The sequence below is a fragment of the Dermacentor andersoni genome, chromosome 6, assembly GCF_023375885.2.
Source record: "Dermacentor andersoni chromosome 6, qqDerAnde1_hic_scaffold, whole genome shotgun sequence".
NCBI classification, from domain to species: Eukaryota; Metazoa; Arthropoda; class Arachnida; order Ixodida; family Ixodidae; genus Dermacentor; species Dermacentor andersoni.
Window position 1 is genome coordinate 89,475,411 of NC_092819.1, and position 61,027 is coordinate 89,536,437.

At 45.3% G+C, this 61,027-nt stretch overlaps 1 long non-coding RNA gene and 1 other non-coding gene across 2 annotated transcripts; both read left to right on the forward strand.

The window, feature by feature from the left end:
• Positions 1 to 10,041: 10,041 nt before the first annotated feature.
• LOC129382387 (uncharacterized) lies at positions 10,042 to 56,932 on the forward strand. Its single transcript, XR_011894956.1, has 5 exons — positions 10,042 to 10,399; positions 34,935 to 35,083; positions 43,366 to 43,499; positions 47,186 to 47,263; positions 56,678 to 56,932. It is a non-coding gene; the product is annotated as an uncharacterized lncRNA (long non-coding RNA).
• Positions 20,984 to 21,058, forward strand: TRNAY-AUA (transfer RNA tyrosine (anticodon AUA)). The gene has a single exon. It is a non-coding gene; the product is annotated as a tRNA-Tyr (tRNA).
• Positions 56,933 to 61,027: the final 4,095 nt, after the last annotated feature.

The following is a 61,027-nucleotide window of genomic DNA, read 5'->3' on the forward strand; positions in this document are numbered from 1 at the left end:
AGCCACTGTGGTATAATGGGCAATGAACGTGCCGACGCAGCAGCACGATCTGAACATGAGGAGGGCTTGCAAGACTCCATTCCATTCTCAAGAGCAGACGCTGCAATGAAAATTCGTGTGCTTGCAAATACAGCCATCAAAACTTTATGGAACACACCAAGCTTGAAGCATACACGTCTACACCGACTGAACCCATCCTTTCGACTTCGACCTCCATCTGGACCCTCTCTACTCGAAACAGCAGTACTTTGCCCACTGTGGCTTGGTGTCGCCTACACAACATCTTTCGCCTTCCGAGTCGGTATGGACGACAGCGTGGCTTGCAGTCACTGCGGTGGCGAGGACGGGGCTTTGCCATGTACTTTGCCACTGTCCTCAATACAGCGCGCACAGGCTCTCACTAGCGACCGCGTTGGCACGCCTTGACGACAGGCCAGTTTCAGAACAGTCAGTTTTGGAATGCCGACATGAACTGTCGTCGCAGCGAAAGTCGGTCAAGGCTTTGTTGACCTTTTTACGTAACAGCGGCTTATTAGAAAGGCTATAATGACCCCATTCCGTCCCTCTACACATTTTTTTCTCACGCTTTTATTTTTGTCACGCTCTTCTTTCCGTCTTAACTTCCCCTTTCCCTTGCCCTAGTGCAGGGTAGCAAACCGGAGGTTTTAACTCTGGTTAACCTCCCTGCCTTTCTCTAATTTGCATCTCTCTCACTCCCCCATCGCAATAGACACAGCATCGATGAAACCAGCAGAGCAAGTGACGCGCGGGAGGTGGCTACCTGACGTGTGCAACGACGAACGCACTAGGCACAACTTTAGTAAACCATAACGATGGCGCCACCGTGGCGCCTGGGAAGCGTGCTCGTCACGCACCCCGGAGGCCCAGGTTTGATTCCAACCCAGACTGAAATTTACCTAATTTTCTTTTCGAAGGCAATAATTTACTTTGCATACAGATACCTCCCTGAAAAATTTGACGTCAATGCGTGCATATTTCGACGGGCGCTTAATCTTCGCGCTGTGAGTACAATCTTTTGGTCACGTCACAGATGACAACGTCAAATTTTCGCGCAATTGAGCACATAATGCTTTCGCATTATGTGCATACTGCATACCGCTGGCATTACCAAATTCTGACTGGGAGCTTTCCACTGTCGCTACATCATCATCATGAGTCTATATTTATGTCCAATGCAGGATGAAGGACTCACCCTGGGATCTCCAACTACATCTGTCTTGGATTAGCTCATTCGAAATTGCGCCCACAAATTTCCTAATTTCATCAGCCGACCTAGTTATCTGCCGTCATCGACAGCGCTTCTCTTCAATCGGCGCCCGTTTTGTAACTCGAATGGTCCATCGCTTATCTACCCTACGAATAACATGGCATGCCTAGCTCAATATTTTTCTCGTAATATCAACTAGAATATCGGCTATCCTCGTTTGCTTTCGGATCCACACAATTATCCACACGTTACGCCTAACATTCGACGTTCTATCGCTCTTTGTGCGGTCCTCAAATTGTTCTCGAACTTCTTTGTTAGCCTCCAACTTTCTGCCCCATATGTTAGCACCGGTAGAATGCAATGATTGTACTCTTTTCAACGACAGTGGTAAGCTCCCAGTCAGATTTTGGTAATGCCTGCCCTATGCACTCCAACCCATACTTATTCTTCTGTATATTCCCTCCTTAAATTAGCCCCCCCTGTGAGTAATTGTGCTAGACAAACATACTTCTGAGCAGACTCTAGAGGATGACTAGCACTACTACTTATTGAGACCTCTTTGTATCATAGCCGCTGTGATTGGACAAGAATGGTGCATTCAGTATGGCATTGCCCATCAAGCAACACCTGAAGGAAGGTTCGGCAAGATGTGTGAAGGAGAATTGCTTTTCTCGTGTGTATTGGCTATATGGCTTACTGGAACAGAAGACAAAAACCGTGATGCTCCGTATAAAGTCGAAGGGCAATAACACCGTTACCGCACGTGGTATGTTGTATGTGCGAGAGCAAGTACGCGAGTGAAGGCGATGACCGCGGCTCGATCAATACGGCGCGCGCGAAGGAAGAAAGTGGAGAGCAAACAGGTCGTGTTCTGTCGCGCGCAGGGCAGTGGAAGAATGGGACGCGTCGTCATAGAGAAATACATTTAACAAGAGCGGACACTCAGAGCTGCTCAGAGCCAAGCGGCCGAACCGACTTTAGCGCATCATACGGATCGGATTAACACCACAATCACCCTTCCGGTTTTGGTTTTTGACTTTAGGTGCGCGTTTTGAATGCTAGCGTGCACGCGCTACGCCGGCTGCACAGATAGGAGATTTTTTTTCTTCTACTGCCGAAACGCGCGCAATCGTTTTATTATTTGGTAAAAATGACTGGCTGCGAACGATCTTTACAAGCCACTATTGAATCTGCACCATGTGCAATTACATGAGTAAGCGCAAGACACATTGTAAATGCGGAAATGTCTATTTCGCTTGATATTATACATGCTCGTTCCGGGATTTATGTGCATTCATCCAAAGTTGTGGCATCAGGTAAGAAGCAGTAGTTCCCGCTGAAAAAGTAAATTAGAAGTATGTGTCATTTTGGTATTTAGACGTTATGAGAATACTGAGCGTAGAGGCGAAACGTGCGGAAGGGGTGAATGGGTGGCATTACAAACAAAAGCACTTCGCTTTTATATACATGGCGTAGAAAATGCCCTACTAATCTCAAACAATGCCATAATATATGATGACAACATCTGATTTCCGAGCATTACATTACATTTTGTTTTGTTACATTGTAATTGTATATCCTAACAGATGAGTGTTTCATATGTTCTACGTTTGCCGATAGGAGTCTTTCTGTTGCCATGTGAGGGCCTTCCGGCCATTCAAGCTGTATGTCACAGCTTTTCGCCTTGAGGACCCCTAACAAAGTTTCTTGGAAATAAAAACATTTCTGATTCTCATTATTTCCTACACTTTAAGAGCACACATACATGCGTGATTGCGAGTTTCCAAAACAGCTTGGCCTCAGCCGACGCGATGGGACGCTGCGTAACCAGAGGTGGCTACAACACAAGCTCTTAGTCAGGCCATGCCGGATGCTCGCAGAATGCCTTCCAGTGGGACTCAAGGCAAATGCGTTGGTGCACAGCCTGTTCTCAGTCGTTCAGCAAACAATTTGCTAGTTCCTGGTTTTTGAGCTCCTCGACGTTCTCTTGCGAGTTCTGCCAGCGCAAGCAACAAACTGCCGTATTATCACTCGTGGAAATCGCTCATCGCCTTTTTGACAAGCGTGAGTACCGGAAGAAATATGTCGCGGTGCCATAAAACGTGTCACTACCTTGTCCCACTCAGATTCAGTATACGCCAATTAACTTTGTCACCACGGCCAAGCTGCTTTTTGATAACTGCGTCGCAAAGCCGGGTGTGGCGAGCGTACCTAAAAAGTATTCCAAAAAGTACCAAAATTATTTACAGTAGTGTTGGAGGTCAGAGAAAGCGTCACGAACTTTTCCCAGTAAGATTCAATAAAGGCGAAACTAACTGCGTCACACGGCCGAGCTGCACTTCGCTAACGTCACAAAGCCGGGTGCGGCGAGCGTGCCTTAAAAGTATCCCCAAATGTGCAAAAACTATTTACAGTAACGCTGGGGCTGAGAGAAAGCGTTATGAACTTGTCCCAGTAAGCTTCAGTGCAGGCGAAACTAACTGCGTCACACGGCCGAGCTACATTTCGCTAACTGCGTCACAAAGCGAAGTGTGGCGAATGTGCCCAAAAACTACCGAACTGAGTTACAATAACGCTAGGGCCCATGGAAAGCGTCGCAAACAACTCCCAATATGACTCCTCATCTCAAATTCACTGGACCAGGATGATCGACCTATTTTTCGCTAACGACGTCCCAAGTCTGGGTTCCGCACCGTAAACACCTAAATCGCTTGAAATGCGTCGCGGACTGTCAAACAAAATTTGTCACCTTGCCGTTGTCCAATAGTGCAGTGGTGCAGTAGTGAAGTACAGAAGGAACTCAAGCATTCGCCGAGAGCCCACCAAACCAGGCTAAATACAAAAATAGAAAAACAGGCAGACGTGTCGCCAAACAGGCCAACGCTCAGATGCGCAGCCGGCCTTGCTCGCCTCGACGGCGTACCTGACGAATGACGCATGCATCTGGTGCATCAGTGGTGCCGTTAGCTTCTTGGTAGGTACGCAAGAAAAGTAAGTCACAAATTATAAGTTCATCTATACGCAAAGCTTCTTAGTTTTAGCGGGAGAGAATAAAAAAATAATCATCAGCCTTTCCACTCCGTGCTCAAAGGACAAGCAGCGAAGCTGTGATGTGTTTTACCTCAATCGACGCATCTATGTATCTATAGGTATTATTATTATTATTATTATTATTATTATTATTGTAAGGTCGCCTAAGCAACTTTGACATGACCACAACACAACGCCCTCTGGTCGTAACAATGTGCATAGGAACCGGGTGGCCGTTAAACCGAGCCTTGAGCGGGCGGTGGTATGCGTTGACTGGGGCTCAGTCAAAGGAGTGCACGAAAAAGAACAGGTTTGTTTGTAATTTGCGATTGAGCATACTTCTTAATGTTTATTAGCTGAATTAAACTAGAACACCGCCGTAGGGCAGTTATATACAGCTTGGCTAAAAAATAAAACATTTTAAGTTCATTCCACATTCCTTTTTCCAGATGCTTGCGTCAGCTAACGGATAGGCGTGACTATAGCAAGACGTGACGTGTTTGCTGTTACTAGTTTTCGCCAGACGTCCCCTCTTGTTGAATTTCTTTCTCTGTGACGTAGCCTCCAAATACACAAACACGCTTAAGCTGCTTTTGGGCGTAGACGTGCGTATGTGGCTCCCTAACGCAGCCGGTTGCTCGACTACTCTGGATGGGCGTCAAATGTACAATAACGCACATGTGAATGGCTGAGGCACTCGAGCAGTTTGATTCCACGCTCGCCGCTATTGTTGCAGTGACGAAGGCAATTCTTTAAGGGAAGGGGCCACGCACTTGACCAGGGAAGGTGAAAGTGGAGGGGGTGGGGAAGGTTGGGCTAGGCAGGCCGTACCTTGTCGCAAAGAAATTACAGGACAACGCATGTGCCCTGCGTGCACTTCAAATTTTATGATAAAAGTGGCAGTGAAATATCGCAAAATTTTCCAGTCTGCTCCTCTGATCCGACGTTCAAGGTATAGAACATAGAACATTTTGTTGAACAGTGCTTAACTGAAATGAAGCTTGAGACTGGGCTAGGTAGTGTTAGATGTTACTGATGTTACTGCGAATAACAGCTCACACCGGGACAAGGAGAGCAAAAGACGAATACAATCCCTTTTAGTTTCACTAGCGGCAAAGTTTTTAAGAAAATAAATTGAAATTTCAAAGCATATTGAAACTAAAAGCGTACTCACCCACCTATATATGCTCGGCATACGTAAAATAGAATACCAGCCTTCATTTAACTGCTGAAGCAATTTAAATGTCCTCCCACCGCCAATTTTAAGCTCCGTCGCTCACTTCTGTTAAAAGCAGATGCTTCAATGGGCTTCCTGCGCTTGCTGCATGCAAAGCGGAGCCCAGGCTTGTCTGGGCAGGCGTAGGAAGTTTGCGCATGCGCACTGTTCGGGCGCCCACGAAATCGGCTTCGGCATTGCGCTCTCACTTATTTATTTCTTAGTTTTTGTTCGGACAGTGCTCATGCGCGTGGCCTGATAAACGAAATTGCTCCAAGTTCTTTCCATAAAGCTCATGTCGCTGTAATTTTAAAAGTAAAATTACCCCAAAACAGGCAGTTTTGAGAGTGTAGGTGCCGCTATGCAGGCTGTCGAGATTTATATAGACCCGGCAGTAAGGTACCGAATTTAATACGGCCTTCAAGGACAGACTGAGCAGGTTAACTCCACTGCGGCGGGGCCCCTGCCGACCGTGTTTCATTGTAATCGATCAGTTAAGTGCCTCAGCTTTTATTCAGCAATCATTCAGTATACTTAAGTGAATTAGTACAGCTTAAACATGGCTAGTTATCCTGTTCTTGCACTAATGAGATTGAGCAGCGTCGTAACTCGTCTAAAGCCATATGTACAGGCGTCAGCAGTCAAGTTCCTTGAGCCAAGGTTGAAATGCTGGGAAACGGTGGCCGTAACAAGCTATCCAAAACCGTATGGCAAATACAACGTTTGCGAAGCAACACTTCGGCAGTGCTGGACGACAACGCGAGATTGCTTCACCAGTTCACGATATTGTAACATACCACGTACGCTTGTTGCTTTGCTTCCTTTTACAGCGAAGCAGTGTTCGCGTGCGCAGTGCTCACGCAAAAATGTGGGCCGATTCCAGAGACAATGCAAAGAAGCGGAAAGCGCACAGGGTTCCGCTTCTCTGAAAGGCATTACATTACGTCATCAGGTGACATAATCACTTCACCACTCAACCAATACGTAATCGCGTGACGTAACTTTTTGAGGTGATGGCATCATCAAATATCGTCATCAGGCGATATCCTCACGTGACATACCGTTATTCTCGTATATTCGAATTACGATGCGAAACTATTATGTCTGCAACTTGTGTGTAAGTCGTACTTTACGAATTCTCTGACGCAATTTACTTTGAGAAATTCAATTAGTTAAACAGTGCACTTTCGCTTGGTGAAGGGCCTAGGAGAATGAAAATGTATGCTGCACTTTCCTACACATACGTGCGCGTGTGACGTACGTGTGCACACAATGTATCTGTTCTTGATGTGTGGTCTCTCTACCCTTTGCATTTGCCCCACGGCGTATGCTGCGACCGTAATCGACATTATGGCAAACACTCTCCAGAAACTGTACTGCCATGGCCACTCAAACATCCCTCAAACGGCAGTTGGAAGTTCTTTGAGTTTTCGCAGAAAAGGAAATATGTTTTCTTGTATTCAAATTCCAATCCGATGCGATAATGTAGGCAGCTTGTGTGTAAGTCCTACTTTTCGAATTCTCTAGTGCAATTCACTTTGAAAAATATAATAACTTACAGCAAGGTACTTACGCTTGTCAGAGGTTCTAGAAGAATGAGCATGTATGCTGCACTTCCGTGCGCGTGCACGCGACCTACGCCTTGTTTTATGGTGGTGCTTGTCTAACGTCGGCACCAGCTTCACTGTGCATCCACTTTCACAGGGTAGAATGGAGGCAGATTATTACAGCGAAGCTCTTTACCTGACGCACCTGCCTGAATGATCCGTATGCATAGTCTCGTAGGGGGGTATCTGGGCTGGCTAACGTACGTAAAGTGAACAAGAAAGATGGCCGCGCTGCGCGGTCTCGTAGGTAGGTGGGGTGGGGGGGGGGGGGGTTATCTGAGCTGGCTAAAGTCGGTAAAGTGAACAAAAAAGGTAACGAACGATAGTATGGTGCAGAAGAAAGAAAGGAGACGTGATCATGACACGTGACGCCTGCGAAATGGAGGAGTGCACGCGCGCTGGCCGTCGTTGCTGCCTGCTGCATCCGCTGTCGTCTGCCCTCAGCACAAAGGCGCGGCAGTTACGGCGGGAAAACATCGGGACGTGCGCCGTGGTAGCCGCCGTGGTGTGTAACACCCGGATTGTGCATTGCAGAGGTAGACCATTGGAACAGTTGCAACTCCAACAAAAATAGGTAAAGTGGCAAGACTACGCATTGTGCGCACGACCGAAGAACAAGCCGAGTACGAGCACAGGCGTCGACAGCAGAGACGCGACTATAGCCAATGACAATGTGCCAGTGAGAAAGCGGAGAATGCGGTCAGTGGCTTTGCCTCCGATGAACTTCACCGACAGCAGATGCGAGGGTCTAATCATCGGTATCAAGCGCAAGTTACCGATGAAGATCACGCACTGCAGGCCGATCGCAAGCGTCAAGATAGGTCGCTCGAATCTACGTACAATCGGCAGAAACGTTAGTTCTCACCTCCTTCTAGTTTTACCGGTGCAAATTCCAAATTCAAGAGAATGTTTCTGGACGCCGAGTTTGGCCATAGTTGGTCGGTATGCGATCGACAGCTTTGCTTGCTAAGCCATCCCCATATGAATGGTTCAGCCCGAAGTTTCGTTTTTTGTGTAGTTTGCTTTGATGAAATCGGTAGTTATTTAAGACTCTACAAAATCAATAGCATTTGGAGTGAAGCACCCCGTTGCCGCTTTCGCCTTGAACTAAACGATGCGTTCGTGGCGCAAGCGCGGGAGCGTGCCAGGGTATTCCACTAATTTCGTTGCGGAGAACTTTGCCAGTGTTCGCAGGACCATGCTATACGGCACACACGCTATTTGTATGTCCTAACACCACAGCAAACTCAATAAAAGCTGTAGAAGAGCGCAACCTTTCCACGTGCGTCCTCCACTCGTCCGCACATCTATAGCTGGTGATGGAGGGGGGAAAGAAGTGTCTGCACAATGTTGTCTATATTATGCAACAGGTCTGTATAACTTTGACCTCATTCCCATAGGTCTATTAATATCCGCCTGTGGCACCAGTATCCATAGGAGGAATCGCAATATGCTTTAGAAGTTTAAGGTTAACTAAATAAAAATGAAAACAAATTTGTGAAAGCTTGCCGAATCACCACGCAATTTCTTGCGAAGCTATTTCGTTCGAACACTCCTAAGAACTTGAGTTGCATGTGACTACATGACCTACTTTAAAACATAGCCTCTATGTAAAGGGTAGCATAACTGGGATTCGGTCTAGTTGGCACAGATTTATTTTTAGAAAAACATTTTGTGCGCAATACAAACAGGGACAAAGAAAGGGCACAACAAAAGGACGAGCGCTTTTTTTGCGCAATAGAAACCGGGACAAAGAAGCGCTCGGGCTTGTGTTGCTCCTTTTCTTTGTCGTTTTGTTTTGCGCACAAATAGTTTTTCTAAAAATGTAAAGGGTAGGATTGAAACTGCGTGCAAAATTTTGCGCCACTCGTGAAATTCAATCATACACTCTCCGGAGTGCCTGAACAAGCAATTTATTTCACTGGTCGTAATTTAACTTAAAACATTGAATTTAGGTTTCCAGCAAATATAAATTTTATGCCACGTAGACGTTCATCCTAACACTAGGAAATATAGCGTCATATTTCCGTATAACGCTGTCCAGCTTAGCGTTTGGCAAAAACAATATGGAAGTGGTATATATAGTTCGTGAGCCGTGATAACATGCGCTCTATGGAAAGAAGCCTGCAGTTGTTGCATTAAAACCGTTCGCTAGCCTACGCTGGGGGTAACGAAAAGGGCGAAAAGAAAGAGGAAATGAAAGAGAGAGTACTGAGTGCACGTGGGATCACGCACAGGGACACTAAAAGCGGTCTCTTACCGGTGCACTTCAAGTAGTGTATTAGAGCACGAATCGCTGTGTGTGCCAGTGACAGGCGTAGCCACGCTTTACATAATTTCCTCGGCAGTTGTAGTGGAGATTTCCAACACCTTCGTTTGACATCCACTTTCGCTGGCTCATGATGGAGAGTCTTTTTTCTTTTTTTTTGTGGGTTCGCACAATGCTCAGGGAGAATGCTGGCCTGGCTCAATTGTCAAGGCGATTTAGTAAGGCGTTGACGGTCTGTCCGCTTTGCTTTAGGCTGTGATAACGTTTTGGGTTGTGCCCGAGTGATTATGACCTATCATAGAGGCATATATGGTACGTTCGGAATAAAAAGAGTTTGAAATCGTTAGCAAACATATCTTCCCTGTTAAGTGCCGCTTGAGCGCTGTCTCGGCGTGTATCAAAGGCAACCACGTCATTGACGTTGCAATGCCTCGAACCAGTTGCAATTCATGGAACCGCGCTGACGCGCACGTATTTTGAATAGATTATGCGCACGCGTGCTGAGAAAAAAGGCGCAACATTTTATCCTATATAAAAATCAAAGGAAAAACTAAATTTACACGTTTTCTTTAGCGACAATGCATATTGTATCGCACGCTTTCGCAGTTGACCTAAATAATAAAGACAGAAATATGAGTAAAGAATGAAAAGCCCTTAGTTGTCACAATATGGGCAATATATGGCTGCGGCGTTGCTTCTACTTTTACTGTACATGTGCATTTTTCTGTGTAGGTGAAACATTTGCAGACAATGTAACCTGTATTGTTCGATCATGTTGGTACCTTATAAGCCCTCTTCACAAACTAGCTATCCGCACAAAAATTCAAAATACAGTATATTTTCTGCTAATTCCTAGCAAAGTATATATTTGCTACACTCGTGTCCAAGTGGACACTACGGAGGCGTTCACTGTTATGGATTCGCTGAAGAATATCCTCAAGAAGAAGCGCTACTCTGCGCTTATTTTCGCTATTGCACTATGTCAAGGCGTATTTCTCAGGCTCGTAATGTGTGACCAGACTTCTGCGGTATTCCAGGAGCTCCTTGACGTAAGCATTTTTATTTTATATGCTCAAAACAGCACGCACTTGTACGTGCAGTTAGTCTAGTCATAGACATACCAAACGAATGCTTAACGGGGCCCTGAACACTTCTTATGGAAGAGGAGAAATTCATTTAAAAATAAAATGGATTTTCAGTAATACTTTGCCGCGAAAAGTACTGCAAAACGTTGAGCAGAAGCGGAGGTATTGACAATCAAACACGGCCTTCGCGGTGCTTCCGCTCCTTCTTCAATGCCTTGCAGTGCGAAGGCTACGGCGGAGCGCGGTGTGCCCACAACGCTTCGCCCTCTGTTGTCATTGTGTTCAAATTTCATTTTGGATGTTAACGTAGACGCAACTACTTCCGATTTTTTCGCCTACGACGCACCAAGCGTAAGCCGAACCCGAGTGTCCTCAGCTAGCCGCAGTGCGCTTAACCAGTGGACTCGTCGCGGCACCCCACGGCGGCCAGGGTATCTACGCCACGTAGCAGACCGCAGCTACGTGCAACTGTAGTGCGTGTGGGCTGCGTTTGCTTTCTGTACGACAGGGCTTGAGTGCGTGCTACGCTCATATGCTGCAGTCTGACAATGCTACGTGCTGCAGACCGGCTTTGTCCTTCAGCAGCTTGACCGAACGATAGCAGCCACATCCAACTTGCGCATTTTCGAAGTGCGATCAATTAGTCTGCCAAGGCGTCTAACCAGGAGGGGCCACGACCCTGGTCTGACCTTAAGTTTCGCGTCGTTCGAGGCTATTTGAGATTTCAAAACTAGTGGAAATTTGCGAGACCCGGCGGCAACAACACCGAACAGCAGAGTGACCAAAATTTAATTCCTACACGGGCGGCCCTGGCCGAGAGTAAGCGGAAGATAGTCGGCTTCTTGCAGAAGTATGTAATTATTATCGAAATTCGAAAGCACCTTTTCACTTACTGCAGCCTCTTTATTGCACTTCAAGGAATGTACACAGTACTAGTAGGAAAAAGCAGTCTTATCTGGACACCCTTGGTAATTAATGTCAGCTATTGGCCGATGGCAACCGCGTATGGCGATTCGCCTTATACAAAATAGAGCGTCAAGAAGAGAGTGAGGACATAGCTTTAAAAAAAAAATTATGGGGTTTTACGTGCCAAAACCACTTTCTGATTATGAGGCACGCCGTAGTGGGGGACTCCGGAAATTTCGACCACCTGGGGTTCTTTAACGTGCACCTAAATCTAAGTACACGGGTGTTTTCGCATTTCGCCCCCATCGAAATGCGGCCGCCGTGGCCGGGATTCGATCCCGCGACCTCGTGCTCAGCAGCCTAACACCATAGCCACTGAGCAACCACGGCGGGTGAGGACATAGCTTTCTGTTGAAAAGAGAGCGTTTGAGAGTAAGGTGACTTCGCGTTGCGCTTCCGAGATCCACGCACCACGTACGACCACAAAACTTGGCTGAGATGTTCACAGCAGCGTATACTATCCGTGGAATATGTTTTTTCACCAATCCTGACGGCTGCTTCAGGACCCCTTTAATTGAAATGTTTTGCATCCAGTACTCATTAGAAAATATTTTGTTAGGGTCCGATGGTGAGAGTGAGCTATTCAAATTACGCGTTGGACATAGGCGTACGGAACGTTTCATAGCGAAGTAATGTCGCCTTACTGATAAGCTTGCGATGTTACCGGTGCGTGCAACGGGGCATACACTCTTAGACAAACGGTACACCCTTTGGGGTGTATATCGGTCACACAACAATAATTGTCATCTGCCTTTCTTGCGCTTCCTTTCTTGAAAACGCCGCGCCCGCTACTTTCCTGTCGGGAATGCTATGTCACGCTGATAACGCGCATGCCGTTCGTTACTGGGAAGTACCGGGCTCGCAGCGTTAAAGAAAGGAAATGCGGACAAGAGAGATGATGTTTATTGTTTTGTGGCAAGATGCAACCTAAAGCGTGTAATCTTGTTTTAGAGTGTAGATCATATTTAAAAAAAGAAGATGACAAAAGAGATAAAGTCCGCAATTTGGGTGGCTGAATTGCAAAAGTGGGGCCAGAAAAAAAGGGACAAAAAATACTTACTTCTGAAAAGCATATTTCCCATAGTATTCATTCAGGTATTTCCCAGATCCACTAAATTTGACCACCCTTGTCACTCTTTATCAGCACTCGCACAAGAATAAAAGATAGGCACTCCAAGGTGCACCATCACCACTGCGGAATAATCAGACAGAGCAACGGGCAGCAAGAAATTTATCTGCTGATTGAAGACTGCGCAATGAATGAAAGGAACACGGGCTGCTTGGCATATTGGAATTGAAATGTACAAGTAGCGGAGGCCGCTCACCTTGGAAACAAATTCCACGCTTGCTAAGATAGGCTTAATGTTTCGCATAATCGTTGCGGAAGAATCAATGGTGAGTAATCAAGAGAGTAAGAGCGTGAACAAAGGGTCGTGGCTGGTGTTATATGTTACCCCAAAAATCATTTTAGCTGTGGCTTTAAATTTTCCAGAATAAGACATGCTACTTGCAACAACAACAGCAAAAAAAAAAAAAAGCTTTGCTGCAAATACGGGAACGAAAAAAAAGAACAATTTCGTCCTCATGTTGTCTTTTTGTCAATTTTGGTTCAGCAATTCCCCGTTCAAAATGCTTCTCAGCTAAGCTTCGTTATGACTCAAAATTAGAATCAATGGCGGCTGGCAATTGAACAGGCACTGCAAAATCTAAATTACTCCTGCTGTAAGTATTTATTTTTCCTTGGTCTAGAAATGCGTAGTTCCGTTTTGATCGTTGCACCTGCATTTTTGACACGGCTTACAGCGATGAACTAAAGCTTCAATGTGCACATAAGTTCTCGGCAACCAAACGTAGAACAGCGTAGGTCATTTCATGGTCGTTACACCTGGATTATGATTCACGTACATATTCTCCAGGATTTTCTTCTGCAAGTACTGAGGTGACAAAACCCTGTTTCCACGAACGACGCAGCCGCAATAAACGCAACTGGTATCGGGCAGCCTCTTTGGCACAATACTCTGGTGGCGAACTTACGATAACCCGTGTGTTCATATGAACCGGAACAAGCTCTTTTAGGAGCATATTTCTATACTGTCCACAGTGACTGAAGGACCCTCAAATGCTCCCTGTAAAAGAGCGTCACCTGGATGCTTAGTATCCTTCGACATAGCTGGTGCTAGAAACTAGCTCAAACAGTGAGCATTTGGAGGGTCTCCCGTATGCCGATAATCTGGACCCGAGTGAGAGGCAGACAATTATCACGCTTTATTGTTACCGCGCTGCATGCGTCGTGGCAACAGCTGCGATTTCTATTTTCTGTTGGAACATATGAAGAAAGTGTTCGTGGTGAGTTTTAATGCAAAAATTTATCCCATAAAAGTGATGGTGAAAATGAAGACCGCTAAAGGCAACGGCTTACACCTCACACACTATCTTGGAGTAATTTCAGTCTAGTCTGGACTCTACATGCGAGCGCAATGCGCTGTTCTCTGCTACCACTGTCACAGTGGACTAGCACTTCTCCGAGGACAAGAGATGATGCATGGCATGATACCGCTAAGGTTGTGTTGGCGTTTAAAATCCACTAGCAGAGATTCGGACTTAAATAGGTATTTTAAGCTTACGAAAGCACAGGGCTCTTCTTCGTTACGTTTCCACGTGGCGTGATGTCCCGTACGCCACGCAAGTATTTCGCGGTATCCTAGCGACCCTTCAAGAAATAAACTTACACAACCCTTGAGCGTAAAGAGAGAGAGAGAGAAGAAACTTTATTAATGAATGGCCGGCAGTTTCGTTGTGGTGGCCTCAGGTGGCGGCTCCAAGTCCTTGGACTCGGGCGGCATCTTTGGCTTGCCGGACGGCCCAGAGCTGGTCTGCCAACTCTGAACTTTTCAGAGCCGCCTCCCAGCGGTGGCGACGCCGATGGAGAAGGTCCCCGGCGGGCCCCGCAGCTGGGGCGGCGTCGGGGAGAAGCGAGCTCGAGGCTTCCCGTACTGTGGTAACGGCCGCGATTACGGACGCGTCGCGAACGGATGTGGTCCCATTACCGTGGTTGCCGGCACATTCCCACAGCATATGTCGCAGCGTTGCTCGCTGTCCGCAAGCTTTACAGGCATCTGTTGGATATAAACCTGGGTAGATGTGATGTAGGACCGCGGGGCTAGGGTAGCTGCCTGTCTGGAGCAAGCGTAATGTTACGGCCTCATTCCTATTTAACCTGTCGTGTGGTGGCGGGAATGTGCGTCTTTGGAGTCTGTAGTGTTGGGTGAGATCTCTGAACGTGGTCAGGCGATCGCCCCACGCCCATTGTGATTCTTGTTGCCGCATTTCTGTTGTAGTGTCCCGATCAGGCAGATCCGATGCCCCGCTCTCGGGGGCGGGGGCGGCGGCCACATAATCTGCGGCGGCTCGGCGTGTGAGACCTCGAGCCGTGGCGTGGGCCGCCTCGTTGCCCGCGAGCGGGACATCGGTGTGTGCCGGGGTCCAGAGGAGGAAGACTGTAGAATTTTGGGGTTGCGAGGGCGATGACGAGTCGCCGTCGTCATAAATTTGGAGTATGCGGACCGCTTCCCGCGAGACGCGACCGCGCGCGAAGCCGCGGATTGCTGCCTGCGAGTCGCTGATCACGATCGCAGCACTAGGCACCGTGGCCAGTGCTAGGGCTATTGCGGCTTCTTCGGCCGCCTCCGTGTGTCCCGTGGTCACTGTAGCGCTCGCGAGGCACTTTCCCGTGCGGTCTACAACCGCGATCGCGTGTGCGTTTTTCTCTCCTTCATATCGCGCAGTGTCTACGTACACCGCCTCGTTGCTGTTGCCAAACTTCTTCTGAAGGTCTCTTGCTCGTTTGTTGCGTCTCGCGGCGTGGTGCGTCGGGTGCATGTTTTTGGGAAGCGGCGGGATGATCAGGCGGTCGCGGACCGAGGCCTGAACCGCCATCTTTTCTCCATGCTGAGTGTGGTACGCGATGCCGAGTGCCTCGAGGATGCATCGACCTGTCTTTGAATGAGATAATCGTTCGTACTGCGCAATGTCGTGCGCCTCGATTAACTCGTCAAGTGAGTTGTGAAGCCCGAGCTCCAGAAACTTGTCGGTGCTCGCGTTGAGTGGAACGCCGACCGCCCTCTTAAAAACCTTTCGTATCATGCATTCGACCTTGTTTTTTTCGCACCCTATCCACTTAAGGTAGGGGGCAACATACGTTATGCGGCTTATCGCGTACGCCTGCACGAGACGGATCACGCAGTCTTCACGCATACCATTGCGTCTATTCGTGATGCGACGCAAGAGTCGGATCGTGTCATCTACCGAACGACGAAGTCTTCGCACCGTCTCTCCGTTATGGCCATTTGCCTGCAGGTGTAACCCCAGGATTCTAATTTTGTCTACGTGCGGTACGGGAGTACCATCTGCCAATATAATACGTATTTTGGAGTATTCCCGTTCTTCGTCGCTCAGGGTTTTACGACCTCTCCTTGTGGGTTTGTAGATTAACAGTTCGGACTTGGTAGCCGAGCACTCCAGGCCCGTTCCACGCAAGTAATTCTGGACCGCATCTACCCCTGCCTGTAGCGTTCGCTCGACGTGACCATCACATCCTCCCCCGGGAACCCTGAGGGTGATATCATCCGCGTATAGACTATGATGCAATCCTTCTACTTCTGTTAATTTCTCGGGTAGACCGAGTAGAACTAAATTAAAGAGTAATGGGGATATGACGGATCCTTGCGGCGTGCCGGACGGACCCGTCTCAAATTCCGGCGATTCCTCGTCGCCAACGACGATGCATGCACGCCTGCACGCGAGGAAATCTCTAACGTAATTATACGTTCTTTGGCCAAGTCCTAACGTTATAATTGTTTTTAAGATTGCTTCGTGTTTAACGTTATCGAAGGCCTTTTTAATATCTAGGCCGAGGATTGCCTTAGTGGAGCTGGTAGTGTCGTCTACGATCTGGTGTTTAAGCTGAAGCAATACGTCCTGTGAGGAGAGGTTGCGGCGGAATCCTAGCATGGTGTGCGGGAACGCGTCACGATCTTCGAGAAAGTCGGTCACGCGGGTGAGAACTGCGTGTTCCATGACTTTTCCAACGCAAGACGTTAGCGAAATCGGTCTTAGATTATCGAGGGTAACTTGCTTGCCGGGTTTTGGAATCATGATAACGCGGGCCCGTTTCCATGCTTCGGGAAGGGAGCCCCCTCGCCAGCACTCGTTGACGTAGGTCGCGAGGCGGGAGATCGACTCGTCGTCTAGGTTACGGAGAGTCTTGTTGGTAACCCGGTCCGGGCCGGGCGCCGATCGGGTGTTTAGTTCGAACAGGGCTATCCGAATTTCTGCTTCGCTAAATTCCGCGTCCAATTTCTCGTTTGCGACGCCGTCGTATTCAGCATGTTGGATGCTTTCGGCCTTCTTAAAGTAACGATCACGTATTGCGTCGAAGAAGTTATCACCTTTGTAATCTCTTACTAGTCTACGAGTCTTGTGGCCTTGAGCGGCCCTAGTTTCCTCCGGATCTAATAGGTGCCGAAAGAGGCGCCAAGCGCTCGCCCCGGCCATCTGCCTCTCGAGGCCGTTGCACGTGTCTTCCCACTGTGCCCTGGATACCTGGAGTGCGTGTTCTTCGATCTCTCTGTCTAATTGTGCTATGCGTTTGCGCAAAGCCTTATTGTGTCTTTGACATTTCCATCTCTTTAGAATTGCTCGCTTTGCTTCCCACATGTGTAGCAGCCTGCTGTCAATTATCTCAAGGTTCGCCTCGGGCGGAACTTCGCTCGTTGCCGCGTCTACATCCCTTCTGAGCGTCTCGGTCCACTTGTCTATGTCCGTAATCGGCTCGTCGCCTCGCCCCGCTTCTTCTCGTTTCTTGCGGAACGTGTCCCACTTCACAAGTTTCAGTTTACGGCCTTTGCTTACAGGGTTAGTCTCACGACCGCTCGGGCCCGTGCCTATCGTCATCTCGATCAGCATGTGGTCACTTCCTAAATCTTCTTGCGTGTTTTGCCAGTGCGCTGTGGTTACATTCGAAACGAACGCGAGGTCAGGTAGCGTGTCGACACTCACGCTGTTCCCTCTGCGTGTAGGATCGGCGGGATTCGCGATCAGTTCAAGCCCCTGGTCTTGCGAGTCTTCCCAAAGGTGTTTGCCTTTGGGTGTTTCTCGGGCGTAGCCCCAGGCTCCGTGGGGCGCATTAAAGTCGCCCGCAACAACTAGAGGCTCGCCGCCGGAAGCCGCGCGCGCGCCCCGGAGCAGGTCCCCGAAGCGGTGCTGCAGCGTGGGTTTACTGTACACGTTAAGGACGAAGAGTCCGCGGCCACTCTTAGGAATTATTTCTACGAATACGTGAGGTATCTTTACGGAGGGAAGTTCGCGCTGCGCTACAGTGACGTTACGCCGAACGAGCACGGCGGCGACCGGCAACGGGCGGGGCGGGGGCGACGGCCGGCGCGCCACCACCACCCCTGGCCCAGCGCCATCTGCCACGTGGGGTGTAGACCGTTTCCTTCTTTGCCTGTTGTCCGTCGCGGTCGCATCTATGGCTTTGTAGCCAGCTAGTTTGACCGGATAGTTTGTCTCCTGTAAAAGAATTATGTCCGGTTTCGTCTCGCGGCTGCGTATGAATTGCTGGAGATTAGCGCGCTTCCTCCTGTAGCCCCGGCAGTTTCACTGCCAGATGGTGTATTGTTGTTGTTTCCGAGTGTTAGTGTAGTTCGTTGCGTGTGTAGCCATGATGATGCCTGTGTTTAATTTAACCCGTCGCCATCGAGGCGACTTGGTTGCTGCTGCGGTTGTGTCTCTACGTCTGTGAGCGTGCTTTGCTGCGGCTGATTGTGTTGTTGTCTAGAGTACGGCTTGCTCATCGTTCTTATTGGTCTACCCGTAGCTGGCGGCAGCCTCGCTTCTATGTCGTCTATGCGCGTCAAGTGCGCGGCGAGCATTTGTGTTATTTGCTCAGAGAGCTTAGCCACCGCGTTATTAAACATTTCGTTCATATGTGCCGTCTGTTTTGCAAAACGTTCCTCGAGGCTCTTCTCGATGCTGTCTACTCGTTTCTCTAATTTCTCGTAACGGCCGCATGGCTGTTTGGTGTCGGGTCTTGCGGGATCTAGTGCGATCCTTTTCGCGGTAACTGGACGATTAACCCGTTCATCCGCCGTCTCCATCGAGCTACCCTCGTCATCCGTGTCCAACCCGGCCGGCTCAGGCCGAGATGGAGTCGGTGATCGAGGCACCGAGGATGGCGGCATCGTCGTGTTACGTTGCTGTGGTTGCTGCGATTGTGGAGGCTCGCTTTTCAATTTGAAATTTTCCTCTCTAAGGAGCGCGTTTTCGCGTTTAAGCTCGGCAATCATCGATTCTAATGGTTCTAGGCGTTGTCGTAGTACTCGCTCTATCGCTCGCTCGAGCTCGTTCCCACCGCCGCCTCCGACGGCGGGCCCGCCAGGGCGTCCCACCGGAGCGCCTCCGCCGCCGGGAGAAGCGGCGACAGCCGCCCAGCTCACCTGTTGCCCAGTGTTCCTGTGACCTTGTTGCTGCTGCCACGGCTGCTGCTCCTGACTTTGTTGATTGATGTGGCCGACAGCTGCGATGCCCGGACCGGCACCACCGCGCGCCATCGACGTGCTTCTCGGCCGCTGTGGCCGGTTGCGAGAGCGGGATCGGGATCGGGATTTTCCCACGGCGCCCTTCCCGCCGCGGCTAGCCGAGCGTCCTCTTCGGTTGTCGGTGACTAAATGGCGGTCTATCTCTGGGTAATTCAGGTAGTAGCATCCGTTGCCATTACAGTCGGTGCTGCTGTTGTAACAGCTGCCGTACTCTGCGGCCGCTTCTTCCTCTTCTTGTCTTTTTCGCTCTAGTTGGCGGCGCTTGACTATGTACGGGGTCTTGTATCGCGCCTTGCAGCTGCGGTCTCCCGTGAAGTGTCCCTTGCCGCATAGTCGACAACGCGGGTCGCATCGATGGTCAGGCGACGGATTGTTGCGTCCGCATCCACGGCAAATCTTGTCGTTGGGGTTGGGGCACACGTCGGCGCGGTGTCCCATCCTGCCGCACTCGTAGCATACGTCAATTTGCTTCCTGTAGAGGGAGCATCTGACGAGCATAGGTCCGTAATATACGTATCTCGGTACGTGGAATCCGTCGAACAAAACGATTATGTTGTCTGTGTTGCCCATGCGCTTGGCGTGCAGCACACCGGGGTTGCGCTGCGTCACTAGATTAGCGATGACGTCGGCCGGGCTCTCGGTCTTTGTAATGTTCCTGATCAGGCCCTTGGAAGTGTTCTCCGGGGCGGCTTGATAGGCGTTCGCCTCGAACTCTCGGTCTCCGATGCAAAGCTTTCTAATAGCTCCGTAACGTTTAGCTCTGTCTTCAGACGGCGTGCTGAGCACCACAACGTTCTGTTTAACGTTGAGGCAGATGCTATCTTCCCCGGCCGCTTCTCTGCCTACACCCGCCGCGTTACGTAGGCAGTAGTAAATGCGATCCGTCCCGTAATCGCGTACGTTGAAGCCGCCTCGGGGGCGTACGACGATTTTGTAATCGTCCGGCGGTAACTCTGGCATTCGGCTTGCCATGGCAATCTGATGTACTTGCCGGGCGTACTTCCTTTTGTACTGCGCTGTGGTGGTTCCCGTATTCGACGTGGCTACCGTCCGTCGCTGCATGTGCTCCTGCTGGTTATCCGCCGACTCGGTCACTCCATCGGCCTGTTTCTTCCTCTTAACATCGCACCACCCCGCTCCCTCGCCGAAATCTTCCGGCCTGATCTCTGTTCCTTCTACCTGGACAACTTCCATTTAACGCCGGGAAAGGCCTGGCACGTTGCCGTCGGCGACTGGGAGCCCCAATGAGCTCCGGCGACAAGTTAGGCTTTGCAAGCCCCGCCGCCGTGGCGGCCAGGCAATGGTGACGTACGTGGAAATGCTAGGCTTAGCTTGCCCCGCTTGCGTGGCGGACAAAAGGCGCTGCGTATCGGCCAGAATATGGGCCCACCTGGCAGAACTTGATGTTGAAGGAGTCCTGAAGCTTCCGCCTGTCGCTGGCAAGAAGAATTTCCACGAGAAGTTCGGTAATCCGCCAAAAACATAGGAAAGTAGCGGAGCCGACACGAAGCACGTCCGCCTTGTGTGGTCTTCTTCTTCTCGAGCGTAAAGAAAAATTTTTTTTTTCTTCAAGCTACTTCTTTAGCCGAGTCTTGGTAAACTTAAACGTTCCTTTTCGACGGTAAATGACATGCTGGCAGAACCTTTGTCGTAGATATACCAGAAATGTTTTTGAAGAGCTGATATGGTATCTTGAATATGGAGCCCCGTTCTTGAAATGTGAGTGAGGACTACTGTGAACATGCGGCGATGCTTTTCTGCAGCTGTACTAGCCCCGTCAATACTGCCCTCATATGGAACTACCTGACATAATTTTACGTAATAGCTCTGCGAAAATATTACGTCAACCGGAAAACCGCAAAATGTAGAGAAGTAACTATTACGGGAAAAATGAGACACCCAGCCAATCGCCGCTATTACGTCAAACCCTTGCCTTTGCTTCGAGTGGCTGACAAATTCGACTTCGCCTTGCAATCTGATAGCCGTCTGGTTAGCTCAGATGGTAGAGCGACTGTCCTATAAAGGCAGTGGTCCCGGGTTCGAGCCCCGGACCAGGATAAATTTTTCCTCAACTGCGAGGCTTTTCTTTCGACGAACCCGTATGGGTTTCCTTTGTAGCAATTGCTGCGATTGGAGGGATCTCTCATTTTCTCTGAAAATATTACCCGACCTAATCCTCCGAAGAATGTTCCATGGAACAAAGCCGGTGCTATTGAAGCATCATATGATAATCGTACAAGCTTCTAAACAACGTACGTAGTTGTACAAACTAGCCTGGTTCATTGCTCTACTGAACCTTTCGAAGCGCTTTTCCTGTGTTCATAGCCCTATTTGCCAGCTCATAGGCCACCTTGAACGTCAATTGCTTTTCCGTCAATAGTCGTTGCAGAACTACGCTGTCAGTGATTACAAAACCCTGTATGTCATCAACACGTTTCGTAAAGCAGTTTCTCACCAAATCCGAGCCTCTAGGCTAGTTTCAGTAAGGCGATGGTCTAGTCAATAACGTATCTGCCATGTCGCTGGCCTCTATTTGCGAAGACGTGTTTGAGAAAGCGTTGATGATAATCTGGTAATTAATGTTCGTTGGTCCATTCAATAGGCTTGGCAACAACAGGGCAGCGTTCTACTTTCCACTGCTGGTATGAGCGTAGTGCACAAGCGCATTAGTGTTTCGTTTCAGTAGTTGTGTGTATGCACTGTCATGGGCTGCAAACTTCGACTGTATTCCACAAGCCTCGACCCTTGCACCGTCGAGGTACGACGTTTACAACTTCGCTAACGGAGTACTCACCAGTCCAGTGCTGCACGAGGGCTGGTAGCCACCAGGTCACCAATTCTGCTGCGCAGCAGCTGTTGCCTCTTGTTTTGCGTCGCTGTATTGACCTCGTGCATTGCTTGAGCGTCGCGCGAGAAACACGAGTGCGACGCCGCAGCTTGTGTTCGGTGGCCATCCTCTGATCTTCATGTAAAACCGCTGAATTCAACACCGCAGCTGTCATGGTGAATTCCACAATGGTTTTCGTCTGGTGGAAGTTGTGGTGGCCGGTATCAAATGTTAGCCAGCAAGGCCGCCCGCTTCGGAGATGCAAAGCTATGTCCATAATGGACGCCATAATGGCTGGCTTATATCTGCTTATATAATAGTCCAACGCATCATCATCACGCGCATGCGCAAGCGTACGTTAGGTAACATTGGAGAGAGTGGACCAATGTGCATTCCAGCGCGTTACCATGACTAAGTAACCGGAGTTCGTCTACGCATGCCCGCGGCGCTGAGGTCGACACTCAACAGGCTCGTCATCGCGCTGTGGTGCTTTTTTGGCATTTTTATGTTCAACCGCATCGTGAAAATTTCGAATGACTGCAAAATAAGGCGATCAGAGAGGCCTCAGCAGCCACATGGGTCAATAAGAGCAGACAAAATGGCAATATGACGCGATTTAACAATGACCAGTTCATTAACTGTGAAATCGTCCGGATTCGTTTATGTTACCCAAAATGCCAGGCGTACATGACCAGGAACCCTTGCGGGCTGCAGGGAATAACCTGAGAAAATGATCTAGTTGGTATAGGACACTGTAAATATTCCCGTCTTACGCTATCAAGCACTTCTGTTCGCATTCATATTCGTTTCACTGTAACTCTTCGCGCAGTGGTTTGAAACCTTCTTGTACCTGCCTGGGTGATGGGTACCCGCCTTATTGAGGGTCATCTGCTTTTAATTCTGATGATCATCACTAGTAGCACAAAAAGGCGCGGTGTTTTCTATTCATATTAGAGTGGAGTTGTTAGTCGTGCGATGAGAGCAATTACGAAGAGGCTCGGGAAAAAGCTGCTGCTGAACGACAAAAAAAAAGCGTCCTCACCGATTAAAAAATGTGCTTTGACGAAACTCTCAATACCGAATGTTGATTCTCGTTGTTAACACATGCTATACGATTTACGCTTTTATTCAGAGCACCTTTTGTGCAGTTTGCGCCGAAACGCGAAGGCTTGTGCAATCTTTTTTTTAGATTCTAGCAATATTATTGTGTATTTTAGTCCTCTATCACGCCGCATTCCTTCTAACTGGAAGCTGTCTCGACTGTGACTTCACAGCTAGTACAAATAGTTGCAAAATATTCAGCAGTGTTAAATTGCGCACAATTGCCTTGCCTTTGTAAACAAACAAAAGTCAAAGGAGAGAAGCATAACAACCTGTCAGCTTACAAAAAAGAAACATGTTAAAAATCATCCAAGGTAATGGGAGCAATGCAAAAAAAAAAACAATTCTATTAATTCGCAATAGCAGCAGCTAAAGGTCGTGTTAGCGTCGCTGCGATGATTGAGCTGAAGAAGAAAAGTGGTGCCGACTGCTGGTCAGTCGCCATCTTGGTGGAGCTTGGATTAACTTTATAAATATGTCTTACATATATGTTTGTCCCTGAGCTACATGTAACATAATTTTTTGCATTCTTCCCCAAGCAACGTTTTCGCCCCTACGTTGCAAAGAAAATTACGGCCAGGAAGTGAAGAATGACTTTTTTTTTTTCGGCGTAACTATTCCTTGGAAACAGCTGCTACCAAAACGTGATAAACCACATACTTTCAAAACTAAATAAGTCGCGATCGAATGCAGTGTCTGGTGCGTTTGCCGTGGAATGACCGAAGCAACACATTGAGCGACCAGCGATTCTAGGGCGTGCCACCTACTCAAGTGTCCAATTAACTAGGCCACGGTTCTTCTAGTAAAGTATAAGGGATGTTTCTTTTACAGTTCTAAATATTATTAACCATACGCTTCGCCCCTCTATGCGCTTCCAAGCGAGCGAGACGTCAATGTAGCATTTCGGTAACCATGGGGCCTTCACTCTTTTTCCGCAGTGAAACGGCGTTTAATGTTGAAGCGGTACAGCAGCGTAACACCAGGACAGTATAGAACTGGCCTTGCCACTTGACCTATAACTGACCTAGCACCTAGAACCATATGACCTAGAACTGACGCTAGCCAATCGTACTCAAACGCACCCCCCGCTGCTCTGGAGTCGCGGCCACACTACGTGCCTTCACCTACTGGGCTTCACAGTGGCGTTGTTCGGGGACTTCCGTGTCGGTTACACCCTTCTCTGGAAGGTCCATTCCGGTATTAGCCAAAACATTTTTCAGACCGTGAGAAACGGCAACGATCGATCATTAAGCTAGCATGGGCAATCGATGTTGAGGGCTGAGTTTTTGAACAAATCAATTTATTTATTTATTTATTTATTTATTTATTTATTTATTTATTTATTTATTTATTTATTTATTTTTAGCAAATATTCCCGACCTGTATTACAGGTCGGGAGTGGGGTACATAAATAATAAAAACAGAGAAAATGTAGACTGCACTAGAAGAAGTAAACAACGACACTCGACCAGAGTCCAAAACACCGCAAAATCAAGTACAAAAGCAAAACACTTCGGTCAAAACAGATTACAGGTGTGCCCTATTCTTCACTCCAGGCTTGTAGAAACAAGTTCACCGTTTCGGAACGTTTCGAGGCAGACCATTTCATTGAAGAATGGTAAGGGGAGAAAAATTAGTATTTAAAAACATTTGTTTTACACAAAAATGCGCCGACTTTCTTAGAATGATAGGAACGCGTGGGGCTGTGGGTAAGGGGCTCAACTAAAATTCCTTCCTCTAGTTTTATTTTATTATGATAATATAAGTAAAATAATTTTAGTCGCTAGCGGTGACGTCGCATGCCCAGCTGTTGGAGTCCTATGGTGTGCAGTAGGGTTGTTGGGGATATATTCCAAGTGTAATAATGAAATATGAACCTGATGGCCTTGCGTTAGACCTTTTATACTTTCACTTTGTTACTTTCGGTCCAGGGATCCCATACTGTCGCAGCATATTCTAATAGCGGTCGTACATAGGTTTTATAAGCCAAAAGCTTTATTTATTGAATAGATTGGGCTAGTGGTCTCAAGTAATGCAGTTGTCTTAGAGCATGTTTTTCAATATACGAGATATGCACATTCCGTGGAGGGTCAGAGGTAATGCGAATTCCTAAGTATGTAAAGGTAATTACAACTAAGTGAGGTTCGTTGGCTATGCGATATGTAAAACTGAAAGGATTCTTGTTACGTGCGACAGTCATTCCTACGGTTTTTTTGGAATTCACAGTCGTTTCCCACGTCGAAGCCAGTCATTTGGCCGTCTTAGAAATTCCACGGTGTGGACGTCCAATTATTTTCAGTCCACCCTTCGGAATGGAGTGGACGATATGATTGTGAAAGAAAACTGGGCTTCCAGTGCACGTTTTTAAGAATAAATTTCAATTTCAAATTGCTGCTTCTAAGCCTCTCTTACCGACAACGACCGCAATTCTGGCATGCCTCGCGTGACGTCAAGAATCGAAGGATCACCGCTTTGTTGCTACATCCGAAACATTTGCGTGCGTGCTATGGCGGACTCTCCAGGATCCGCACGGTATGACCCCCAACGGCGCTGCAATAACGTCTTCGTTGCATTGTGCCTGCGGTCCTTTCACTCGTGCGATAAAAAACAGCACAAACGATATAATGGATGCACGAAGCCACGCGCATAGCGCGAACAATGACCACGCAGAACGAACATTGTTTATTCACCGGTAAGCGTTGTAGGGTTCCATACATTTCAACTGCGATAAAAAAAATACCATCTTAGAATGCAAATTTTCTATCGCGTCGAATCTGCTCGAATTTTATCGCTTTTCTTGGGTACGAAAAGGGTTCGCTCGTAGTGCGTAATTCAAGCTACAAAATTGGGAGCCATGGGCCCTTTACTATATTGGCCGCTGACGTTAGGCTTTATGTGAAACATCAGAAAGACGTAGACTGGCGTGTTGGTGCCAATAGAATGGTAGCAAGCAGCATGGTGGTCACTCCTCTTTTACTGCGGACGGATTCGAGGGCCACTTCCCCTAGGAAGTCTGTCTGTCTTTTCGGCAGTTCGCAACGCGTAACACGATACGCTCCGTAGGTATGCATGGGGTCCTATGGAACCGTATATGAGAATGTCTCATAAACGTGTATGACTACTGAGATGGATGATTATTACTATATATAGTGAGTACCGAAGAGTATTAAAAGTTATTAAGATTACCAAAAGAATAATAAGAATAATTATGATTAAACACAATCGTCTTAAATGGGTCTCCTTACTACTACTAAAGGCCAAAAAAGTCGAATTGACAATCTTATTATTTACCCACATGTGTACCTAAAAATTTCTAATTATTCATTATTAAACCAGTATATATTATTTATCAATTAGCCTATTCAAGAGAAGTTAGGTCTAAAATTATTAGGCATTTATATTCATGAATAATTAAATATATCTAAGCTAATTTCGATCGAGTAACGTTAAATTGATTAATACCAATGAGGATTAAATAATATTTATTAAAATTTCTTGGGCCTTAATTAAGAATAATTAGAATTGCATTACTTAAGCCCAGTGCAGATTACTAAGGGTAATGAAAATAATTTATATTACATTATTTAACCCAATTCGGATAATTTACGGTTACAACAATGTCGCTAAATAAACATTAATTCCTTCTAGTTATGTTTACCAATTAGGTAATTGCAACAGCTCATTAGAACACTTGCAGCGCATTGCGTCATTCTCGACACAGCGAGCCGCGATGTGCATGATTCGGCCACTTAATCAATGATTTCTTGCATCTGTGAGCGACTTGAAATAATGCTTGCGCATTATTTGACAAGTAACTAGGGACTTACCGCAGTAATTTTTTCCTTGTAATGCCGCCGCCACTCGCCTGTATTGCCGACGCTGTTACGTGACGCTTTACTTTTCATTTAGTGGGCTGTGGTGCGGTTTCTAATTTCTCCCGAAAAGCTCTCGCGCCAATTTCTTCCTGTGTGTTCATTGGCCAGGTGCAATGTGTGTTCTTCCGCGCTTAACTCAGTATTCGTGTGTTTGAACGCAGGATGTCTGTGCAGTCTGTGGTACTTAAAACAAAAGATGTGCCGGGACAAAAGGAATAATGCAGAACATCTGTTGCCCTCTTTTAGTGATAGCCTTGCACAGTACAACAAGAATATATACGTAATTTATTTTTATATATACATAGATAATACACAAACGTGGATTAAATGCACGCCTTCGTTGGTATAACTGTGCACTCATAACACACAAGGAAAGGAATAAAAAGTTCACTGCATGGCAACGGGAAGTTGAATCGTTGCAAATTTCCTTGAGAACCGCGCCGATATGGTAAAAAACGAGACTTTCAGGAGTACTGATGACTTTGCGGTGTTCAGATGACCACAATCGGTTAAGTTCAGGCCGCACTATAATTTCCTTCATGCGCTTACTGAGTTGAGTTGAGTTGAGTTGAGTGGTTGTAGGCTACTGGTGGGATTAGCCTTGCAGTAGCTGCCGGCAATTGCTCCACCGTAGCGACACTTAAAATACATAAATCATATAAATCAGACACAGACCTCACAACTAAACTACACATAGTCACACCTAAGGTCACCATGTGGAGGCCAAATCCGTGTCCTGCAGGTAATTTAAAAGAAGGCGAGAAACCTCCTTCCTATCTAACCGGTTCCCGCGCGGGAAAATGCGCTTACTCTCCATTAGTCGCTCATGGGAGCTATTCTGTCGATGGCAAAGACAGCTGTTCTGAATTATATATATATATATATATATATATATATATATATATATAGTAGAAATGGTGGGAGTCGGCCTGAGTCAAATTTGTGACCTGGTACTCTGAATTGGGGAAGAGAAAAGTGGGCCAAGAGAGATAGAGAGCAGCGTTGCTGATGAGGACGAAAACGGCGATGGATGAAGTCCAATGGCCGAAACCCCTCAAAGTCTCAATTACAGACCGCTGCCGTGCAATAATTTGATGACAGCCTTTAAAATACCTTGCCAATAACAAGAGTCTCATATTGTAGTGACGTACTCGAGGTGCACAGAACAAAAATTAAACACGGTTGCGAAAAAAGTTAGTGAACGTCTCTGGGTTAAGTGTCAAATGGGAGGCGGGCGCGAAGGAAGAGGAAGAAAATCAGTCTTCAATCTTCATACAGGTTGTTCATGCGCAGCATTAAATGCCGCTTCAAATAAACTGTGAATTGAGGTGGAGTAATATGCATCAACCTAACCATTCCCGTCAACTTTTTATGCTGCACGTGAAAGTAACTTTCTTTATGCCACTAAGTTCAACTTGGGTTGGTCTATTAGAGTACTTTACGGTATACAAAATATAACTGTACATTACTGTACATGAACACACGCCGCATTCAATGTCAGTATAGCATGTACGCAACAGAAGTAATAGCTGTGAAACTCTTAAATATTAAAAAAGCACTCTCTCCTTATGAAATTTATTATCGTGGGATAATAAATACCGTATAGCAACACGCCATAATAATGATATACTTGGGCGATAACAATACACTTTACCTACCAACTACCTTCGTAAAAAAGAAATGTGTACAGAACTTACTAAATTATTTTTCGGCCAGCAGTGTACTCCACGGTATATACATATTCCAGATATATGCTATACGTACCGTTTACGTCTAGTATTCACGCAAAATCATAACGACAGCCGTTTCCGAAAAAAAAAAAACAGGTTTTCTCACTTCACGTGTTCATCGTCATCATCATCATCATCAGCCTAGTTACGCCCACTGCAGGGCAAAGGCCTCTCCCATACTTCTCCAACTACCCCGGTCATGTACTAATTGTGGCCATGTTGTCCCTGCAAACGTCTTAATGTCATCTGCCCACCTAACTTTCTGCCGCCCCCTGCTACGCTTCCCTTCCCTTGGAATCCAGTCCGTAGCTCTTAGTGACCATCGGTTATCTTCCCTCCTCATTACATGTCCGGCCCATGCCCATTTCTTTTTCTTGATTTCAACTAAGATGTCGTTTACCCGCGTTTGTTGCCTCACCCAATCTGCTCTTTTCTTATCCCTTAACGTTACACCCATCATTCTTCTTTCCATAGCTCGTTGCGTCGTCCTCAATTTCAGCAGAACCCTTTTCGTAAGCCTCCAGGTTTCTGCCCCATATGTGAGTACTGGTAACACGCAGCTGTTGTACACTTTCCTTTTGAGGGATAGTGGCAACCTACTGTTCACGATTTGAGAATGCCTGCCAAACGCACCCCAACCCATTCTTATTCTTCTGGTTATTTCAGTCTCATGATCCGGATCCGTGGTCACTACCTGCCCTAAGTAGATGTATTCCCTTACCACTTCCAGTGTTTCGCTACCTATCGTAAACTGCTGTTCTCTTCCGAGACTGTTAAACAGTACTTTAGTTTTCTGCAGATTAATTTTCAGACCCACCCTTCTGCTTTGCCTCTCCAGGTCAGTGAGCATGCATTGCAATTGGTCTCCTGAGTTACTAAGCAAGGCAATATCATCAGCGAATCGCAAGTTGCTAAGGTATTCTCCATCAACTTTTATCCCCAATTCTTCCCACTCCAGGCCTCTGAATACCTCCTGTAAACATGCTGTGAATAGCATTGGAGATATCGTATCTCCCTGTCTGACGCCTTTCTTTATAGGGATTTTGTTGCTTTCTTTGTGGAGGACTACGGTGGCTGTGGAGCCGCTATAGATATCTTCCAGTATTTTTACATATGGCTCATCTACACCCTGATTCCGTAGTGCCTTCATGACTGCTGAGGTTTCGACTGAATCAAATGCTTTTTCGTAATCAATGAAGGCTATATATAAGGGTTGGTTATATTCTGCACATTTCTGTATCACTTGATTGATAGTGTGAATATGGTCTATTGTTGAGTAGCCTTTACGGAATCCTGCCTGGTCCTTTGGTTGACAGAAGTCTAAGGTGTTCCTGATTCTATTTGCGATTACCTTAGTAAATACTTTGTAGGCAACGGACAGTAAGCTGATCGGTCTATAATTTTTCAAGTCTTTGGCGTCCCCTTTCTTATGGATTAGGATTATGTTAGCGTTCTTCCAAGATTCCGGTACGCTCGAGGTTATGAGGCATTGCGTATACAGGGTGGCCAGTTTCTCTAGAACAATCTGACCACCATCCTTCAACAAATCTGCTGTTACCTGATCCTCCCCAGCTGCCTTCCCCCTTTGCATAGCTCCTAAGGCTTTCTTTACTTCTTCTGGCGTTACCTGTGGGATTTCGAATTCCTCTAGGCTATTCTCTCTTCCACTATCGTCGTGGGTGCCACTGGTACTGTATAAATCTCTATAGAACTCCTCAGCCACTTGAACTATCTCATCCATATTAGTAACGATGTTGCCGGCTTTGTCTCTTAACGCACACATCTGATTCTTGCCTATTCCTAGTTTCTTCTTCACTGTTTTTAGGCTTCCTCCGTTCCTGAGAGCCTGTTCAATTCTATCCATATTATAGTTCCTGATGTCCGCTGTCTTACGCTTGTTGATTAACTTAGAAAGTTCTGCCAGTTCTATTCTAGCTGTAGGATTAGAGGCTTTCATACATTGGCGTTTCTTGATCAGATCTTTCGTCTCCTGCGATATCTTACTGGTTTCCTGTCTAACGGCGTTACCACCGACTTCTATTGCGCACTCCTTAATGATGCCCATGAGATTGTCGTTCATTGCTTCAACACTAAGGTCCTCTTCCTGAGTTAAAGCCGAATACCTGTTCTGTAGTTTGATCCGGAATTCCTCTAGTTTCCCTCTTACCGCTAACTCATTGATTGGCTTCTTGTGTACCAGTTTCTTTCGTTCCCTCCTCAAGTCTAGGCTAATTCGAGTTCTTACCATCCTGTGGTCACTGCAGCGTACCTTGCCGAGCACGTCTACATCTTGAATGATGCCAGGGTTCGCGCAGAGTATGAAGTCGATTTCATTTCTAGTCTCACCATTCGGGCTCCTCCACGTCCACTTTCGGCTAACCCGCTTGCGGAAAAAGGTATTCATTATCCGCATATTATTCTGTTCTGCAAACTCTACTAATAATTCTCCTGTGCTATTCCTAGAGCCTATGCCATATTCCCCCACTGACTTGTCTCCAGCCTGCTTCTTGCCTACCCTGGCATTGAAGTCGCCCATCAGTATAGTGTATTTTGTTTTGACTTTACCCATCGCCGATTCTACGTCTTCATAAAAGCTTTCGACTTCCTGGTCATCATGACTAGATGTAGGAGCGTAGACCTGTACAACCTTCATTTTGTACCTCTTATTAAGTTTCACAACAAGACATGCCACCCTCTCGTTAATGCTATAGAATTCCTGTATGTTACCAGCTATTTCCTTATTAATCAGGAATCCGACTCCTAGTTCTCGTCTCTCCGCTAAGCCCCGGTAACACAGTACATGCCCGCTTTTTAGCACTGTATATGCTTCTTTTGTCCTCCTAACCTCACTGAGCCCAATTATATCCCATTTACTACCCTCTAATTCCTCCAATAACACTGCTAGACTCGCCTCACTAGATAGCGTTCTAACGTTAGACGTTGCCAGGTTCAGATTCCAATGGCGGCCTGTCCGGAGCCAAGTATTCTTAGCACCCTCTGCAGCGTCACAGATCTGACCGCCGCCGTGGTCAGTTGCTTCGCGGCTGCTGGGGACTGAGGGCCGGGGTTCGGTTGTTGTATTCATATAGGAGGTTGTGGCCAAGTACTGCACCAGGGTGGCCAATCCTGCTCTGGTGAGAGATTGCGTTACCGGTTCTGGTCACCGGGATCAGGCCGCACTCCAGGCCTGTTTGTGCAATTTTCTCAACACACGTTTTTTTTTTTTTGTATTTTCCGGTGGAGAATAGCGCGGCACCGGGATTTGAATCACGGTCCTCTTGCACTGGAGACGGATACTCTACCGTCCCCGTAGGAGTTAAATTAAAAATTAATTTATGGGGTTTTACGTGACAAAACCACTTTCTGATTATGCACGCCGTAGTGGAGGACTCCGAAAATTTCGACCACCTGGGGTTCTTTAACGTGCACCTAATTCTAAGTACACGGGTGTTTTCGCATTTCGCCCCCATCGAAATGCGGCCGCCGTGGTCGGGGTCCGATCCAGCGACCTCGTGCTCAGCAGTCTAACACCATAACCACTGAGCAACCACGGCGGGTCCCGCAGGAGTTGTACGCCTCATTTAACCTACAGTGGTGCCCTATTTGGTCAGTCAAGGTGGACCAATCTGAGCTCGGTTATACCGCATGGATGGCACTCGGCTAGAGAACCTGGTATTTATGACCTGCACATGTGAGTGTGAGGCCATACATATTTGAAGATATATATCTCTTTTTTTTTTTTTAGGAGGGTTCCCGTACAGTGATAAAATAAAGGAGAAGACATTAAAAGAAAGAAAAAAAAGAAAGAAAAGGGGCGAAAAAAAAAGGCACATAACAGGTGATTTGAACTCGTGACCCTTCGATGTTGCCCGGAAAGATAGCTCAGTCGGTTGGTTCGTCCGGCCCCAGGCTACTTTCAAGCGCCACAGCTCCTGCTCCGAGCCTCACACTTACGTGGAAAGAGACTCTTCTTGTCCGCGATAGTCGGCATATTTTCTAGGAAAAATGGCCGCTCGAGGAGAAGAGCGAACTCGAGCGGCTTTAGAGGCTAGGAAAACTGTCTTAAAATATTTCAGACTTGAGGGAAAGCTTCGTTAACAAACTATAACACGGCAATCAGCACTCGAATACGACGAGAGAAATTACTGAGACGTGGAAAATTCCCTTGAAAAAAAATCTGGTTTGCGAGAAAAATGCTTGTATGTATTGAACCTCTTAAAAGATGAGGGGGGGAAATATGCGCTCACCGAGAGGACATCGTCAGCACGAGACATCCACAAGGCACCTTACAGAGATGTGGAGAGCTTCGCGGCCGGAACGAAGCCCCCCTTCTCCGCCGGCCAAGAGGGGGAAACGCGCTTTCCGATCGCTCAAGGTTGCGCGGACAAAGCATAACTCTAGCGTCTAGGAAAAGCTTAACCAGGTGCGATGGCGGCACGCATAGCGTGGGAAGCTAGCCGCCAGAATAACTATACCAAGGACTGCTGCTGATGAGGGCGAAATACCTTCGTGTAATTATAATAACCCTAATAGGACTACTTTCGAAAAAAGAAAAAAAAGGAAACGGCCCAGAGGGCTATACTACGAGAGCTATGACTGATAGTTTGCTATATATATATATATATATATATATATATATATATATATATTCATCTCATCTATGGGATCGCATGCGCGCGCTGTTGCTTTGTCTCTGCGTGTAGTATAGTTAAGAGAGCCAGTTTAAGGGCGGAGAAGAAGAAAGAAAAGAAAAGCAAAAACTGCAGCGCCGTGGTTTTAAAGCGCACCCGTGGTAGAGAAACGGAATGCGATATAAGCGTGCGTAGCCATGATACGCACACGAGAAACTGCCTTAAAATATTTAGACTTGAGGGAAAGCTTCGGTAACAAACGATAGCCCAGCAATCAGCACTCGAATATAATTTATAACCCTAATACTAATTGTAAATATTCATCTCATCTATGGGATCTAATGCGCGCGCTGTTGCTTTGTTCTGTGTGTATTAGTTAAGAGAGCCAGTTTAAGGGCGGAGAAGAAGGGAGGGAAGGAAAGTCTCTGAAGCAAAATTACAGCGCCGTGTTAGCTTGGACCTTAATTATCAGAAGAGACGGCGATCAAAGTGACCTAAAGTGCGCCAATGGTGTTCGGTAAAGAAAATTGAAGGAGTTTTCGGGCTGTACGCGTACAGCTGACTTTTAGCGATGTTGTCACAAACATCTAGAACGTGTAGAGTCCAATCTGCTCAATTAAAGTTTCGTCGTTTTTGAAGAACCGTAATTTTACGTGCGAAGACTACGACGTGAATAAAAAGACACCCACTAGGGGGGTAATAGCAAGTCGTTGAATAAAGCTGTCTTCGTACGCCTAATAATCATCTATATAGTTCCGCCTATACCTTACGCCAAAAAGAGCAGTAGAGTTTTTAGCCAGAAGCGAATAAATCACAGAAAGTACATTGAACCGGTAGTAAAATTATTGCCCAGTTACCGTGAGCAGGAATTCTGAAGTAAGCAGCACCTTCTGTGAGACGTGGCGTACGGGTACTAATGTACACGATGAAAGCTTCGAAAAAGCATTGTGGTTAAATTATTCTATTGACGAACACAAGAAAAGGCTTAACTGAGGTACTTCCATGTTATGCGGCGATGGTTTAACACAGGCGAACAAGTTGACCCAGGGAAACTTCTTCGTCTCGTGTGCAATTCAGTACCTGTGTTAAGAAATGTGAAATAATTTGAGCACTAATGTATTCTACACCTCAATTTTCACTGAAGCGTGCTGCCAGTGGTGACATTCTTTAAGCAAGAGGGCAGCGTGGGGGCTGATTGTGCAACCGAGGTAATACTTTTTATTGCCTTAGCCAATATATAGCCAATGTTCACGTAGATTTGCCTATGCGAAAATACTGCGCAGACTCCATAATATTTCCTTGCGCATTGACCTGGCGTCCTCGAAGCTACACCGGAGGATGGCGGTTTTACATCGTCCAATTATTCAACGGGCGTTATAGCCAGCGCAGTGCTACGTGTTGGCGCTCGAAGAAAGTGTCGGAAAGAAAGTCGGAGAGAGTGAAAGAGGGCTTTGCGAAATGTGTTCAATTACTTGCGCCTCGTGCGGTGTTTTTTGAGCGTCGTTCTCTTCGTAGCAATGTTTGCGCAGTGATGTGTATTCTTATACAGCGTCGTACATAGAGTTGCGTTGCGTCCAACGGGCCTGATAACAGAAGTTGCCCAGTTGTAGCGTGAATACAGGTGAAGTCCTTTTTGTTTGCTTGCACCACTGGTCTTGCGTTCTATTGCTGCCTTTTCGTAAAGTGAGGTGAACTTTGATAACATTACAACTTCCTCTGCGAAAGGCTATGAAAGTAGTATTATGAGTTCATACTCTATGACGTTTTGCAGATGCTGAATACTACTAAAAAAATATACATATATGCAAGCACTGTGAGGATCGAAAACAATTTGCGTGAACAGAAATATACGTATTACACAAAGACCTTCTTGAATGAAACCGACTATGAATTCATGTTATTCGTGCCACGTTTCAACCGGTACGTACTTTGCCACATTCTTTCTTCGAGGTTTACTTTATACAGTTAATACTTGTTTATACTAGTAGAGAAACATGTTTCGATTGCCGCTTGTATATAAATTAAATAAAAGTATTTGTTAAGATTATAACTAAGGCAGGAATATGGGACGTTTGACGAAAATATTTATATGTTCGATTAATAAACATTAAATTTATTAGCTTCATGTCCTCATAGCTAGAAATTTTGTTATTACTCTGCACATCGAATAAAGGAGAAAATGCATTAGTGTACTCATTGTTTTGAAGGTTTTCTAATGTATTAAGCATGGATTTAGTCATACTCATCACCAAATATCGTGATACTGTCTTTCCGAGCACGTAGAAATGACCATGTGCTGAAAAAATAAACGTCTCCGGCAGAAGAGAAACCTTTCATGAAACTATCAACCTTGTCACTTAGTCTTCCTTAAGTAGCGTGCACGGGCGTGCCCTGTTTGATGGTATAGTCACATGCCTGTCAGGAGGGTGTACTTCAATTGGTCAGCTAATCGTCGAAAACAAAAAGAGAAGAAAAAGAAAGCTAATTCATGATGGCTGATCAATCGAATCATCTTCCGTATTTACTCGTGTAAGGCCCGCCTAACCACATTGGAGGGTGAAAATTAAAAAAAGAAAACATGTTCTACTAAGCGGCATGCGCACACACGTATACGGGTTCACTTCGAAAGCCGCTACTAGACGGCACTAGTTGCCCTGCTTATGACTGCATCATCATCATTGTATCCTGCACTGGTCACCAAACCACTGTCTTGGTCGCCGACCCAGATGAAGCGGCGCCGTGGCACCTCTTAGGCCTATAGGCTACGAGCGAAAAAGCCATTGCGGGAAGTTTGGTTTTAAAATATTTGTAACTGTAGAGCGCATTGGCGATCAGGTGCGATATCACGTGCACGGGTCGCACTGACGGCCGCGTGCCTGACGCGTAGGCTGGGGCCGCGGGGCGATCACGTACCAAGTTTGCGTGTGCGCGTACTGAAAGGAACAGCGTGAGCTCTCATGGTGGCGTAAAGCCAACGAAGCTCCAAATTGATTTTGTGCAGGGAAGCCTAAACTGGCAGTGGCAAGAATCAAGGTATCGTGTACGGTATCCGTAATTTGTGACGATCCGCGAGCACTTGGGCTACCGTGATGCGCAAACGGGAAACGCTCACACGCCCTTGGCCATCACAAACCTTCAGGTGAACTTTCTTCATGTACAGCACTACCCTGAGCAAGGGACTCTACACAAATTCTCTTCCATACAGGAGCTCTAAAAACAACGAAATTGAATCTACCGTCCCAAGTCCATTTTTTGGCCTGCCTGGTTAATGAGGACATTATTGCAGGCATTGTCCGTCTCCCCAAAGTCGGTCGGCGACTGTCAACGTGTTCATAGTGGGCAACCAGTGGTTGCATTATTTTGCACAGCAAGTGCGAGCACAGTTCAAGGGCACACTGAGTAGCTACTGGCCTGGCCTCGTGGAAGGCCCGCACCTAAGAAACAGCCAGAAAAGAAGTACGGGCCTTGCAGTACTAAATACATTATTTTTACTATTACAAGACGTAGTCAATGACTAATCTTTTGTTTAATGGAGCGCAACTCCAGAAACATAAATGAAGGAAACATATTAAACAAACAATTATTATTTAGCATATTGCAGAAAAGTTAGTTCTAGTAAAGTGCTGTGCACTGAAAGAGCTTATATGAATCTGTCATTGGAAGGATGTTGCCAAATACCAACACAAAATTAATATTTTCAGGAATTCATTTTTTTACGAAAAGTCTGCAGTTGGAATCATTAGTCAGTAGAATTTATGGAATACTAACGTTTGCGTTTAATCTTTCTAAATCTCCTTAATATTGTTGCGTTTCACTTTATATAATATACATTGGGCTTCTTGTTGTCATATGCATTCAACTTTCCGTTATTATTAAAACTATTTACTTTCGGCAGGCATAGTACTTTCTATTATTATTGCGCGTTCAAACTCCGCCAATAATAATTTTATGTGTCCTCCTCTGATTAGGGCGTATACAGGTTAGCATTATTATATATATTTTAAGAGAAAGAAGCAAACCCTCCTGACTCCTAGAGCACCTTCTCTACGTTTACTACCATCTTCCTCCTTACTCCGTATTCCTATCCACTTCAGTCATTATGCTTATTTCTTTACACTTTACACTAGGCCACACTGCCTCTAATATGCATGCCACAATGTCTGCCACAATGCCTTTAATAACAGAAGTACGCATAAAATGGTGTGGGAAGAAAAAGAAGTCCTAGGAAAGACAGTCAGGAAAAAGCACCGAGTCCGAGTTACGTAGATTATATTCATTGAAGCACATATCACCCTCGATTCCACCACTCGATAGAGCACGCGGACTGATGATTCACCACAGGCCACACTCCGTGTTAGAGGAATTACAGCCAGACCATTCGAGCAATGCCGTTGTACACTTTGCAGCCGTTAGATCATTTGATGCTGGTGATAGTGTCTACTCGTGACGCGTTTCGCTGCAGGCCCTCTAGACAAACCAACATCAATCAATAAACTCAAGAATCAAGAAACTAATCAATCAACTGGCCCAGTTGATGAGGGTAGTCACTGGTTACACGAGCATCACAGATAGCGAAACCAGCTGAGACCCAAATAGAAACCTAGGAACCGTCAGAGCTGTTTACAGACTGTATCCCCATGCTTCTTCCAGTCCTAGTATTTGAGGGCATCGTTTATGCAGAACAGCCAGTGTGGCTCAAGTAGCAGGACTGAGGGCCACAGCGACGGAAGTATCTACACCTCAGGTGCACTTGCTGAAAATATCTGGCCGAAACTGACGATCAGGCGTTGGCTACACCAGCCACATGAAAAATAGTGTCTTGTGTTAAACGAATCTGGTGTAATGCTGCGGCAAGAAATAAGGTTTTTCTTTTTGTTCTACACGCCAGCCCCTTCAATGTACGTATTTTTATTTTTTTTTATTTATCACATACTGCTGAACGAATACGGTACAAGCAGGAGAGGCAGAATTCGAAAAGGAAGAAATATTAAACCTTAAAAAAAGCATGCCTATTGACAAAAAGAAACTAAAAATGGCCGATGCATGCTTATACAAAACTTGAAGAGATATCGCACGCATAAGAAAAAGCAATAAAACAAGCAACGCACCACGTTGAGAACATAGCACATTTGAGGCGATGCATTCTGACGGTCCATATCACTCATTAGGGGCAAGGAGGAGAAAATCATGCGGCGGCGCCTTCCAATCCATGATTGTATTGGTAAACATGAATACTTATTGACATTCGTGCGAGCGAAAATAGGTTCAATAAAGTGTTGATGCCTATGACAAGATTTTTCAAATGATTGTTTAGTTATGTATTCTTAAAGGTGAATGCCTTGTTTCGAAAAATATAAGTCGCTAAGACGCTTAATTCTAGCAATGCTTCTGCGTTATTTTAAGGATTGCAGCTTTGCTTCCTGCAACATAGCAGACGGAGAGTCCCGGCATTTATAGCGGTTATATATCAAACCAGCCACTAATCTTTGAATTCTTGCTATCTTTTTCTGTGTCTACCGCTGTGTGAGGGTCCCACACAATACTTGCGTACTCGGGAGGATGTCTCAGTATGGCTTTGTACGCCTTCTTTCTAAGTTCGCTTGATTAACTTTTTAATTTGTACTTTAGGAAACCTAATTTTTTACGAGCTGAAGAGCATATGTTATCAATGTGCGCGGTCCATTTAAGCCTGAGCATAATCATAATCCCTAAATAATTATATTCCTCAACTTGTTTCATCATGTTACCGTTTGTATTATACGTAAACACCAGTTTGTTTCTTTTATTAGTAAGACATATATATAGAATTTTTTTCAAGATTAATCATACTCCACTTAGCACACCATTCTACCAGTAATATTACATTCACGTTCAACTCAAGCCTGTAAGAAACCGAATTTATTGTTTTAAAAATGACACAGTCGTCGGCAAACAACTTAACTGAAACAGTTGATTTGACAGAGGCTTCCATGTCATTGATATAGATGTTAAACAAGACCGGTCCTTTTACAGATCCTTGGGGTACTCCCGAGTAGACATCTAATTTTCCGGAGCACGATCCGTCTATATCTACATATTGTTTTCTATTAGTCAAATAAGGTGTACTTCGGTTGATTATTCCCGAAGATATACCAACTGTTTTCATCTTTAGGATTAGTTGATTGTGACACACCCTGTCAAAAGCTTTTGAGAAGTCCAAAAATATTATGTCCACCTGACCATTGATGTCTGGAACTTGAGAAAATTCATTAATGGTTGCTTTTAACTACGTGGTAGTAGAAAAGGCTCGTCGGAGCTCATGCTGTGTATTGTGTATAATATTGTGTTTATCCAAATAGTTATTTAAGTATTTCACCGGAGTATGCTCTAACACCATTCAAGAAATACGCTTAGGGGAAATTGGTCGATAATTACTCATTACTACGGGCTACCCTTCTTAATAACCGGAACACCACAAGCCAGGAGTCAATCTGTCGGTACTTTACCAGTTTTTAAGGGCTTAATAAATACAATGAGAAGAAATCTACCTAGCAGCTGTGCGTATTTCTTAAGGAAAATAGCTGGAATTTTACCTGGACCTCTTGACATCTTTGCGTCTAACCGTAAGAGCAGCTCAACTACACCCTCTCAGGATTCGCACAGGCCGCCTGATCTATCTTGCGTTGTCCGGCTTTAATAACACGCTTTGAAAGTGGTAATAAAAGGCACACTAAAGGCAAATATTAAGTCAAGCTAAAGTGACAGATTAGTACTCGATAATCTCTAAGGCGTCAATATTATCGAGAACAGAGCCTTAATAATCGAGAAATTGAGGTAAATATACGACATGATTAGAGACTCCCCCGGGAAATTCAAGTAGTTGCCCGATCACAAAAGCATTCCTCAGTTAAATTCTGTCACTAGTAGTCAACCACTCATTGCACAAAACATCCTCGTATAGTATTATAAGTGAAATAAAATGCTACTTGTCCACTTTTATGTCATGTTTAGACAAAATAACTCCTTCAAGTTACCCTTTACAACGACGCGGGCGGTCGAACGGTTTGGTTTTGTCTCGTCTCCGCACCACCCACGCTTTCGCGTTTCAGTAGTTATCGCGTAGTGCTGCACTGGTTTTTCTGGCTCGTGAAACTCGCACGAACTGCAAGCAGCAGATAATTCAACTCCCATGTGATGTCGCGATATGGCCGAGCGGTCTACACCACTTGGCCAAAAAGCAGCTGCAGAGGAGAATCCACCGCTCTAACTTTATTTGTCTTGCCTCAGTACCGCCGTCTGTCGGTCGCAGTTTTACTCATCGACGGCAGCAAAGGGCCGGGATGGCGTATGCAACGTCACAATTCCCCCAGTTGGTGGCGGGAGATCGGAATTTCGAGAAAGGTATCCTTAACTTTCAGATGCAATTTTCTCGTAAACTATGTCTTTTCTTGGCCCGAAACAAGTGTTGCGAGGTTTCAGGAATGGTATTTAAATAGTCCACGTTGACTTAGCATTAGCCTTTAGTGTGCCTTTAAACATTTACGCTATTTCCCTACTGTCTGTAATGAAAGTTGTGCCCAACGCCACCTGCTCTATTCGTCGATGGCCCTTGTCCCCCAAGAACTACCAGAATTTATTTGGGCTCTCTGATGGAAAAACGCCCAAGTATTTCATTGAAATAACATTTTCAGGACTCTAGAATTTTATAGTAAAGGGCAGTTTTTAGATCTTTTAACACCTTGTCGTCAGCACACTTTAATTTCCTGTGACGCTATAGCCTGCGTTTTACCTGAAGCAGCTCTCTGATGATCCAAGGGCTCTCTCGACCAATCTTTTTCAGTCTTTCTGGAATAAGGTTTTCTGTACACTGGTGACACCACGATTTAAACTTGGTTCATAATACGTCAATGCCATCATCACAAAAACTGAAAAGACGGTCCTCCAAGTAAAGCGCAATTTGAGCATCACCCGCAGCAGAATATTGTTTTGCAACCACATGTTTTGGTTTATATGAGCCAGCCCTTCGCGGGAAGATACAGTAAAAATAATTCTGATCTGATCTGATGTGAAAGGCCATCATGAACCTGCGTTACACGATCCTGAATGTAGTTTGAGCAAAATAAAAGGTATAAAATTGAGTAAGCGGAATCTGTTACAGGTATTGTGACAAAGAACCGTTTGATTAAGGTTATAGGCAAGGATTATGTAAAACAACACTTCAGAACTGGGGAAATCAACCGAACCAGCCTTCATTTCCTCCCACCTAACACAAGGAAGGTTAAAATCTCCAGCGACAATTATATTTTGATCGCAGTATTTTTGCAAGTAATCGTAGAGGTCTAACAAAAATTCTGGTGTTGATCCAAGTGGCCCGTAAGCTCCCGCAATAATGAAAGTGTTGCCGCTGAATTCGACTTTGCATAAAACGCTTTCATGATCGTTATCAACTTCTGGCAGCGAAAAGAATGGAACTTCGTATTTTACAAGAATTGCAGTACCGCCTCCTTTTGTTTCACAATGTTTCCTATAACAACATTATGAAGGTGGGAATACGCAGTTATCTGGGATATCAGCGTGAAGCCACGTTTCTCTAATGACGGCTATGTGAGGGTCATATGACAGCAAAATGCATTCAAGCCGTTCTGGTTTATTGCACACATTTTGCGCATTCAAACACAGAACACGCAGAACTTTCTACGCAGGCTCCTCTTAAGTACCAAGAGCGGCAGTCATCTGATTTAGTATTCTTACGCAGAAAGACTTTACAGCTCTTGACAATGTTCCATGTATAGACGTCACCATTCACAAACAGCTTGTCACGAACAAGTTTCTTTTTGTAATTTCAAAGAATATCATCTAATCTGGACTGCCACAATTTCTTTCTTATCTGCAAGGTGCCTTGAGAATAATTGTCGGAAGTGGATATGCCGGTACCCTTAATTTTCGAGCAATTCTTAAACAGGGATATCGTTTCCTTATAGTTGTACATTGTACAGGCGCACAATCACAGGTCTTATCTTATTTTTTCCCGGCCTACCAGTCCTATGATAATGTTCCGCTGAACTGACACTAATGCTGAGCTTTAGGTGTTCTTGGAAAACACTGCGGACAACTTTATTTTCAAGATCCTGTTTTCGTCAGGGGATTCTTGAATACGCAAAGCCAAAAGGTTGTTTCGGCAAGCTTGGCCTTCGAAGTCAACAAGCTTTTTATTTTGTGTCAACAAAACTTCCAAATGTTGCACCGTTTCTTCCAGATTTTGTATTTTCAATTCATTAGCTTTAGTTAAGTCCAAGATATTGTACAATTTTGTATGCTTCTGATTCAATTCTGAAAGGGTAGCATCGCGCATCTTGTCTGCATCTTTTATCGTTTGAAGTTCATCAAGAATGAGATTTAGTTTCTCCTCAACGGTGAGACCTGGATTGATTTCTACGTCACTACAAAGCAGGAGTAGGAGAACAGTCCAACAGTCATTTGTAATCTGAGCACATCCGAGCACGGCAGCATAACAAGAGTGCAAAAGTTCGTACGAACAGTAGTAAATAGACTGAAATATACACTACAAAGCGATCCAGACGTGGTGAAACATGTTGCTTTAATGAGTGCCGCCGTGAACTCTGAGGGGATGCAAAGAATCTGCGCTTTTATAGCATTTTCCATCGACGTCATACAGCCTTGAGGCTAATGCGAAGTTCCATTTTTGGCAATAATAACGGGAACTAAGACTTGTGGCCGAAACCGTTGCTTCCACGTGCTCGAAGATCCAGGAATACACAGCGCATGCCCAGGTGGGATCAGGTGGGCTGCAGCTTGAAGGCGACGACACAAAGGAAATAACCTTCATAGCGATCTAGACATGGTGAAACATGTTGCTTTCATGAGCACTTTGCCTCTAGTGTGGTAGTTTAGTAATGAATGTAGTCTCTCGCGAAAAAAAAAACATATATTAACTGCTGGCCTTAAGGGCTTGAATCACTTCCGTCATATTACCGCGAAGCCTCTCTAAAACGTAATATGTTGAAACAAATCACTTTATATGTTAGCCAAAAGAAAGAAGTCCAGTGGATTTTAATAAATACTAATTAGAAATTAGGTCAAAACTACATTGGCCTTTGGCTTAGTTCTTGAACACGAACGCGTAGCATATAAAGCGAAAAAACAAAACGGGCATTCTTCTAAAACGGACTATACACACAATTGAACCGTTTCTTCTGTTTCAGCCGTGATTCTCGAAATGCCGGTAATGCCGCTGCATCAGACGGAGTGAATCCCTACCTTTTACACGCGAAACTGCAAAACTGTACCCAAGAAACACCTGTACCGGGTCCATGCATGAGCGTCGTAAATTGGCCTCGTAAGTAGAAAGCACATTTTGCAGAAATTTTTGCTACGAGCACCTTTACGCGTACCCATATCTTTTGAGTTTGCATGCTTTGTATGCTCACTAGCGACGAATTCACGAACATAATTAGCGTAATAGAGCTCAACGAAAGCTAGTGCAAGTGAAATTTCTTGGTTAAAGCGAAACCTACGATTTTCGCCTTAACCAAGGCTATGTTTGCCATCTCGTTTCCTCTGGTCAGTTTGCTTACTGCGACGTGTAAAAGAAAATGTCTTCTCCTTAAAAAACCAAGAAAATTTGTTTCTTTTCTTTTCTGTAGTGCATCACCTTAGTTTTCATTAGCGCTGACAGGCAATGAGTCTCTCCGTACGACAAATTAGTCGGAAACGCAAACACCTGTTTAGTCTCATCGTCATCATCAGTCTATTTTATGTACACTGCAAAACGAAGGTCTCTCCCTGCGAACTCCAATTACCCCTGCCTGAGCCAAAGGAATCCAACTTGCGCCTGCGAATTTCCTGCTTTCATCACTCCACCTAGTTTCCTGCCATCCTCGACTGCCCTTCGCTTCTCTATGTGATCGCACGTATTTTTGTTTGATTTTATTGTGAAGTCATCGCTGCTTAATATACAGCGCACTTTAGCCGCAGAATAATAATAATAATAATAATAATAATAATTTCGCAAACGAAATGAAAGAAGTCAGTGACCACAGCTTAATTGACGTGACATTTGCCTTTAACCTTTAAGGCGCTATTTAATTAGCATAACGATGCGCTTTTACGATAAAGATAAGGATGACTCCATTAACAATGATCTGCGCGCCTTCCTTCCTACCTTCAATAGGTTAGGTTGAAGGCGTTACACTAATGAAAAAGAGATCATATTTCAAAGCAAAATAGGCGAGCACATTGATGGATATTTACCGAGACGTTCCAAGCAAGTCGAAATAATCCCTGTTTATCAAGCACACTTCAGCGGTTCGAAAACAAACATAAACGCCTTTGCCACCCAGCGAATCAAAAAGTGCCTTCCTCTGGAAAGATGATATTCGACAGTAATAAACGTTCAGGACGTGCACGCAATTTGGGTGATAAATGCACATGGCGACCTGGGGACGCAAAGAATCTTCTGTAGCCGAACAACGGTTGCTTACTGCCACTGCGAGTGTGCTAATATTTAAATATTTAACGTGACCTCAATATCTGTATGTACTAATAAGATTTAGACACTAGACTTTCCCTCATTGTCTAAGTAGACGCATGCGCAGTTACCCACGTATTATATAATTCGCCTCCAGTGCGCTCTTTAAGAGAATAGAGAAATGAAGTGTACTCTAGTGTTACACCTTCTCAACTAGGATCCTGAATTATTTCTTACAATTCATCCCCAGGATTGCTGAACAGTACAATGTAATCTGCAACCATAGGCTGTTGTCGCCGTTGATCGGCATTACAAAACATTCTCAGACTAATTAGTAGCTTGAATGCATCGTCTCCGCATGCAGTGAATAGCAGAAGAGAGATTGGGTTATTCTGCCTGACCCCTTTCTCGATAGGCAATTTACCCCTTTTCTTGCTGCTAATAAAGGTTACTGTGGAGTCTTTATATATATTTACTAAGATATTCAGGTACGCCTTAGAGATTCTTCACTACGCGACGCCTCGGATATTTATACGGAATTAAATGCCTTTTGGTATAATCTGTTATTCTTCTTTATTGCCTTGGTGTGATCGTGAGCGTAGGCTCACTAGTCAAGAAAAGTCACTAAACTAGTCACTAAATTCACTAGTCACTAAAGTAGTCAAGAAAAAAATTCAGTCATTTTTGTCCCGTTATCTTTCGCACCTCCATTTACGAATCCGGTCGAAAAAAGAGAGCGAAGAAATTTTCGATTCTCCGTAACAAGAAATGCACATTACCAGTGCGGAAGTGTCCTTCTCAAGGTAGCGTTTACTTCAACGTTACCGTGGATTTGCTGGGAACTGAGCTATTGGCTGCTATAAAATATATTTCTGCTAAACTTCGGGATACCGCAAAAATATGTTCGTTTTAGCAGAAGTCCCTGCTACCTGACGTACATAAAATAAGAAACACACACGCGTGCCCACACGCACACACGCGCGCGCACTACTAAATTACAGATAACCTCAACAACATTAAAACCTAGGATAATGCGAGTAGTAATTTTTGAGGACAAACTCTTTACGAATCGCATAGAGACAGAAACCGAACACAAATCAAACAGTGCCAGAAGCGAATCGAATACGAATCAAATAGGTCAGAAGCGAATCCAGTCGAATATTGAATATCTATTTAATACTTTCTGGATAAGGGTGCAGCGTGAAACTGTTTTGTAATCTCGGTATTGACAACATTAGAAACTATCTTTACTGCGCATTATAAAGCTTGTTTTATTAAAGTAAGCAGCTCGCAAACTCTGGGCCCTTCCCTGGTTACGCTGTCATAAATTGTCATATAAAGCTTATAATGGCAGCCTTGTTTGCCCAGTTAATCTCCTTGTGTAGCTTTGTGACAAAATCAGATATGCGTGCTGTACACTGCGTCTATCAATTTAATATAAACAGCAGCCGCTGCGCAATCCCAACTAAACTTTATTGAGTAATCGTGTTAATCATTAAAGTGCGACTGTCTGAACGACGCACAGTGCTCTAGCACATTATGTTGATTGTAGATGGAATAAAAGTCATCACATCTTTGCTTAAATTTCATGTTTCATCATGTACAGTCGAGGAGGTATAGTATTCGATAAGTATGTGAAAAATATTAGGATTTTGGAATGGCTACTGCTCGATTCTAGGACAAAATCGAATAATGAGTATTTGGTGCGTTGACCGATAGAATAAGGACCTATTTTATTCGCTCTTCAAAAGTTTCGAATATTCGCAAAGCCCTATTAAAACCTAAAGGCAAATGTAAAATAAAAGAAATACTGATTGATATTTTCTACGCTATATGTATTTTCATAACTATAACGTCATGCATTCTTACTAAGCAATTGAATAAATGTATCTTGCCAGCGATCTGCAAATTTCTGTGTTGTTCCAAAAGCTGATAATACACCTGCTTTGGTAAAAGAGTATTATGTGTTCTCGTACTGTTTAAGAAAATCGCCATAGTATATACAACAATTTCCGCTGCATGTGTGAATACCACAGAACAATATCATCACTGTAATTATTAGCCCGCAAGGACACCTCGAAAACATCCTCAAATTGTTTACATGCGTTATATATGGTACTGGTCAGGCGGCTATCCACGTCATCGCGGACGCTGGCACAGATGTTTATAGGCACAGAAACACTGCTTGCTTTTCGTGTAGCTAGCAAAGTCGCCTTCCTCAAGGTTGTCGACTGGGGTCTCCCGCTGAGCCTTGTACCCGCCGCCAGGGGTGGTTGTGGAAGTGCGGCTTGAGCGGCTGTTCTTGCTGAGTGAACTTGTTTTTCATTATGCCTTAGGGAAAACTCACCAGATAACAACATTCCTGCTCTAATATTTAGAAGTTCGTTTTAACCGGGTTTTGTTTAGCGACAGCCTGCTGCACTATGCAAAAAGTGCCAAAAGTAATAACAGGAACACCACTATCCATAATTCGCAACCTTCCGTTGATTGAAATCGCCGTGACCTCCCATACATATAGCGAATCTTTGCAGAATAATTTTTTTTTTGGTTTTCAGAGCTAGGAAATGTTACGAAGGTACTCTGGCAGTATAATCCTACAGGACCGTGTGGTATCTTTTTCTATTGGTATCAAGGTAAGTTATAAGTAAGAAACGCAATGTGCAATACTGCTGCTCATCAGAAACGACATCCTAACGCGTTAGCGTTAAGGAGAAAACCCGGCGCCGCAGAAAACCCGGCGTCCGGCGTCGGGCGTCCTTTCGGCAATATATTTTCTAACAACACATACCCAGGACGTTCATGTGACGGAAGGAATTCACTGAAATAATTGAATTTCTCCAGCTGAAATACGTGAATATATCGCAAACTACGATTACACCTAACCTACGGACATGATAGCTTTCGGAGTGTAATTTGAATATGGGAGAAAACATAATTCCGTTACGCGAAAACTCAAACAAACTCATTTTCTAGCGTTTCTACAGTGCACAGACCGGAGACGGCGTCCGCCATTTGCGCACGCCGGCGCGTAAATATCTCAAGATTGCATGGTGTGGCTCACCCGCTTCCTTAAAACACTTCCAGATGGCGCTCGCTTCCCCTGCATCGCAGCCCCTGCAAGAGCCCGCGTTTCGACCAGAAAGCCCGCCTTCGTGCATAGGGTTCGCCGCGAGCGTTTCCCCGTAAACATTACGGTTACTTACGCTGCAGTTGCTGGGAACCGTGAGAAGCAGTCAGGGATCTCTGAATGCATCGCGCTCCACTCTTAACGGCAAAGCTTAGGCGTCATCCTAATTTTTCATCTAATCTTACGAACTGAGCAAGCAGAATATTCAAGTCTGCAACGTGCAAACACAGCATTGCAATTTTTAGAAATGAGACTGTCACGAGGAGCAATGTTACAGGTGGGGGGGGGGCAGTAAAGAAATTATTATTAGGTAGACTTTTACTGTGCACTGATGAACGATTGCTCCGAAACATAGCAAAATGTAACTAACGAAAACTGCGGCACATATAGTCGGCTGTCATCAACTTGCGTCAGTTATACGGCTTATTACAAGTAGCCCACGCCATACGTTAGTCGATGAGGAAACACTCTACAGCACTCGCTCGCGCGTAACAGCACAAGCTTATTTTTTTAATATTTACTTATTCCGACGGCAGGGATTGCACTCGTGGGTGACTGATGGCGGTGCTGAGGTGACGTCAACAGGGCGACCCCCACCTCTGTACCCATTTGCTCGCGCTTTCATTACATGTTAGCGTATGACAGCGCTCTCCAATTCATCCGTGTCCCTCCAATGCATTATGTACCTAACGTACCTTTGATACAACCACAAGCATCGTAGTCAGGTACCCGTTCAAGTGACTCCTTCATGAAACATCACGCAGAGCTGGTAAACGAGAGTCCATGCAGCTTCAGAAAGGAAGCACAATCTCAGGGTTTATTCGCAAAAGTTTGCCTGGATTGTGGAATTGCAGTAGAACGCTAATTTTGTATTTAGGTGATAATTCTAGCTCCTCGGTATTACGCATATAAAAATCTTGCTGCCAAAAAGCAAACTTCATATTTAAACGTTCAAGCAGCTTATCTACAACAATAGTTGCATGACGCTCTGTGATGTTTCCCTATCATCACCTATTCTTGACACTATTTTCCTGAATATTACCACTTTCAACTTAGAAAGATTTGTATATTTACGTTAGAATGAAAATGCTATTTCTTCTCAACCTGCTTTCAGACAACTGGAAACCATTCAGAAAATATCACTTTATCACCGTAAGAATAATCACTTGTATGTTAAAGAATACAGGAAAACCTGTGAACATTTTATTGCGCTCCTTTGTGCGTCCCATTCACCCGCTTGCGTGTTTCGGGCTGCAGTTATTTATTTGGTCAAAAACCAGCAAACGGCAACATCCCAGTTTTCATATTACGGTGTGAAACACGCGTCACTTGATTACGGAAGAAAATGTATCTGAACCAGCAACGTACAACAAACGCTGCCGCTTTTTTTTTTACACGGTAGAACAAATTTTCTTGGCTGCACGAAGATTTCCCGGGAAATTTGCCCGCTTGTCATTGCAGAAGAAAAAAAAAAGAATCGTGTTATGCCGAGCGGACTTACGTGCAGGGCCCAGCTCAGTCAATGTGGAAGTAAAAAACTTTAACTATATGTCGAAGGTTAGTGCTCAAGTTTAATACTATGTCCTTCTACTACACGTTTCAAACATTTCGTAAACACCACAAATATACGGATAGGTGTTCCAAAAGGACTTCTTGGGCAAGTTGGTGCTTAGATTTCCTAGGTATCCCCGCAAGGGTGTCTGCGTCGGCAGGCGTTTGTTGTGTGGCGACACCACGTACCCGAGCACACGAGGCTTGGACCCTCCCGCGTGTAGCCGTGCGCGGCTTAGCCGTGTCTGGCGAAAAGGGGATCCTGGGGGTTGAGCCAATGCTGGGTGTTTGGACCTTTAAGGCCCCCCGGCGGAGGCAACACACCTCTTCGGCCTCGGCTTCACATAGACGGCACCTCCAGACTGACCCACCTGGAGGAAATCGGCAGTCGCCTTTTCCTGTCCTCCTCTCCAATCTTCGCCTTTCTCTCCCATTTTTACATCTTTCCTGTCTTCACTTTTTATTACTTCCATTTTTCCTGGCGGCAAGGGTTAACCGTGTGTAATATATCCTGCCTTGGGTATATATATATTAGGTTATAGCGGCGATGCATGGCTGGCGTCTGGAGGTATTTTTTTAACCTTGTAGCGTCCCCTTGTGCGGCTCGGTGGTGGGTGGCCACCATCGCCGCCGAATTTCTCTGCTCTATATGGCAAATAACTTTCCTCCGCTACCTGATCGCTCCCTGACGAGGGGGCGCACCGATGAAACATTCACTTTCTTCATGCAGCCAAAACAATCATTTCCAAAGTACCACGTTGTACATAGTCAGAACGATAAGAAAACAGTCAGAATGATCTCACCATTTGTTGTAGCGAAATCTCTCACTGAAGCAATTGGCCCAGGCTATAAAGTAACGAAGATGGGAAGTGCCGATCTTCTTCTCGAACTCCGAGACAAAGTGCAGTATGACAAACTGTCGAAAGTTGTAGCATTTGGGGAAATTCCCGTCTCAGTGGGCCCACACAGATCAATGAACACAGTGCGCGGGGTCGTCTCAGAAGATGACCTCCTCGAATTGAGCGAAAGCGAACTGCTTGAAGGATGGCAAGACCAGAACGTTGTCAAAGTTCAAAGAATAACATTGAGGCGAGATAACAAGCAAATACCTACCAAACACATAATCATTACTTTCGGAACCTGCAACCTACCTGAAACAATAGAAACCGGTTACTGTAAGCTTCGCGTGAGACCGTATATCCCAAATCCGCGTCGATGCTTCAAGTGTCAGCGCTTTGGGAATGGGTCGCAGAACTGCAGAGGACGTGCTACTTGTGCCAAGTGTAGTTCTTCTGAACACGCTTCTGACATCTGTACATCAACAAACCACTGTGCCAACTGTGAAGGGGACCACCCCACCTACTCGCGATCGTGCCCTACTTGGAAAAAAGAGAAACAAATCATAGAACTGAAAGTAAAACTCAACCTATCATTTCCAGAGGCTCGTAAGCGCTCCAAAATCAGTTCAGTCCTTCCTACACCGATGTGGCGCGCCGGGGGGCAGCCCTACATCTTCAGGCGGCCGCGCAAGTCACACGGAGTGTGACGGCGGTTACGCCATCAGCCCCTTACGCCCCTGGCGGGAGCAGCCACGGCTCTTCCGCCCCCTACCACGAAGGGCCAGCAGACCTCCGAGCCTGCCGGTCCCAGGGCCACTGCTCGTGCAGACAGGCCCGAAAAACTCCCGAGAGTGCCTGCTGAGCGGGCTTCATCCAGCGCCTCTGACGAGGCGACTGATGTAACAAAATCTTCTGCGGCGTCTCAGACGCCGAAGGAAGGGCGTTGCTCCCTGGAGCGCGCCAACAAAAAAGAAATACCCCGCATCAAGGGGCCTGACAAGGTCCCTTGAGCCAGCCTAAGTGATATCTCTTGACACACAGCACATAAACACAAACAATATGGATACACAAATATTACACTGGAACGTGAGAGGTTTGATCCACAACCTCGATGATGTCAAAGAACTCAAACAAATACAATCCAAAGGTGCTGTGTGTTCAGGAGACACATCTTAAATCTAAGCAAACAAACTTTCTTAGGCAATACGCTATTTTCCGGAAAGACCGAGATGATGCTGTTGCATAGTCCGGCGGATAGCAATAATAGTCGACAGAGGCGTTGCTTGTCGGCAACTGCAACTCCGAACACCTCTTGAGGCAGTTGCAATCCAAGCAGTGCTATTCAATAAGCTAGTTGCTATCACGTCCGTATACATCCCCCCAAGTTATCAACTCTCTAGCACAACATTTCAAAGCTTTATTGCTGAGCTGCGTCACCCTTACATAGTCGTCGGTGATCTAAACGGGCATAGCACACTATGGGGCGACTCACGCTGTGATGCGAGAGGACTGCTTATAGAAAACATCCTATTCACTTCAAGTTCCTGCTTGCTTAACAAGAAAAAGCCAACATTTTACAGCTCAACACATAAAACATTTTCTTCGATAGACCTTAGCACAGCGTCTAGTACAATTGTGCCATATCTCCAGTGGGATGTCATTAATAACCCTTATAGCAGTGATCACTTCCCCATCGTCCTAAACCTTAAAAAACAAGGTGAGTGTCCTGCACATGTTGTTCGATGGAAAGTTGATTCAGCCGACTGGACGAAGTTTCGGGAACTAACGCAGCTGCCCTGGAATGATATCTGTGAACTTGGCCTAGACGACGTAGTAGCATACATAACAGGGTTCATTATTGATGCTGCATCAGTATCTATCCCCCAAACAAAAGGGTCGCCCTCGAAACGACGTATTCCATGGTGGAATGAGGAGTGTAGAGAAGCCAGGAAAAAGCAAAACAAGGCTTGGAATCTCCTCCGTAACTCACAAACCACAGAGAATCTAAATAATTTCAAGACGATCAAGTCGCAAGGTAGAAGAACGCGCCGCCGCGCTAAACGGGAAGGTTGGAAAAACTACATAAGCAGCATCAATTCGTATACAGACGAACGAAAAGCCTGGAACAGGGTTAACAAAATAAAAGGCTGCGAAACTCATCCCTTATCTTTATTAAATACACAAGGAGACACCCTGGAGGATCAGGCAGATTGTCTACAAGCACATTTCAAGCACATTTCTAGTGCATCTCATTACACAGATACATTCCTAAAATACCAGCGACTAGCAGAACAGATGAATTTGGGTCGGAATACCACATCCTACGAAGTATACAATCGTCCATTTGGAATGGCTGACTTCCAGGCCTCACTGAACTGTTGCAACAAGTCCGCTCCAGCAAGTGACAGGATAATGTATGAGACGATCAGACACTTACACCCCGAAACCCAAAAAAACACTACTGTCACTCTTTAATTCCATGTTCTCTGCAGGCTACATTCCTTCTGTTTGGAAAGAAGCAATCGTAATCGCTATTCTCAAAGAGGGCAAGGACCCTTCCTCACCCAACAGTTATAGGCCTATAGCTCTGACGAGTTGTATATGCAAATTATTTGAGAAAATGATTAACCGTCGCCTCATCCATTTTCTTGAAAGGAACAAGATACTCGATCCCTTACAGTGCGGTTTTAGAGAGGGTAGATCCACAACAGATCACCTTGTCCGGATCGAGACAAACATCCGTGATGCCTTTGTCCACAAACAGTTTTTCCTGTCCGTATTTTTAGATATGGAGAAGGCATACGACACAACCTGGCGCTTTGGAATCCTCCGTGATCTGTCTGAAATGGGAGTTCGAGGCAACTTGCTGAACGTGATTCAGAGTTACCTCTCCAATCGTACGTTCCGTGTTAGAGTTGGTAACGTTCTGTCTCGTCCATTTACGCGAGAGGCTGGTGTTCCACAAGGAGGTGTGCTCAGCTGCACTCTTTTTATTGTCAAAATGAACTCGATCCAGACTGCCATACCACGTAGTATGTTTTATTCTGTATATGTAGATGACATCCAGATAGGTTTTAAATCATGTAATCTAAGTATCTGTGAGCGACATGTACAGCTTTGCATAAATAAATTGTCTAAGTGGGCAGACGAAAATGGTTTTAGGCTAAATCCGAAAAAAAGTTCGTGCGTCCTGTTTTCTAATAAGAGAGGGATACTGGCGGACCCCGTAATCAATCTCAATGGAGAACGGTTATCTGTGAGCTGTGAACACAAATTCTTAGCGATCCTTCTAGACAGTAAGCTAACTTTTGTGCCACACATGAAGTATCTTACGGCAAAATGTCTCAAGACTATGAATCTGCTGAAGCTGTTGTCGCGCACAGCTTGGGGAAGCGACAGGAGATGCCTAATAAAGTTGTAGAAAAGTCTAATATTAACACGCGCTGACTATGGGGCCATAGTTTATAATTCTGCTGGACCTAGTACTCTAAATATTCTAGATCCTGTCCACCACTTAGGCATCCGCCTTGCAACAGGCGCCTTTAGAACTAGTCCTGTGCAAAGCCTCTACCTCGAATCTAATGAATGGTCCCTATACTACCAAAGGACATATTTGTGTCTTTCGTATGCCTTGAAGGTAAAATCAGCTGTGGATCATCCATGTCATTCAATTATTCAGGACTCCTCCACGGCCAGGCTATTCCGTAACCGCCCAGGTGTCCGTCCTTCTCTGTCCCTCCGGTTGGAAGCAGTCTCAGAAAAAAACAGGGGTCTCTCTTTTAGAGAATGTCTTAATGGCCCCCTTTCGGCTTCCACCGCCTTGGGAGTGGCAAACTATCCAATATGACATCTCTTTCTTAGAATTATCGAAACAAGCACCTGAGGCTCACATACAGTCACATTTTATTGAACTTAAAGAGAAGTATTCCTGTGACGAATATTACACAGATGCTTCGAAGTCTCCTGCTGGTGTTGCTTACGCAGCTCACGGACCCTCATTTTCAACATCAGGGCCACTAAACCCACACACCAGCATCTTTACGGCAGAAGCATACGGTATACTTCCGGCTATTAAACACATAAGGCGCAGAAATGTCGCTAAGGCTGTTGTCTTTACAGACTCATTAAGTGTCGTGAGAGCCCTGATTAGCTTACGAAAGCATAAGAATCCCGTTTTGAATGAGCTGTATAGCTTGTTGTGCTCCGCATATATCTGCAACCAAGCGATTATCCTATGCTGGGTACCTGGCCATAAAAGTATAAAAGGTAACGTAGCTGCTGATGAAAACGCTACGTCAGTGAGTTTTAGCGACACAGATAGAAATATCCCTATTCCTGCCACAGACCTAAAGCCTTTTTTGCGCCGTAAATTGAGGAAACATTGGCAAGCAGAGTGGGATACACAAACATTGAATAAGTTACATATTATAAAACCAAGATTGCGGAATCGAATAAGTGACAAAACAGCACGGTACAAGGAAGTACTTCTTTGCCGATTAAGAATAGGACACACTTACAGTACTCACTCCTACCTATTGACTGGTGGGGATCCTCCTACTTGTAGTAGGTGCGGCGATAGCCTGACCGTCCTTCATGTTCTTATCCAGTGCCCTGCAATAGAAACGGAGAGGAAAAAGTATTTCCCTTGTGCATATCGGGAAAATATACCTCTCCATCCTGCATTTTTTCTAAGTGACGAACCGCTTTTTAAACTGCAAATAGTCTTAGATTTTTTAGCCGAAACAGACATTCTGAAAATCATTTGGCAAGGCAATTTTTAGCACATGGCTAACAGCCCTGCATTCAGGGGTCCTCTTGAAACGCTGGTGTCAGTGTTGTTTTATTGCATAATGTTTTAACGACAGCCCATTGCCATAGCCCACATCACTGCCTAGTCACCGTCATTATTTTAGCAACTATATATTCTACGCCACTCACAGCTACAGATTTTAGGCCCTTTTACAGCCATGTGACATCTACCATGAGGAATTCATTGCGCACGCCATCCATAATACATCGTCAACATTACCACTTGTCATGGCGCTCTTTGGCCGAACCTGGCCCTTGCGCCATAAAACACCACACATCATCATCAGATTTCCTAGGTATATCTGGTGGCGCAAAATACATTTCTTGAAAAGGGACAGAAGAAAGGAAGACAGTGAAGCACTTCGTTTCTTCTGTCCCTTTTCAAGAAATGTATTTTGCGCCACAAAGTATACCCAGGAAATGCGGATATGTGGTTGGCGGTATAAGTTATAACGTAAGCAATAGCGCTTCGACGGTGAGGTACGTAAATTTTCTGGTATTAAAACTAACCCTTTAAATTTAATTAATTGAGAGCATACCCTATTGCAAAAGACATCGTCTTACAGTGCCTTCTAATGTGAAACCATTGTGTTTTTTGACACTGGATCACACTGGGGACGCTGGCGCTCACTCGAAGTCACCGGGACACCGCTGAGAACACTGGATAAGAGCTGGATCACACTGGACGAGTCGCTCGTTTCCCTGCTACGATGCTGTGGCGCACTGGTTTGTGCTGTACACGCGCTGGTTCTCGCTGCAGTTCGGTAGCTCGCACTGGAAACTGCGCTACTTGCGTTTGTGCCACACTGGTTTCAGCATGCAAAGAGTGCAGATGCTGTTGAATATTAAATTCTTTATACTATTTCATTGCCAGATACTTGTCTCTTGTCCTGAGGATACTCAGGGCAAGGAGGACACCACTTACTTTACCTCAAGAGCAACGAGTTCGATGGTTTAAATAAATGATTTCTCTCTCCCTCTCTCTCTGATTTGGGTGGGCATGGAAATGCTTACGCATCTAAAATACAGTGGCCTGCCCCGTCATTTTTAAACGTTAAGGGCACCGTGTCGCAAAATATACTGTGTCGGACTCGGCGGAGTTGTTCGTGAGTGAAAATCTCGTATACATGTTGACATATGTATATGCCACGCCTTGCTAAATGACATGCGGTACATGCGAGTTATATTGCCACACCATTCTGTCACTAAAGTTGCTCATACCAGTCCAACATTCTTGACAAGGTTATTCCTCGGAATTTTGAAAATGACAGCCCACAAACAAATGTCATGAAACGAAACACCGACCGCACTTGCGTGTTATGTTAAGTATTTTCAGACTTAAATATTAAAAAATGTGAAACAATACCAGTAACCTGAATAAGATGTAATTTGTTTGGCTGTACACTACCTCCGGAATCGGCACAGGCAAGAGCCCGCGTTTCTACCAGAAAGCTGGCTTTCGTGCATAGCGTTCACCGCCAGTGTTTCCAGGTAAACATCACTGTTACATATGCTGCATTTGCCTGGAAGCGTTAGAAGCAGTCAGGGATCTTTGAATGCTGTCGCGTTGCTCTCTTAAGGACAATGTTTAAGCGTTCTCCAAATTTATTATTACTTACTGTGTTTCTTCTCTTGAGCGTAATGATTTCTATTCGTAAATATCAACTAGACCAAGAAAAAGTCTCTGTGAAATGCAAAGCTTCTTATTTTTTTCTGAACAGGACATCAAGTGTGCGAGATCGACATCGTAGAAGATGGACTTCCAGGACCAGGCTCACACGACATTTACCACGTTTGCCAGACAATGTTTAGGTATATCTGTGAACATAATTAACCTAAACCAAGGATTTACCGAGAGGCCTAAATCCAAGCATTCAATAAATATAGAAGCAGATTTTTTAATAGGTTTGTCTTCCGAAGCTTGAAAGCAAAATAAAAGTATACGTACTTTTGATAATGTAGAAATAATCTTAGGTGCACTGATGCAGATGTCAAACACACGGCACAGTAAAATAAGTGCTGTGAAAGTTCACTCAAATTCTTTCATCCTCAAATATTTGTTTTTAGAAGTCAGTGCATTTAAACATTTTTCAATATGAAATGGTAATCACGGCTTATCAAAGCAACTCTCCTTTGGAGCTCCTAGAGATGAGCTAGTTTTTGGTGTAAGTGAAAAAGCCGATTAACACTGATGGATGAAACCTCTTGGCGCCAGTCGCACGCACTGGCCATGTTTTAGGAAAAAGAAGAAAGCAGTCGAAAAATGAATGCCGCGCACTATTTTGATGTACACAAGGAAATAATTGCCAAAAGATTCCAAGGGTTACGTGTCCTAAAAAGCACACATTTTCTTTCTGTTCTTTAAAGTAGCTATGAAACGAATTTCCGTAAAGCCTCAGAAATATTTTTGAACGACTTTTGTGCCTTCCAGTGATTGCATTACCGAATAATTTTTTTCTATAAACCTAGTACGAACGGAGATAGTAGGCCCGCCGCGAAATGTTTACGTGTGTTATTCTTCCTTAAAAATTTCCGTTCCCCTAGAGCGGGGCGGTACGGGTGGCGGTTTCCCGTGTATGGTTCGACATCACCTAGATTACATCTTCATTTCAGTCTTTCTGCTTCTGTAAGCGACCTCTGTTAGCAACCCGTATACTTCCAATCGCCGTTACTATGCTTACCTCGCGCTCGTCACTTTGTTACGCATGCCTGCTCTCTCCTTCTGACGGGCATTTAGCGTCAAACTACAATACCAACTTATCTTCTGCGGCAGTAGTACAAATTCCTGAAGTACGAAAGAAACGTTGCATGGTCGTCCGGGTAAATTTGTTGGTAGCACGCATATCGTTTAGCACGTAATACATTAGATTTCTGCTTCATTGTTTCAATAAATAATTTGCGCAAACGGCAAGTACGTAAAGTCTATGCAGACACATTCAACCTTTTTTGAGAAAACGGTGCCATGGAGAAGGGTGTGTATTACCATAAGGGCACGAGTCGCTGCACTCGGAGTACCATTCGCGTCATCTTTGCGCATTGTTTCCGCTATCAAATCCCAAGCAGTTATGGAAATGTGTTTTACCCTTATAGATATCGAGCTTGCTGTTCCATACGGAGAGTCTTTAATAATTGCGATCTAAGCTAAAAGCGTAAAAAGCAAGTACACTTAACGACACATCTGAAGGGAAATATATCACCTTTTGTGCCCAAATAGACAAACAGAACTAAAGCCAAATAGTGAAAACGTTGGCCACTTCAAATTGAAAAAAAAAAATGCTATCGAGAAGTGAAACAGGTTCAGCAGAAGCAGTAAAGGGTGCGAAAAGAATTGAGAAATTGGAGAAAAAGATTGTGAAGAGGAAGAGGCGTTTTTTTCTTCAACCATTTATGAAGCACACTCAACGCCAGACGAACAGAGGGAAAAAGAAAATCTGGATGAGTACAGGTAATAAGAAAGGAGCACCGAGTTTCTCGCGCACCTATTTCGTTTAGTTTACGTATGTTTAAATACCTTTTGGTGTCATTTTTAGAGGCAATATATATTACATTTGTGTTGAATGCACCATGCACTGTGTATTGTGAAGGTTCGTGGGCCCAGGGACTCAGATACAGGTAGCAAAGTCATAGACAGTACCTATATTTGTGAACGACGGACGGCAACAATTGCACTTATGATGAGATAGCAAGAGACTGAACTATTTCTATAGCGGTCCAGTCAGTCCACGGCTCATGCGAGTTCTTCGAACATGTGTCCTTGCTGACGATACGAGAAGTCTTCGTAAGATGATCACTCGCAGTACTTGGTGACGAGATCGGACGCATCGGCGCTTGCAGACTTGCAGCGCAGTTTCTACGACGAAATTGTAGAGGCGGCCAGCGCACGAGCAGACCCTGTACTGCTCGCGCGAAAGCAAGGCAAGCCCACGCTGACAGCAACGCCATACCACTGCCGCGACCCCAGCAGGCGGGTTGTGTCGAACCCTTTCATGTGGCTTGCCCGAACATCACACTCTCGACCAGAGTAACCTCCTACTAGTGAGCTCGAACGCTCGTTCACCGCAAGAACAGCACCAACCCGTTCTTTCTGGTCCGCACCGCAGCTCTGGTCTGGAACACTGGTTCACCGCAGGACATATCAATGGCGTCCCGGCTGGTCTGGTAGCACCGGCTCGGTGCGTGTTGTGCCACAGGTTGAGCCCGTACACGCCATGGCTAGCCTGGCAGCGCTAGCTCAGCCGTGTTCTGTTCCGAGAGCCGAGCGCTTCCATGCACGTACGTCTCGAGCGCAGGTATTCACTTTTTCGTGGCATCCGTTGGTTTCTGCCATGTTTCCCTACTAGTTTCTTCAGTACATTGTACACACATACTTAGCAGTTTCTGAACGTGGGGCACACAAATACAAGCAAACAACACATTGCAATAGACGAATCAGCGCACCACGAAAATATGTCAAGAATAACATGATCTGTTTACAACGTCAATACGTCACAAATGTTCAGTGAAATCCACGCGACTCATATAATCAGCGCCAATTTCCTCACCGCGCATGTATTCAACATGAAAGTCATACTCCATAAGGAGTAAACTCCAACGTAGGACCCTGTTATTAAGGTGTTCGCTGATTGAATGGATGTCAGTGGTTGATGATAGCACTGCAATAGAAACAGTCGGCCATACAGGAAAACATCACATTTCTGAATTGCCGAAACTACGGCAAGGCCTTCTGTTTCGATTGTAGAAAAGGCTGATTCACACGGTAGTAATTTCCGGTTTGCGTGAAATACTTGGTGCAGACGACCTTCATGCTCCTGGAGTAGTACTGCTCCTAAGCTTCGTGAAGACGCATCTGTGCCTAAAACAAATGGCCTATAGCCTATTGGCTTGGCCTATTGGCCAATCCGTGGCCAATAGGCCCTTCACAGCGTGAAACACTTTTTCGCATTCTACACACCAAAGTAATTTATTTTGGGAGCCTTTCTTTGTAAGTTCGGTCAATGCATATGTCAACTCAGCATAATTGGGCACAAAGTCGCGATAGTAACCCGCAAGGTCCAGGAAGACTTTCAGTTCCTTCTTTGTTTGTGGTGGTTGTACAGCCACTCGAATCTTCTCACTAGTGCTTTTCGTCGTCTGTAGTACACCTTGCCGGACGACGTGACCAAAAGTGCTGGTCGTCGGGAAGTCGACTTTGCATTTTGCGGCTTAATAATTAAGCGAGCCGTTCTGACGTGCTCAAAAATCTCTTCGGTGTTTCCAGATGGTTTTCCCAAGTCTCAGAGGCGTTGTCGCCTCTGAGACTTGTGTACATCAAAATAGTGCGCCGCATGTAAACAATTTGAAAATGTTCTTGAGGTGTCTTTGGGGGCTAATAATTACGGCAATGATAGTGTTCTGCGGTATTCACACATGCAGCTGAAATTGTTGGAACTACTATGGCGACTTTTTTAAACTGTGCGAGAACACATAATAACCTTTTACCAAACCAGGTGAATTATCTGCTTTAAAAAAGTAGTACACTCGGTAGAAATTAGTAGAAAGAGCACAAAATATTAAAAAGCTATTAGATTTCGCTGTTTTCTTTTTGTGAAAGAGCAAAGGTCGGCAGATTCCGAAATTTATAACTGAATTACTAGATACGTTTGGAAATCAGTACAGCTTCGGATAAATCAGTAGATGCAGGGCTACACTGTCTGCACTCTGAGCCTTTCAAGCATGCGGCTCGATGCCAGACCGACAAGTCTTAATATACACTGGGAAACGAGGAATAAAAAGTGAAAAAATGTCAAAGGCAAGTGTGGTAAGTGAATGCACCTGTGATTCAAAAGCACATTGCGTGCTGCAGGAGCGACAACTTCGATAGAGCGTACGGGCCTTGTCTATCACCATCTTTGGAATGCTGCTGTGCAAATGAACAGTGGGAATGCGCAGAGAAGTCCTAGTGGCTCAACATTTTTTTCGCCCCGTGAAAAAGCCGGTAGAAATGAACTTTGATTAGTTGTCTTGTATTTATTACCATTATTGTTTTTTCGGGAACTTTTCCTAGTTTGCGGTATATCTGTTTGTCGCGCCTC